Raw genomic sequence first — 59,179 nt, 5'->3', positions numbered from 1 at the left:
ACATTATTTTTACATACTTCCTATTCAATGGAGACACGCCTTTTAAGTAAATGCGTCCTTAGTTGATTGCATGTGACATATGCAATCCTGTTAAAGTTACTCCAGTCAGGCGCAATTGAAAACTTGCAATTTATTTTTACTTTTAATCGATAGAATATAGCTTCCTGGTATTATTATTTCTCCATTTTAAAATCACTTTTTCACGGCAAAAATTAGTTACGGGCTTGGTCGAATTATGTTGCGATGTCATATTGGTATGGCCAATCCAAATGGGACATAGTAGAGGGTGAGTTTTATTTGGTAGAAATAAGCAAATTACGGGGCTACCGTTCGTATCGTACCGCAAATTGCGGAAACAATACAGAAAATCATTCTGAGAAATTACTTTTAGGTACCATTTGAAGAGAAAAACAAGCTCGTCGTGCAGATGTTCCTAACAGATAGATAATTCAATGTAACCATATATTTCCAATTACATAGTTTTTCAATGATAACAATAATCAAAACAATTTACATTCTTCACTTGCTATGCTTTTTCATTCACCATTTCAACAGAGTAACCAGTATTTTGGCTCGCTGATCGGGGCTAATTTTTCCTTTGATTGTGCAACCTACCATTAGAGAATTTCCATAGCTTTCTTTCGATAATCTGAAATTTTATTCAATTCTAATACATGCAATCACCATATTTACTCCCAAAGTTCGAATTGCCAGTGCACAATACCTATTTCTCTTCGGCCATCAAAAGGTTATACGCCATATTCACACTCACTTTTGCCAACTGAGTCTACTTTAATTACTTTTTGCAATGAAGTCCGCTTCAGAATCAACTGTTCGATGTCGGCGAATGGAAATTTTGCCAATGTCGTCACGTTCTGCATGCCATTTTTGGAAGAAGCATGTCATCATCGTATCTTTTAATTCGTCAAAAAAGCTGCATTGTGGTCATATTTATTTCAATATACGATACTTCCCATCAATGCAACTTTCTCGAAATGTTGTTTGGCATTGTTAGTTTTTATGAATTAACTTTTGTTTCCGAAAGCAAGGTTGTAAGCTTAGTCATAATAACTCCACAAAAGCCCTTCTTTTATTAAATTGGTCGGTCCTGTATGTAAAAGTCAGTAATGGAACGGATAGTTCATTGGAGAAGTAGAGTTCGAATTTGAAAACGAATGTCATCCGAAACATACCTGATATTTCGCTGTAAATTAGCAACATTCTTGTCGTTCGAAGAGAGTTATAAACTCGGCGACAATACCAACGCAATTTTTGTTTATATTCGACGAAATGTTTGTTTAAAATGAAAGTCAAACAAGTGGGTAGATATCAAAAAGACTATACACAGGAGATGAAACTGCCTAGGCAAGCCTTGAAGTTTTGCGGGACAAAAAATATAGTGTTCGGTGGGCGGGGCTTTTGAGTCAGGATCGCAGTTGCGTTCTGCGCATCATCATTGATATTGGCTCCCATTTATGCGATGGTGTGTGTATCTGGCCTGGCGGCGTTTGATATAGAAATTTTCCAGTTGGGTGCCAGAACCAATCGTAGAAGGCAGCGATTCGAATAATATTGAAATGCCACTTTCTCAATTTCGTATTGTATTGGTTGTTTAGAGCTGGTTGCTTAGTTACATGGAACTGCACAGCACAGTTAGATACTAGACAGCTACCTCACTCCCCCTTGCCCCTCAAGGGGGAAATCAGTGCGAGTACACACGATTTCAAATTGTTTTGCCCTTGAGCATGAGTGAGAAGTACCGAAAACCCGATCAGCTGTGTTTGACATACCGCCCGGACTTGCCAATGTGTTGGTGAAATTGGCAAGTTTTTGCTTATGTATAAGTGAATACGTGAAACAACTTTTTGCTATATAGGTGAGCACGCCGTAGTACCAGAATAGCAAAAGCTCACCGATCTCTCTCTTACCAATACGATTTGACGAAGATTATGCCTTTTCCTTGTTTAGCGTCTCTGATGTGTACAGATAAGCTTCTGCAAGCACATTTGCAAGCGGGGTCATTTTTGTAAGGGTACTGCCTATAGTAGATCTACTGTGCTGCACACACAGAAGTGCTATAGAAACACGATACACAATACATTTACATTTGAGCAGAGCCTACTGCGATCTTGACTCGGCCTCAAATTGAATAATTGATTTTTTAACCTGCTTTTTTTGGCAAGTTTCACCTCCTGCGTACAGTCTTCTTGGTTGATATCTTAAAAACCTTTGACGTAAAAAAATTGAACTACCAGATGGAAGTGGGATAAGAATCATGTTCCTTGGATATTCGATGATTGGAGGAAGTTGTTTTTTCGGATACGTGTAAAGCAAATTTTATTGCCGCTGGTGCTATCCAGGGAGCTAAAAGCTAAAAGTGGAAGACGCTTTTATGATAGATGTGCTCAAATATTCGCTATATGTTATGATCTGAGAAGCTATAATATAGTAAAAAGTTGGAAGTTGATGTAGGAAGGCTCTGTGCATTCTACAAAACATTAATAAAGGAAGTAGTTATTTCACCATGTCAGGAGCTATTAACATTGCCCAGAAATATAATCTCATCGAGGAGGATATGTAAGGTATCCTTAATGGTAATGCATCACTTTTTTTAATCAAAGAAAATCTGTTTTCTCAAAAAAGATTAAGGACGTCGTAAAAAAAATAAAATTGCGAGAGAGGCGTCTTCGATGGTATAGTGACGTAATTCACTCGCCAAGATTAGTCTGAACATCAGGCTGACCGAAACATCGGTAGCTCGATACGCCCCGCCTCGCGATTGCATCCAGATTAGACTTTTGATAAAACAAAATGGTGGAGCCGATCACTACGAGCCGACCCCGCTTGTGAACGGGACAAAAACAGAAGAAATGAATATACGTTGAATCAAACACACCGATTCGTTTGGCTGAATCCTTCAATAGATAAATGCTCTGTATGTATGTAAAACAAAACCAAAAATAAAATTGTTTTTCGTTGTGCTCCATGAAATGTCTTTCATATATTTATTTTCCACTAATAAGGGGACAAAAAGTTACCCATAAAAACAAATAATAACATTCCAGCATTAATTTAAACGCATGACCGTACATTTCGAGTTTGGACACTAAATCCTCGCTCGCAGGTGATTTTTTTTAAAGTTAAGAGAAACCTCAAATTTTGTTGGTTTCATAATGGTCTTGTGTCGACGGTCTCGCGACAATATCAGTTTTCTAAATCGTTAGTGTGCAAGATTAGAAATTTAAGGAGGAAAATTTGAAGTGCTGTCAACGGCGCACCTTCCAAGAATTAAAACTTTACGGAAAATTAAGCAACGAAAAATTGAAAAGGTGTTCATAAAGTGATTTGCGAAGTGACGACCTGGAAAAAAGTCGAGATAGAATAAAAGCAAAAGAAATAAACTATCGTTTCAAAGATATCTCTGGTCAGTTTAACGCGAGTGATGATTGGCATAGCAAGTTCAAAAAGAGGTAAACAATACGCCATTTGAAAATTATTGCTGAAAGTCTATCTGCAAACAAATGATTGGTATTTCCATTCATAGCACCATCCTTAAATATAAAGGAAGATTTGTATTTATTGGACCATCAAATCTTGTTATATGTGCAGCTCCGGAGCGTTGAGCTTTGCCGAATTTTGAAATTTATAGAACATCGAAAAATTAATGGGGGACGGATTTTTCTTTTTAAGGGAGGTAAAACGTTTTGCGAAACGTCATGGTTTACCAGTTAAGTCTTTTTTCTTTTAAATACCGTCCCGGACTATCCTCTTGTGAGTGAACTGCGAACAAAAAGTGGTGATATTCAGGAAATGTTTTCTCCACCACACATTACCACTTTGATTGATCCAATCTTTGGGTCAAAGTGTTATCCACATAGTGGCAACTCCCACGAAGAAGCATTGGAACCTCACAAAAAAAAATCATTTGCTTCAGGAATATTTCAATTTTCCATAAAACACTATAATGTGCGAATGTAATGGACAGTAGTGAAGTTATGATTCTAATAAATTTACGATGGAAAGCTGTAATTTTACAGTCTCAAAACTCAGTTTTCCGACATTCCAGAAACGGTACATATTTTATTATGTAAAAAGTTGTTATAATAAAACTTTCATATTTTTCCTTTACACCTTTTCCTGCTTCTCTCTCAAAATGTTTTGCAATAGATATTACGGTTTGAATTTAATTGAAAGTTCTCTTTCACTAGTGAGTTCAGCCCTGGTGCATGCATTTTCACAAACAGGCATGGAATTACATTGATTCATTACGTTGTTTGGGTAAGCATTCCTCAGTGAAGAATAGTTCAGCAACAGCGTTAGCCCAAGGAAGATCGGAATAATTGTGTGTAGAGAGAAGGAATATGGAGAATTTTCGTATCTTACGCTGTGCCTTCCTACGATCTGAATTTTAATAAAGCTCTCCCCATCTTCTATTACAAAGAATAAACAAATGTCAATTATCCCCTCGAGATTAAAAACGAACGCTTTATTGTGTATTTTCGTTTATTATATCGACCACTTATCATTACAAGCCGCCTGCAATGACAAATTGTCAATAATGGAAATTCTCAATCTAAATTAGTACGAATTACGTGTAAACTGCATTTTACTTAAACATCGTATCCAACCAAGTGGCGTTTGCCGATGCATTCGCCTACGTAGAACCAGAACAAGACCTCGGCCGTGACCAGGGTGTTGAGCCAAGCCTCCTTGACGGTGAGGTTTTTCCATGCACCGGTCCTGGCACCCTTGACCAAGTTGGCGATTCCAGTGCGGATGGCTGGAATGTCACCAGGAGTTGGTGGTGTCAACTCAACCTTGGCGTATTTCAGGAAAACATTGAATTTCGGTCGAGCCTGAGCCAACAAATCTGCGGAAAAGAGTGATTTTAAAAAATTACATAATGTGGATGTTGGTGTTTGAGGTTAAGCGGATCATAAAAGCACTCCGTTGGGAAAGAAAAACACTTACTGGCTACGAGTGCTTGTCCTTTAGTTGCTGCGGCCATTGTATTGGAGATATATTTCGGCAAACTTTCCTTAGTAATATAAAATTAAATAAGCTCCAGAACTTAAACCCAATTTGACAATCTCACCTCAACTCGACACGGTCACTGACAGGTGTGGGGTACTAGAAGGCGACTGCTTGTGTAATAGTTTCCGAAATTATTTCGGAAAACAATGGTTTGCTGGTACAATGGAGCATAGTTCAAACTATTTTCATGCGGATTTGATTTGATTTTTTCGAAACAAAGAAACCGGAATGAGAAGGAAGTATTGCAATTTGATTTGAATGGAATAAGAACTTCTCGACCACTACTAACTACTTTGAAATTTGTGAAGATTTTAAAACGTGGTATATTTCGATAAATTTGGAAATGTTACTGCACTTATCTTTTGCAACAAAAAATTCCACCTCATGAGTGGAAGAGTAATTGACTATTTATAGTTTAAAAAGATTATAACTAAGTTACTTCTTATAGAAAAATGTCAGACCCGAAATATGATGAGGAGCTGCTGAATCATCGCTTCCGGAATGGTTATAATATTTCAATCAAATTCATAAGGTAGAGATCTTTTTTACAGGGAAGAGAATTACCGAAGCAGTATGCAGTAGCAAATTTTGGGAGAAGTATATGCCTCCACAATGTAATGTCAACAGGAAGTCTCCTTCCTTGTTTGTTCCTAGACCCAAGTGTAAACATTTTGGAAAGATATATCGGTTGCAGCTGAGCTGCGTGAAGTTTGGATGTAAAGTAGGCGTGTTAAGATTCGCACCCACTGAAAACCACTCCCAATTTCTTCCACTCTAACTTCTATTTTTAGATCCTTATACTTCCAGTTCTTACGGGTTTCATCCTCTTTGCTCCCTTCGGCAGCTTGCTTTGAAGGTTTTCAATATCAATGGACAGGCCCACCTTCAGATTTGTACTTTCTGGGTTTTAACGCCTCATTCAGACTTTTTCTTCCGCCTGCGAATCTGTGCTAGTGAAAAATTACATTGGAAATCACAATCAACATTCGGCGGATCATCTAGTCTAAAGCAGTGTAAATATTGTTTATAGCGAACACCGTGCCTAGTGAGGAATTGGGTAATATGATAGTCTCCCTGTATCACTGACCGAGCTAGCTCCTAATTGTAAAATTGAGCTTATGCGTACTCTGATCCTTCTAGGATTCATGGCGGAGGCAGTCATGTGGCTCTTAGCTTGCTGGACGTATCATAACATCTTGAGGCAATAAATTCATTTCTCGTCCGAGCGTGTTGACTCTGTTGCCACAAGCCCTGTTCATCTAATGTGGTTCTAACGACGTTGCGAACCTTCGAACCGTTTTAATTGCCGAGGTTTTTCCAGTTGCACTGCCCGCCTCTCCCAACGTTTAGTTTGACGACATCTGATGGTAAGCTTAAAGATGTAAACAGACCTCCAGTTTATATGGTCAATGATCAAGACCGCTATCATTTTTTCGTCAGACGGGGTCAGTTTGCCTATTTCCAGCCAAGACTTTGCGGCTCTCTTTGCCTCTGTTGCCCTCCATATTTCCGTCTACATCTTGTCGGGATGACCATGGCTAAATTATATGCAACGCAGACAAGTAAAGTTTTTTCTAAGACGGAATTACGAGCGTTCTATGATCCTGGATCATATTTAGCAAATATCTAGAAAAACCATCCCACGGTACCTCGACACAGCACAAGTTTATCACCATGTTCATTGTATTTACAGGAGTGTGCCTGCCGAAACTCATACTGGCTTTCCGATAGGTCGTTCTCAGTTTCGGTAATGTGCAGCAGTCTTTTGAAAATAACTGTCTTCTCACCTTCACCATTGCATCAACACCAACTTTTGCTTTTTAAACACACAACAGGGAATATTTTTTCTTTTAATCATGCCAAGAAAAAGATGATGAATAGGTCAGGCCAAGTATTAAAGTGTTTATTGGGAATACCATTCAAGTGTGGGTCCTTACCGTTGCGATCCGATCTCATATTGCTTATAGTTCCTACGCGTTAATTGGGAGTATCATCAACTCGTGAGATTGGGCCACCTTTTGTTTTTCGTCTTTTTTGTGGTGTGGAAACAGAGCAGTAACGATTTTTTTGAGAAGCCGGCACCTTTATCTTCATAGTTATTTAATTTCCACTCCGTAAGGCTTATCCTAAGGTTTTATGTCGTTTCTTTTGCTTCTTCGGGTGGGCTCCTTAGGTTGTCTAATTGCTTGTATACTTCCTTTAAATTATCGCTATCGGGTTTCTATTTGAAGTTGTCGGGAAATCTTTCTTCCGAAAAGCATGCAGTAGTTGGGTTGCTCTTGCCTGTTATGGCCGCCGTATCGTTCAGGGATATGCCGAGCCCTTCGAAAATGCGTTCTCTCAAAAGCCTTCATTCCCTATGTGAGTATTTTACGGGAGTCCTTTTTGGAGCCGGTCCCTCTATGTAGGTTGCCTGGTTTTTTTGTGAGTATAGTGCGCACCAATATACCAAGCCCCTTGGAAATTATTTGAGCTCCTTACACTTACAATGATACACCTACCTACCTACCGCGTCATGAATACAGAACATGTCCCCTGATATTTGTCACTCAGTTGCCAAACTCAAGGACTACGTTCAAATCTCGGCCATGATTTTGGAGTACTTACTCTCGTATTGTGTCTCGCACTCAACATCTGCTCATATTCGATAAGCGCTAGTAGAGGGGAGGCATACTGGCTACATGTGGGTGAATACTTTCGCTTTTGCCCTTACGAATTACGCTTCATTACTACTAAACGGCCTGGTGTCCCCAGCTCATGGTACTGTTCGGCTTGTTTGATCTCTGACCAGAATGCCACCACCCTGACTGCTATTTAGTTCGCTAATTATCACCAATTCGATGCCATTTTCGTGGATATATATGTGGACGTAATTAGCAGGAGTTTTTTTCGCCTAAAGATTTCCATTGCAGTATTTTCCTGGATTGGAATTTATCGTGCTCAAATTGTACGTGTAAGTTAATGCAAAACATATAAATTCATTAGTTACATCAATAATAACACTTCGCTAATTTTCCCCAATAATATTATGAAATTTTGAATTTTTTAGAATTCTAGTTGCATTCGTTAAATATTTATTATTTAGAAGAAATTTAGTAAATCTTCGGCGCCATCTATCACCCACTAGCTTGTTCAACTTTTAGTCCAATTCGACCGGCCCGTCACATATCCCTTTCACTTGCCTTGACAGCTACCATGGATCAGAGCGAGACAAGTCCACCTCCTCGCGCGGAATAAAAGATAAATCAGAGAGAGGAAGAAAAGTCATCCAAATTGTACGACGTCCGCACCCTGTTCCAAGTAGTACGCCCGCTTTTCTCAGATTTTCGCGTATATTTGCTGCTTTTTCGTGATACATTGGCTGAAATTCGTCCATTTGCACACCCGGGAATGGTTTGAGTACTGTGAAAGTGTGTAATCGTGAAAACTGCGGGTTTTCTGTGGTGCGGAAAATCTGCCCGTCGCCGCCGTGGGCATTGTGCGAGCGAAGGTGACAGGAAAAGTGAAAATGTCAAATTCGATCTACGCCAGGAATTGGGACTGCCGCTTGTCGTCGTCGACTGATTTTTACTATTGCGGGTGATTTCAGCACTGCGTGTGCGAAACTTGTGTTACGCTGGGATTCGTGGAAGAAGTTTTGTGTGGTGGCTGACAGGCGTTGCGGAGTGGCGAGTGACGGCAGGAAGAACTGCATTTGGTATGCCGACGGTGGAAGCGTGAATGGATCTCGGCGAGGTGAAAACGTGAGCGAAAAGAAAATCTCAGTGTGTGACTGAATGCTTGCTGATTGCGTGACGTGTTTTTCTATTTGTCATGAATGAGTGGATTGCGGCTCACCCCCGGGTGGGGCGCGGGTCTGGCGGTGGCAGTTCGCCGTCGAAGCGAGTAATCCTTGAGGAAAGTGTCTTGTAATTGGATAATTGCGGCGCGGTGACGCGAAACCCCCCGGGGAATGCAAGTGTTATTCACTCCGTGACATCAGATGCTTTCCCCGGAGAGGCTGATGTGGGGCGCCTAGCGCCTGGTGTGGACCCACATCGCTCCCTGTCTCCATTACTGTCGGAGGCGCTCGACTAATGACTTTCTACCACTCTTCTGCCTTTCCACAATTGGAATCAGGTTAAAAGGTTTTGTTCTGCGCAACGCCCATCCGCATCTCCATTCACTGGAGTTGTCTTTTGATGTTTTCCTGTCTTCTTGTCTGAGTGCTGCAGTCAACGGCAACGGCTAGGGCGGACGGGAGCGGAGGCGAGTGTGGCGCGTCTATTGCGAGGACGGGGCGGCCGGTGCCGTAACGTAAACCACCATATCATAGTCGCAGTCATCTAGTAGACATTTTTATTGTGGAGAACCTTTTTTGCATTCGCTATTGCAAATGCCAAGGTAATGGCTTGGAGCAGATAAATTACAATTGCAGCGTTTTATGGCTCGGAGATTTTATCTGCACTTATTGTGGCTTAAGTAGGGAATGCCATCGTTGAGTTCTTTTGATCTGAGGATCGCATGCAATTTGTAATTACTTTTGTGGTGGTTCTCAGAAATTCGTTATATAATTGACCTAGAAATGGAAGAAACTTGGACAGACCTGATTTCTTGGCAGCGCTTTGCGTGTGGGTTGGGCAGAATTGCAGAGGTCAACTATTGATGATTTGCTCCAGGTATACGTGAGGCAAAATGTAAGTGGACGGTTCGTTCTAGTAAGAGCTTCTCAACTATATCCACTGACTAATGTCTGTTTAAGTTTGGGCTTCGACACCTGGATTCTTAGATTATACCGTTTAGCATCACTTCGTGCGGAACACGGTGGCATCCTATCTAGTCCTTCGTTTTCTCTTCTGGCACACTATTTAGCTCGAAGTACTTCCACTTTAAGGCAAATTTGAAATTCTGCGCATTGGTGTAGAGATCTCATTGCAAAAAGCCGTTTATTGATGCCAGATTTTGGACAAATCGGTACTCGCTGTTGCATTTAAACGTAGAATTCAATATACACGCCAAGTTGAGGCTGCTCTGCATGACTATTCATGTGGAAAGTGGCCACCACAGTCACTCGGAAGCTTCGAACTTTCATCAACTGTTGTTTCCCGGTTTGTCGGGCATACCAACCTATGAGAATTACGACGCCTAACGGGCAGTATCTATTGCTTTCTAAGTTCAAAACACTAAACTGATAGACCACACGTTCCAAAAAAGGACAATTCCAAAACTGTGCTATGCAGTGGAATTAATAATCCCGAGTTTGTGGATGATTACAGAACAGGGCTGGATGGATTGGGAACGATTGTGTTTTTTTGTCTCATATTGCAGTCTTTTTGGCCGATTGTATGCCCTACCAAAGATGAGAAGTCGTAGTCTGAGGGGATAATCTACTTGCAAGTAACTTTTGCACTAAGGAAGGAAGTAGTTCCCGAAATACGAGCGGCGGGAATGAAACTACGATTTATCTACCGACTTCAGTGTTTGCTTCGTGTTGCGTTCCGGCTAGTGATTTTTCGACGTAAATGAACAGAACACCGTGGGAAGCATTGCCCTTTTTATCTTGCATTTCTGGATCTGGAGAAGGCGTTTGACAGTGTGCTACACGAACTCATCACTGGCACATAGTGCCAGTAGAACTCGTGGCCTGGGTTAAATTGCTTTTTCTCGATTTGAAAAGTAAAGTTCGAAGTGTAGCGGATTTCTTTTCTCTGTCGGTGCTCATAAAGGAAACGCCCTCTTACCACCATTCTTCCAAATTCCAACGTCCAGCGCTTTTACACTGCTTTATGCAGACGATGCTTTCCTAGCGTCTTATAATAAAACTGATATCGAGCAACTTATCCAAAAAGGGAATAATCGTCTCATGCAGTCTCAGTTTGAATAAACCTGAATTTCTTTCGAGTGATCCCCATGAAATAGGCGCTATTACTGTCAGTGGCAGTGGCCTCCCCAGGGCTGAGCGATTTAAATACCTCTGGTCATTCTATCAGTCAATGGAGAACTACGTTAAGAAATTGCTACTCAAATCGATATATATGATATGATCGATATTTTAACGAACGTTTCAAATCTAAAATTTACCACAATGTCGTCCACCCTGCCGCCCTCTATGGTTCTGAATGTTGGCCGACTGTAGAAGACAATGAGCGACATATTGTGGTAATAGAGACGAAGATGTTGCGTTGGACTAGTGGCTTAACTCGCCTTGATCACATCCGACATGAGGTGCTCAGAGGTGGCGGGGAGGAAGACGGGGCGGCAACCTTCTCGGCTGAACCAAAACCAAGTGGCCGAGGAGAACCTCCATAGTGGTGGCACCGGGAGACACTGTATCGCATTGGCTTGCCGGCCGTGATGCAGTAGGCAAATGCTCCAAAGGCCTAATTGGGGCCATCAGACGCGAGTCTGCACGGGGACTCATCTGAAGTGGTAATAGTCACGAAACCTTACCAGGGGTATACTGGTACCATGGGAACCGGGATAGCCCTTGGACTCACATACTTCAGGAGAATTCCTGTTGTATGTGCGTTCAGTGCGGTTGTTTGCGGTTGGCCCCTAATGGGAGCTTCATGGGGGTTGTGGTTGTGTTCAAGCGAACTTCGGGCCTCAGCGTGGTGTTTTGCTTCAACACGGCTGCCGTACTCCTTAGTTCGGTAGAGATTTTGGTAGGTCTTGCATCCACCAGTATGAATGTTGAACCATGCATTTGGCATATACTGGTATCGTTGTTGCTTGTCACAGCGGGGATTTGATTGTGTCACAAAATTAATCCGTGTCTTAAGAAGACCGTGGGATTAAGTCTCCACTACAGGTAGTCTAGTAAAACCCACGAGGGCTCACATCTGAAATGAAGATATTCACGATCAATATGGGGTTGTAAGACTAAAGAAGACGAAGAATCGGAAGAAGTCTTAGGAAGCTAAATCAGATGATTTCGGTGGCTGTTTGATAGTTTCTTTGGCGTATTTAGTCAAATTCGCGGGTAATAAATACCATAATACCTCATCGCACAACCCACGGCTTGTTTGTCCAAAGATTTTTGTGTTTTTGGCTAATCGCGCCGACATATTCGATTGAACCGCTTCGGATAGTTTAGTGGTGAGAGCATTCATTGGATGGCTATCAGTTTTCGCTATCACTGGTCAGCCACTGCGTTTATTGTGGCCGACAGACCCCCAACCACATCTGAATCTTTCCTGGCCATTGATAAACGACTGTTTTAATCAGACAGAGAGTCTGCATGTTGGATTTTCGTTATAGATCCCTATCGAGTGCAAATGTTTCGGTATAGATCAACTATTAATTATTATATCTATAAGTGCGTTTTTGAAGTTTAGTTTCAGAGTTTCAAAAAGAATTTGAATTTTAGCGCGTTTGGAATTCCTCCGTAGATAAGCGCTATTCCGCCATAGACGTTCCTTCGACCATTTAAGAGAGAAGGAGGGAAAAGTCAATATAATCTAAATGCACATGTAGCGTCTCACTCGGACTAATGCTGCTTTCTATTAAGGCAGGAAGTGGGCGTTCCACTGAGGCAGTGACTCAGGATATTAACTTCGAGATACGCAATGCAGATATGGGCAACTCAACATAGTCCAGCACAGGCTTCCTAAAGAAGACATTGCGATAGTGATAGGATCTGAACGCCAAGTTAGGCTCTGTCAACCTCTTACTCGACCATGTGAACGAGAAACACGCTCTGGGGTACCATAAGAACATTGATAAGAGGTGTGGCTTTCTGCAGCACAGAGCTTGCAGAGTTCGATCTCGAGCAAGTTCATTACGTGATTGTTGCCTGTCTTCGTTTCTCTTTTCCAAAGAATGGAAAAAGGGAATGATTTTTAAGATTCCGAAGAAGCGTACCCATCTTTGAGTGTGAAAATTGGAGAGGCATTTGTGTGGTTCCGGTCGCCGCAAAGATAATAGCTAAAATGATCTTGGAACGCATTCAGGAACACCTCGCCTAATTGTCACAGAGCATTGAATCCTCTCGCTTTCATCACATTAACCTTATGAGGATCATTTTAGAGCAATGTGGCGAGTTCTCGCTTCATATGCTTCGATTTCGAGAGAGCTTTCTGCAGTGCGAGGGAGTGTATCTGTCACCGATACTATTCTTTCTTGTTATTGGTGACGCTCTCCATGTTGCCTTGCTGGAGAAGACACGGAGGACTTCAATGGACCATGACATCCTTCCTCAAACATTTTAACTACGCTGATGACATCACTCTGCTCTCTGCCCGATTCAGGGACTTTGATCAACAAAACCAAGGTTCGGAGTCTGACGGATCATATCGAGGGTGTTGGTCAATTTAATTATCTGTGTAACGTTGTTTCCGCCAATGGTGGCACCGAGCTTATTGTCACCCGACGCATTAACAGCATTAGTTCCGTCTTCGTTGTTTTATCTACAATTTGAAATTGTAGATATCTCAACATCAACATCAAGTTGAGGTTGTTTCATACGAACTCTTCTTTGTGCTGTTATTTGGCTACACAATACAGTCCAAGAGTTGCTTTGTCCCCTAGCATTGTTCTGGATCATCTTCAAAGGATTACGTCATCCTTACTGCATCTAGAATCGATTTTTTGAAAGCTACGTTCTGTTCTGAGTTTGAACTTAACGAACAGCTTCTCTAGATCGTCAGCAGCCAAGATGTCCGTATCCCACGGTATGACAAGCGATATCGTGGCTAGTAGCCAATTCTCTAAGATTTTTTGCAGTAATTTCTCGCTAATTTGCGGAGGTGAGAATTAGGGGCGCCTTTGTCTTTGAATTGAGACTCAACGGAAATTTTACACCTTAAGCTTTGCTCCCTTTCGGGTATTTTTCTAGCACTACAGCCATTTTCAGAGCGATTAGTGCCTTTCTGTATCTGCTTCTAGGTGCTGTTCATGCACCAGTTCTTACTTTTGGGACGTTTTTGCCCTTCGGTAATTTTCGAACTGACTTAGGCGAGGGTTTTTATCTTCGACCCTCTTTTTTTGCTTGATTCAGAGTTTTGATGTCAGCTTCGATTTTCGGCATAGGATGGCATCACTTATGTGATTGAACAGGTTCCTCTCTTTCCCAGGCTGGTTCTGAAAAGATGCCAGATACAATTGAATATTTAACACTTAAAGGCAAGAACCGATCTACTGGAATATAAACTGAGTTCTTTGTGTGAAGACGACCCGAAGAGGACAGTATTTGTGAGCCTAATAACCTTCTAATTTCGTAATTCGATTTATAGGTTAGAGAAAATTTGCTTCGCCAAGGGTTGTTAGACAAAATATTGGAGGACTATAGTTTTCATTTTAGGATGGAGTGCAATTATTAGACTAGTGAGATTATGTTCCCAGGGGAGGTATTTATTTTGTTACTCTAAATTGTGCAAGTTTCGGAGTAGCCCCAAGGATGAACCTTGTTTAGATGTTTTGGAAGTAGCCCGAAGGACGAACCTTGGTTGGACATTTGGCGGTGCGTTGGACGAATTATATTATCCCGTGGTGGGAATATGATTTCCTTGTCGGTGCATTGTCTTGTGTGCCTTTTGGTAGATCGAGTGGGATCTAACTGCAAAATGCAGTGTTTGCCAATGCTTTTGGCTTCACACTTATTTTTGGTCATTTCTCCAGAACAATGGATCAAATTATAAAGGTTGAATAAGAAGTATTTCTGCTTTATTATTTGAAAAATAGCACTTTTCACCCTAAATTATCATTTTTATTGTGTAGATGTTTTTAGCTCCAACCAAAAATATTAAGTTTTTTGAAGCAGGAACACAAATAGCGGTGATTTCAAAATTAATGGTGTTTCCTTTTTTATTATCATATCGAAAGTATAATTTTTACGAAATTTACCAAGTTGCTTATTTTTGTAATGTCGAGGTGGCACCGATGACCGCCGTTTTACGCTTCGAGGGAGCGATATTGCTTAATATTGCCGAACATACGATGGAACTTGATGCACCCACTGACGATGGGATTGTTAACTCGATCTTGCCCATTTGTCCCAAGCAAACCCACACCATTGCCGAAACACATTTGAAATTGGAACGTGAGAAATACTGAGAATCCTTCTTCAAATTTCTCCAGTAATGATTGAAGTTGTCCTGACCGCTAGTGAGAATGTCCTTTTAACACTGAATAGCCTTGAAGCAATTCAAGGTGAACTACAGAATAAGACCATTAAAAAATTGTTATTACTCTTACCGTGTTCAAGGCTCGTGCTCTTTGTGTGTGGATTGCCTTTGGACATGGTGCGGACTTCAATTTTACGCAGGGAAGATGCGGCTGAAGAGGAAAAGGAAGTTTAACTGTTCCACGATGGAGCAAATTGCATGCACCGCAATGGGTCCCAAACGGCAGATTTGACGTGTAGTAGTTTGTGTAAATTTTCTTTCGTTCCACGTTTTTTTTTGTTTTGTAGCCGTTACGGTTCTTTGCTGGGCTTTGCAATGCCGCGGTTTGACTTCCAAACTTCTTTAAGTCCGTCGATGACACATTGTCATAATCGAATAAGCGAGAGTATGCGACATAACAAGGGTAATAACTGTAACCTGTACATTAACTAAGCAAGGAGCTCGATTTCCTCTCGATATACTTCTCATTCCATGTTCTGACGAACTTCCAAATTTCATTGAACTTGGTCCAGTGATTTCTGAGAAATGGCCAAAAATACGGAAGTGAAAGCATTTGTGGCATTCATAGTATCTTTAATTGGGAGTGTAACATGTAAATTGAGGTTAGTTAGGAAAATTGTAGTGAATGTTTTATAATTTCTGTTTCTGCCCGAGCAAGAAAGAATTTCAGAGTTTAGGCTTAAGATGGATTTCTTCCTGATTGGAATGGGTTCTGTAATTTTTTTGTGATTAAATGGATGCAGGACCGTATGTCGCCTTTTCACGCGCCAAATGTTTCAAGCTTATATGGATCGATCGGCGTAGTACGCATTGGTCCAGTAAATTTTCGGCAACCGAATTTTTGTATCTGTGCTAGTAGCTTCCTGCCGTAAGTAAAGTCCAGTCCCGGTATATTCCTTACTCAAACATCCACAATCGTCAAGACTTTGGCGTTGACCAGTTGATGGTCTTTTCCTTGCTACTAGCGAAACTTTTTAGTGCATTATTGTTCACGGGTGTTCCACCTTCCGACGACACGTTTTCTTCCCCATTGAAATTCTATTTACCTGTTTTCTGTTGATTTTTTTTTCAATTTACCGTGCATTGCTCAGTGACTTATATGCATAAGTTGAAGTGAAATATCATCGGAATTTCTTACATTATCTGAGGAGGGGTGTGTGTGTGTGTATGGTGGGGGAGAAGCTACAGGTTCTGAGCACTCAGGCCATGTTGGCCCATTGTACTCGCCTCCCCGTCTAACGGAATATTCCGGGTTCGTTAACGTATCGCAGGATTTCCGTTAGTGGATGTCATGCTACTCGTCGCAATTGGAGAACATCGGCATCAAAGATCTGATGCCTGATGCGTCCATAGGCGGGGCATTCACATAAGAAATGAACCGCGGATTCCGCTGCCTCATGTCCACAGGGCGGAGTACTATCGCTGCTGATGTGGAGTATGGTAGTGGATGAACTCCTGGACGTGTTAACTAATACTGCAATACAAGTCCAGGGCTACGCGGACGACATTGTTCTAATCTGTAGGGGCAAATATGAAGATACCCTATGTGATAGAATCCAAACTGGATTAAGGGTTACTAGTGCCTGGTGCAGGAAGGTGGGACTGCGGATCAACCCAACCAAAACCACCATAGTACCATTCACTAGGAGGCGTAAGCTGGATCACCTGAAAGCCATAACATTACATGATATGGAGGTGAAACGAGAAACAGAGGTCAAATACTTGGGAATCACGCTAGACCAAAAATTACTCTGGAAGACACATGTCGGAAACACTTGTCGGAAAGCCACGAGGGCTCTGATGACTTGCAGATCCATAGCAGGAAAAAAATGGGGTTGTAGCCCGAAGATACTACTTTGGATATATACTGCAATAGTAAGACCAATGATTACCTATGGAGCGGTAATCTGGGCAGAAAGAACCCAACTCAGCACACAAGCCAGGGAATTACATAAGCTCCAAAGGCTGGCTTGCGTGTGTATCAGTGGGGCAATGAGGACATGCCCAACGGCATCCCTGGAGGTCCTTCTGGGATTAACCCCTCTCCATCTGCACATACAGATGCAGGCAAGGAGATCAATATTCAGGATGGCCGGTAGCATGAGTGAGGCGGGGAGCTGCCTAAATCGAAGGAAGATTGATATCCTTTCTAGGCGGTATCCCGAATTACTGATACCGAGGGACAACATGACAACGAGGTTTCACTTCGATAAGAAGTTTGAAACACGTTGGAGTAACAAGGCAAACTGGGAGAGCGTGGCTGCGACATACGGCTTAAACCAGCAACTGATTACTTGGTACACTGACGGATCCCTTACAGCAGAGGGAGCGGGTGCCGGTGTCATTGGTCCAAGGAAAATGTACTTTGAGCCAATGGGCAGGTACACTAGCATACTCCAGGCGGAAATTTACGCCATAGACAAATGTGCCTCCTTTAATCTGCAAAGGAACTACAGGGGGCAGAACATAGCTATTCTCACCGATAGCCAAGCAGCGATCAAGGCACTTAGGTCCAACCAGGTGAACTCTAAACTGGTATGGGAATGCCTTGAGAGACTGAATACACTCGGCTCGTCCAACAAGGTCTGGATACTTTGGGTTCCAGGCCATGCTGGGCTGGAAGGCAATGAGGCAGCGGATGAACTAGCCAAGAAGGGAGCAGGGATGCCTTTACACGGGCCAGAACCCTTCTGTGGAATCGGAAACGGTTTCATGGCTATGAATCTAAGAAACGAAGAGAAACGGTTGAGGGAACTATATTGGGCGGGCCTACCAGGGATGGAGCAGTCCAGGGTGCTTATTGGGGGATACGAACCCATGCGCACAAAGGATTGCTTAAACCTCACCAAAAACAACCTCCGAATCATAGTGGGAATTCTCACTGGTCATTGTCGGCTGAACTACCACCTAGGGAAGCTAGGGATATCTACGGGCACTGCCTGCAGGTTCTGTGAGGAGGAGGACGAAACCTCTATGCACGTCTTGGGACAGTGTCCGGCACTTGTGCAAAGTAGGTCGATACATCTGGGAGAACACGTAATACCAGATGCAAAGCTGAAACTTCTGGAAGTGGGGAACATACTAAAGTTCCTAACGGTTACTGGCCTGCTTGAGATACTATGATCAACAGGTACACTATAACCAGTAAAAGGGGCACAATAGTTCTTCAAGGACGCGGTGCGACTTTCCCTTAACAGAATAATAATAATCATCTTCCGTAATTCCTATTCTGAACACATGCCCAGCTAGTGGATTATGGCCTGTCAGAATGCCCACAATACACCTGCAAATCCTCCTGCTTTTCGACAGGATAAACTTTGCGGTACGTATGTTCGGTTCTGACAGGAAAAGTTTGGTGTGTCGAGCAGCATTTAGGCTCTGCCACCTGTCATTATGGGCTCAGGAGGGGTGGTTCATTTTTATTTCATGGTCCGTATTCTTGTTATATTATCTTGGCGAGAATTCACTTTTTATTCGGGACTTACCAATTTCACTATAGGCTTTTGTTATTGCTTCGCAACTTCTCGTAGTTTTTTATGTTTTTGCATCTCAAAACTTTAATGACGAGATCCTATTTATCTACCTTGTCTAGTATTATCAGCGCTACTATCTGCACCCGTCCTTGCCTTCGGGGTCTCAGGCCGGAACACAGGGAGGCAGATGGACTAAAAGAGTATAAAGTAAATTGATATTTGATACTTCATACGGTTTTGTTTACGTATGCATTGAGTCTTCTTTTTCTTCTGCCTGTCCCGTTTACAAGTAGGGTGGGCTCGTCGTGATTGGTTTCGCAATTTGGTTCTATCAGATGCCTGATCTCAAGGCTCCTGTACAAGACAATGATCTTGCCAGTCCTCATGTATTCCTCGGAGACTTGGGTTCTTAGCAAGAAGAATTGCGAACTCTTGGCCGCGTTCGAGAGAAAAATCCTTCCAAGAATTTTTGGCCCCCTACATGAGGATGGACGATTCCGTAGCCTACATAACGACGAAATCTATGAGCGATACCATGACCGTCCAGTTGTAGATAAAATCCGGCTCAATAGGTTACGGTGGGTCACTTAATCCGTATGGATGAGGATAATCCCACCCGGAAAGTCTATAAGGGCAATATCTATGGTAGAAAAAGAAGACGAGGTTGACCCTGCCTAAGATGGAGCGATGGCGTAGATCAGGACGCCAGACAGCTTTTAGGGACATCGAATTGGTGGACCTCGGCGCAAAACCGGGATGTCTGGAGTTCCTTATTAAGACAGGCCTAGGTCGGATACCGGTTATTGCGCCGTTGATGATGAAGAGATGCCTGATCTAAATGCAATCGCGAGGCTTTTAAATCCCCATCGAGCGTATCAAACCACCGTTGTTTCAGCCGTCCTTTTGGTCGCTTACCATCGACTTCGATGTTCAGAACAATCAGGAATTGAGTATGAGAATAAATTCCCTCTCCATAGTAGCCAAATCTGTGTATATGTTTGACAGCGCTTATTGACTCTTGAGTGGCTTTATTTCGGAATTGTGTGGAAGTGTGGCAACGATTGATAGGTTTCCCTAAATAATGAGTCGCAGTCACATCTGAGTTGGGCAAAATAAAAAGTCAGATTTTAAAAATATAACATTGTTTCGTAGTTCATAATTCGTTTCGAGGGAATTTCTGTTGAGCCGTTCGCTTCGATTTTATGATAGATTAGGACTTAACAATTTCGCGGAGGTGGATTTGGGAATCTTTCGGTTATTATAAGGGATGTTAGTTTTAGTAGATAGTCCTGTTCTCTTCTATTCGATAGCTCCAAATTTATGTGGCAACTTTGTTAGCTCTCTTCGACTTTGTTGCTTTATTTTAATTCAGAGATTTAAGGGATACCTTTTGTAGAATAGAAATGAATAAGGAGCAAGACTATATTTGGAACATGCTTAAGGTTTTATTATACATGTCTCTGAAAAATTTATCTATTAATGTCCACTTATCGGAAGTTGACTAAATTTTGAGTCAATAGCCCGATGGAAGGTTATCATTCTTAAGAGGAATAGTTCAAACCATGACATCACTTTCGCAGTTTGCATTCAGTAACAAACTCCTCAACTATTCGCTATCAATTTTACTCATGTTATCATTTATATTTCATAGACTGTCCAAATCTTTCGTATCTTATCTTACTTACAAGTGTTTTTCTCTCGTTTGAATTTGTAGGAACTTTGTGTTAAACAACTGGAAAATATTTATCAGTAGCCGAATTTCATGTTTGTCGAGAATTTTTGCATTACTGTGCGCTCGAAAATGCTGTGATATTAAATATTTATCTTGGTTTTTCCTCTTGGAATCATATTCCAAGAAGAGAAGTAGCGAGAGAAAAACTGGTAAAATACACTGAGTGGAAATTGGGTTATCCAAAAGTTGCTTGCGGTTCTAATCTTATCACCATCGAAAATGGCCTGATATACATAATACTTATTTACCAGTTTGTTTGCTTTCTGTTATCGGTTGAACGTATATTTACAATTCGATTAGCTGTTCCCTCGATTGCTTACAAACTATATTAAAATTTTCGCCATCATCATCATCATTTCGTAATGCAAATTGGTTTCATCGTTCACAATCCATTCACTATGACTTGCATACCGTGGAGACATTTTGTGTTTATGCCTAATATGACAATTTCACCAAAGAGCGCCCACATGTGATAACATTGTACTTGCACACCCCATTCAATGTGACTAATTTAGTTGATAAGGTCCCCACTTATTCGTGGGCTCATTCAATGAGGAAATGGTAATCTGGTCAATATACAATATGAACCTTCATTGTGGTACTTCCAATGCTGGGAGTCTATTTGTGTAAGTGGGCCAGAAGTTTAGTTACATAACTATGAATTCGTGGGAGTATCAGTGACGCTTCAGCAAGAAAACGAATGAATGATAATCAGAATACTACGCTGATAGCGTGCACAGATTATTGATTAACACCAAATACGCGTAATCTGAAGCTCTCATCTGCCCTTCTAATATTTAGGTAACACGACTAGGTCAACCAAATTTTATAATATTTCATTCAGTTCACTTTTCAATTCTTGAAATTCTCAATTCCATTATATTACTTGATCTCGTTTATTGTATAGTTTGCGGTGCTCTTCCCTTCAGTGGGAATTTTTATATCTACATATGCATGTGATTCATGACCTTTGATCTTGAAGTTCCGCTTGTAGGCATAAAATATGAAAAATATAATGTTTTAAAGGGCGAAGCTATGTGATTGTTTTATCTCAATGCGTCACTACTAGCTCAGCGAATTGTGGGGTTTTAACTATGCCTCTCCATTGAATTATGATGTATAAGGCATAGTTGGGAAAGTTTAACAATTTGAAGACGAAGTTTGCTTGTTTTGTTGTTATTAGATCGGCTGTGTTTGATTGTATGCATTTATGATTTATTTTAATAGAGGCAAAATCTTTGTTACAGCTCAATACAAGATAAATGCACTGATAAGTCATTATAGTGGCTTCCCCCTTCCATGTTCAGGAGTTTCATAGGAGATCTATCCTTGGTCCTACCCCTGTCTTTCACATTTGAATGACTTGTAGCGACGGTATCGAGTCGACTATTGAAAGAAACTTATGTATAGCTCTTGTTTACTTCTTCGTGGAGTATAGGTCATCCATCCAGGCTGTTTTCTATTGTTTCTATTGATTTTCATTGAGATTGTGCTTAAGTTCCGTTATAGTTACACTGTGCAAATGATAGTCTAACGCAGCGGGACAGTGCGCAAAGCTGAATACAAACATCCATTACCGCCCGCGATTTGAGCACGGGGTAACGAAACCGGGAAGCTGACGCTCACTCAACTCGGCAACAGCACTGTCAGTGAAATAGCATGTTAGTGCACTATCTTGTTCGCACGTCTGATGGCTAATGCTAATGCCATATATTGTTAGCTACTAATTTCGATTGCTCTGGTGCAAACCCTTAATTTAATCTACGTTGCATCGTTGTCAACACTCGAGATCCGAGAATGTCTGTTTGTTCCTTCCTCATACTTTATAATTTCTTCGTTCGTGGAGTTTTCGATTATACTTCTATACTATTATCATAATTGCCTAACTATCGAATCAGTTCGAAGGTAGTTTACTCTTTGTTTCAAAGACAAATCTTACCTAAACTAGTTATGTTGATCGTGTGATTTTCCTTGATCTAATTTCCTCCTCTAATTTAACGTTGGTGCTACCTACTGCGATATACCTTATGGTCAAAAAGCGCAGGAAATTTTGAATTTAAACGTACCGCGCATGACAGAATCGGATGGTAGGGATCAGCCTGTGTGTCCATCGGCCCTTTCCGGAGTGGGCACAATGTTCCTGTGATCTATTTACAGATCTTTCCCTTTCGGAGTTCTTCGTCTGCGCCAAAGGAGAAACTGACTTCATACTACTTACTCGTCATCTCATCTGCCAAGATGTCAATTAGCATCATTCCGGAGATGACCAATGCAGCCTCATCTGAGACGGTTCTGAAGGCAGAACATACCCTTAGGGCTGTCCCCTATAGGCCGCGTTCAGTTTATGAGCACTATATGATGTGCGAAATGCCTTTCCCCAAATAGAGGTAGCATGAAGTAAGATCGAGCTCACCACCCTGGCAATAAGTAGCCAACAAGTATAACGTAGCCTTCCCACGGCATTATTCCTGTCAGGGTCAGACTTGCCGTGGATCCTTTGTGTTGTTTAAAACTTCGTCGTATCTATTATCACTTTCCAATGTTTGATGGTCGGCTTGGAAGTGATGATGTGATTGCCGATTCTAATTCGGGCGGAATTTCGCTTCCGGCGCTTTATGATGTGGACTGCTTCCGTTTTTTCTTCCGTACGTGATTGCTTTGCAAGAGTATAACTCAGCATCCTCTAAATGCTGTGCGACTATAGCCAATGCTATATCATCGGCATAACCCACCACCGTGGCCTCTTCCGGAACCGGAAAGTTAAGTATGGTTAAGTGGGCCCAGTACGAAGCACTGTGGGACAGCCGAGGAGACCACGTACTCCTTGGTGTCATACCAGAGCGTCCGTTCTCGCAGGTAGCTATCGACAAAAGCTGCGAGATAGGGGGAGTCACCAATCGTGGCCAGGGACTTTCGTATAAGGTTACAATTTGGCCGAATCAAATGCATTCCTCACAGTCAAGGTTGACCACCAAGTAATATTTGCTGGTACTGCCCCTTCCGTGAATTGCATCCAGCTTTATGGAACCCATACTGCCGATCTGAAATTCCTGCTTGGTTCTTGACGATCGGGAGTAATCTACACTCTCTAACATTGTATCCCGAAAAATAATACCATATACAAACTGTTGGAACAGAGGGTAAAGAATTTTTGGGCGTAGAATTGTGACAATAAAAAATGAACTTCTGTGAAAATCTAAAGCACGAAAAACATTATCAAGCAAAGCAGGTTAATCAAAATTAAAAGGAAATTTTCATTGTGTAGTTATGCTATGCATTTGCTGGGACTAGATTTGATTTGTGGTTATTATCATAAGCTATAAATGTCGACATTAACCAACGATAACTTATCCGTTTGAAATGACCTGGGGGGAAAAATGTCAGATTGAGTGACTAGAGAAAGTTAATTTTTAAGGTTTCGTGTAAAACAAAACCTTATTAAAATTGATTTACTGTCTGTCTGTCTGCTTGGCCGTCACGCGCATTTTTCTCGGAGACTGTAGCAGCGATTGACACCAAATTTGGTGGGAAGGTGGGAACTGTGAACGCTTACACATACAGTGAGCTACATCCTTTTACTTCGAATTTAAGGGGGGTCCCCATATATGCAAAAGGGGCGTGTCAATTTTTTTTTACCAAATATAGTCATGTGGTTCCAAAGTTGGTCTTAGTTTTGATATTTGTTGGAAAGGTGGGGAGTTCGGGGGGTCGAAAATGATCATTTATTTGACGTAGCCATTCTCAGGAACTGCCAAACCGGAAAATCTGAAAAAAATGAAAAGGCTGCCAATATATGGTGGCCAGGCTCCGAAATACCTTCCATACCCATATCCCTTTAAATAAAGTTAATACTAGTATATTACTACAATTTTCAGTAATTAGCTGCGGAACCCCTTTATGCTCATCCTAGCACCACGAAATTTTGCAGCAATATAGGTTATCATATAGAGCTTAATCCTACCAAGTTTGGCAGTATCGCAAACAAAGTTATAATAGGTCAAAGTGGTCGCTTGTTTGGAAATTCAAGATTTTGAATGTCAATATCTTTCGAAAGTGAATAATTGCACATGATATATGCGTTTATTACGCATTACGTTAATTCACACTCAAATGTCTTTATAAAAGAAATACACAAATCCTTTCATACCTGAAGCGCCCAGCTTTCGGTTTCCCGGCTTGTTGACATGACGTCATATTGCACACAGCCTTTGCCAAAAGTATTAGACACTCTATATTTTCAATCAGATCAGTTTCCAATACATTTATATATTTTTCAGTGTTCATCCGACACCAGTACCACGCATCCATTCATCGACACCGCGTCTCACGAAGATCACAGTTGTCGTTTTAAATACCTGCGAAATAGTCATTAGTCATTCCCAAAATTTGGTTATTATTTTCACAATTGTAGATTAAACATTTAAGTGGTTGTCCTAATATTATGGGAATGTTTGTATTGAAAATTTCCATGCAACTTCTCTTCTTCGTAACACGCAGCATTTCTCCAATCTTTCCAATTTAAGGGGGGTCCTCATACATGCAAAAGGGAGTGTAAAATTTTTTTCATCAAACATAGTCATGTGGGGTATCAAATTAAAGGTCTCGATTGAGGTGGGGAGTGAGGGGGTTGAAAGTGATCATTTCTTTAAGGGGGCCATTCTCAGAAACTACCCAACCGAAAAATCTTTAAAAAAAATCAAGAAGCTGCCACTATATGGTGCTCCGAAATGCCTTCTATACCGATATCTGTTCAAATAAAGTTAATAATAGTATATTACTATAATTTTTTGTAATTGGTTGGAATCTCCCCTTAAGTTCATCCTAGCACCATGATTTTGCAGTGATGTAGGCTATAATGTAGAGCATGATCTTACCAAGTTTGGTGGAAACCGCACTATTACTAACAAAGTTATAATAGGTCAAAGTTAATGCTTCTTTGAAAATTGAAGACTATGAATGTCAATATCACCCGAAAGTGGATACTCTCACATATTATATGGATATATTACGTGCTACGTACTAAGAAATACACAAAACCTTTTGTACCTGAAGCGTCCAGCTTCCGGTTTCCCGACTTGTTTGTTTTGCTGCAAAAGCCATGGTTTCTTTCTGGCTTTAAAACTTTTGAACCCGCTTCGAGTACTATTAAACTTTCCATCTTCTGTCGACAGATCTGCAGCAAGTTTCGATGCAACGGTGAAGTTGACGAGACACGAAACAGTGACCCATCCTTTATGAAATCTTGGGCGTTCAATTCAAAAAGAGGGGTCCGTGGAACACATAAGTGGAAGCACGTTTCTTCTTAATAGACCCGGTCCATCATCAAGCGGATGCGGATTCAGAACTCCCTCAATTTTTGAACAAAAAAATACGAGACATTGTTTAACGCAATATTTTCCGTATGATAAATTGGGTTTCAATCGAAAACAGCAACGTTGATTAGGTGTTGTGGATGCCTGAAGTCGGTTTCAAAAGAAGCCGTTATTCGATTGTTTAAGACCCCTCAGTGCCTTGTCCATTTTCTCGAAATCTACATTATTCCTTATGCTTTTTCATCGGAAGATTGGTTTGACTCAGATGGTTCGAAGTTGAATTGTTGTGAAAGTTCGCACTTAAAATGAATACAGTATTGAGTGCGCCAAATGCGAAAAAATGTACCGCCCTAAAAGGGGCCTATTTGGAAGGAGACCATTGTCTTGGTTACATTTTGACAGAATGTACAATTGGAACATGAAAAATATAATTTAGAGGGCCCTCATGACTGCCACGTGGCAGATTCATTCATAGAGCAATTGAGTTTGTTTGGGTTTGCAAGCTCTGCTATCTGCTACTTCAACTACGGATTTTGATTCATTCGAGAATTAGTTCCATGATCTACATTTTCACACTCGTATTGTATGCTACAATGGTTAGTTTTACATTACATTTATCTCGAAAGCCGATTTTCTCCTTTCAGTTGCGATTGCTCTTTCCAGTTGTGGAGGATGAATTCTTGCAAAAATTCGCAGTTGTTTTTACTTTGTATATATTGATACTGGCCAACTGACTAACACAATACAGTATGACTTGGCGACCGCACGCCAATATCGTTCGTTGAATTTGTACTCTACTATCAAACTGGCAGACCTCGTTTTGCTTAGGTATATTTGCAACAGCTGTGGATTTTCTTCGCGTATTGGAAGATTAAAAAAATGATGATGATGATACACTTGCCCCAGCACTTCGTCCCCAGGTACTCGAGGAAATCGATCAAACCCGAGTCTGCAATGGAACTCATCTTAAGTGGCTCTTGTCACGAAGCTCACTGGAGGTTATTTGGTACCATCGGAACCGGGATGCCCGTTTGAAGCATGTGCTCCAGAAGAATTCTTGGGGCATGTGTTCCCGGCATGATGATTTGCGGTTGGCCTCTGTTGGTTTCAAGGTCGTTATGTCCACATCGCGTGCGGAGCTCCTTGTGGGCCTAGTGTGCAGTTGGGCTGTACAACTCGGCGCCATACTCCTCAGTTGCGAAGGAGGTATTAGATAGGCCTTTTACACACTTAGTATAAACTAGTACCACTCGTCGGGACTCTGATTGTGATCTCAATATCAATTCATGTCTAAAGAGCATGGTGGGATTACATCTAGACGACATGCATTTACATTAAACCACTTAGACCTTCATCTCCTTGCAACACGAATGTGTGTGTGAAATTACCATATTTTTGCAATATTCGTCGCTCCAAGCGATCCCATTTGACAGAATGCATTGTATTTCGGAATATGCCATAGAGCATTGGTCATAGGTCAAATTTGTCGCTTCTTTGCAAATTCAAGACTATGAATGTCAATATCACCCGAAAGTGGATATTCTCAAATAATATATGGATATATTACGTGCTACGCACTAATGGGCAAATGCACACTCAAATGTCTTTATATAAGAGATACACAAAACCTGTCATACTTGAAGCGCCCAACTTTCGGTTTACCTTTCATATTTTGAATTGGGCAGACACGAAGTTTAAAAAACTAGAAATCATCAAACGCTCCATTTACATATTCTCCCAATGCTGCTTTTGTTCTATTGTGCGCAAATGCAGTACTCGTTTTGCATTTAGCTTTCTCTTGCCTAACTTTTCGATAATATTCGGAGCATAGTCCTTTTTGAAATAGGGTACCATCTCTGGTAGCGTGCAACATTTTATCCGACAGTCACATTGCACCTTTTTGTTTTGCATAGTGGTAGCATTTAACCAAATAATCTTATTCGGTTTACTCTGCTTTGTCCGGGTTGAAAGTTCATACCCTCCAATACGTCAAGTTCATTTCTTTAAGGGTCAACCGGCCGGCGTCCAAACTTGGCTTACTTGTTAAAGGGAATTTCTTAAATTCCACGACGTGAAGCATCGTTAATCGTTTCTATAATTGGTCCTGAGGCTCAAAATCTCAGTAAGAGAGTACTGGCCAATGGGTTAGCAATTCCTCTCATCAACTTAATATCTTCTTATCATATTGTTTGAATGATGAATTTAGCTCAATTACGAAAGTCTTTATACTTTTTAGAATATCCTTTTGTAATTAAAGGTATGTGTGTTTACCAATAGAGCGTTCTGTCATTTTCTTGGGTATTTTCCAGACTTCAGCTATGGAGTTTGTTTCTAATTCCAACGTTTCGTGATCAATCTGGTTCACTTCTTCAGGGTAGACCTAAGACTGATGCTCAGTGTCGTGTGTACTTAAGCCTATATCAGACGCATTTCCTTATTAATTAAATTATATATCCCAAAATGTATTTATGGGATAATCCTAGTCTTTGTTGATACTGTTTGGATGTTTTTTTTTTATCTCAATGGACTCATGATATTTTCGGGGATAGTATGAGGAATTGATGTCCGGGTACTAGATTTGTGCTCCACTCGGGCTGACTCTGTGAAACGGTTGTGTTTTACATCGTTTTCGTGTTCCTTAATCCGTTGTACCGTTTTATGTAGATGTTCTTTGTCTGCAATGTTTTTAGCCCTGTGGATGAGAGAGTTGTTGACCGATTGTTTTTGCGATGGAAGGTGATATGACGTCGCATGTAGACATCTATTGATGTGCGTCGGTTTTCTGTATATATTATGGCCTAGTGTGTTGTCTGGTCTCTTGTATACCAAGACGTCAAGAAAGGGTAGTTTTCCATTTTGTTCTTTCTCCATGGAAAATCTGATGTTTGGGTGCAGCCCGTTTACGTATATCAGGAATTCATGAAGTTTCTCAAGTCCATGTGGTCAGATTAAGAAAACGTCATCAACTTATTTGATCCAGACTCAGGTCCTCGTTTAGCGCTGTGGACTCGAAAGTGTTGCATGAAGATATTGGCAATGTATCGGGATCGGGAAGTTTGGTAATTTCCAAGGTTTCCGGGACGACGTCGACGTCGAAACGGCCTAGTATATCCGTTGGTTAAATCGTTGAATTTTTAATTTGTTTATGAAGTTAAACTAGTTCTGGATGTGTTTGTCGTTGTCTTCACTGAATGGTGGTTGGTTGGTTTTCATGTTGGAGAGTCGATGGCGCTTACAATCGGTCTGAGTGGGAAGTTTTCGTTATGGATTTTTGGCAGGCCATATGATTGTGGGGTTGGCAATTCCTTGGAGTTTCTTGATGTCGTCTTCTGGTAATTGTGACTTCTTGATATTTTGTTGGTGGCGTCTTTTCTGAGTTTACTGTAGGAGCCATCGGTTAGGATACTGAAATACCGGAGTCGTAGTCGTTATTCAGAATTATTTTGTTTTTTTTTTGCTTTTATTTCAGTACATCTGCGAAAAAAATTTGATAGACAAATTCCAGGAAGGCAATGTTCTTTTTAAGGTTTTGTTTCAAACAGAACCTAATTAAAATCGATTCAAAATCTGTCTGTCGGTCACACTTGATTTACTCGGAAACAGTTGAACCGATTGTCACGAAATTTGGTCAGAGCATGTGGTCTGTGTTTCCTTTTACATGCGGCGAGTGACATGATTTTGTGTTGAGATTAGGCGAGGGGGTTGCCCCATAGATTCGAAAGGAGGTGTGCTTTTTTTCCGCCCAATATGGTCGTGTGGGCTATCAAATGAAAGGGCACGATTAGTATTTTTCTAAACTTATTTTCGATATTCGGTGAAACACAGGGAAATGAAGACTCAAAATGTGTGGTCCGAAAAGTGAAACAGGTCTAGTTCTCAGAACTTATCCAATCGAAAAATTCACAATAGTGCATCTAGGCCTCAAAATACATCTCGTTTCGATATCTGCCCAAATAAAGTTAATAATGGTATATTTCCATATTTTAGAAATTTAGCCAAAAACGGGGGTTTTTCGGGTAAATTTCATCTTAGAAGTACAAAATTTGGTAACAGTATAGGTGATAATATAAGAATAGTTGGGATTGATTGGGATATTGAATGCAATCTAACTATTATTAACAAAGTTATGGAAGGTCAAAATTTTGTATTTCATGTAAATTTAGGGCTCTCTAAGACGTATATGACGTCATCATCATATAAAGTGAACTTATTTGAGTTGCGGGCTCAATAGAGACACTTTAGTTTGCCTTTTTTAAGTTTTTTTTGGTTATTCGTAAAGAGGAATTGATATGTACGCAATATACGTCAATATAAAATAAAAGAAATTTGAAAAAAAAGCTGGAAGAATTTCTCTGAATGTGTGAAAAAATATTTAGCAAACATCTTTAGTTTTCTATATAAAACTTATCAATTTGTATGTAAGTGTCAAATGTTGCTATCATTTTATTTTTTGCAGATAACCATGCGTTCGGATTCTGGTCATCCAATTTTATAAATACAACATAACGAATTCAAATTCAACGTAAGATAGCCAACTAAGTACATATTAAAATGCCGCTTCCAAAACGTCAAATTGAACCAGTGCACGTAGCACGATCGGTCTACAACCGAGATGATATACAACCGACTGAACTAGAAACCGTTACAAACACTACATTAACGAATATCATTCGACAACTATCATCACTTTCAAAACATGCCGAAGACATATTTGGCGAACTGGCTCGTCATGTAGGCAATTTAGCTGATGGCGCAAATTCATTGCAGGCTCGTATTGACCGTCTATCTATAAAAGTAACCCAACTGGATAGTACTGGTGAGGAAGTCCCCTTAACAGACATCCAACTGAAAAAGGCCTTCAAATCTGCAAAAGTTTTTGATCAACAAATATTTTCGCGAGCAACTATGCCTGCTCCAATGCTAGAAACTTATGCGCAATGTGACAAGCCACCACCTTTGGATAAATTGAACGTGTATCGGGATGATGGCAAGGATGGTTTGAAATTCTACACAGATCCAAATTATTTCTTCGAATTGTGGCGACAAGAAATGATCAAGGATACTGAACGAGTGATGCATGATAAGGGAAAGCAGAAACATCGACCGAGAACGGATGGTGCTGGTGGAGGAGGTGGACCCCGTGGACATAAGAAGCGTGTTAGAACCCCGCATAACACTCGGGAAAAGCAACGACAGATTGCTATTGGACATGGTGAAACGCTTATGCCGAACAATGTGATTTATAGGACACCGAATTCAGTTATAAATGAAGAGACAACATACGGCAGTGAGTATAGTGATTGTTCGATAATTGATTTTATTACGTGTTTGATGTTGTGGAACCACTTTCAATAGTCTACACTCTATTATGCTGTCCAATGCAACTATTATCAATTGTTTTAATATCCCCCACAATCTTCTACAATGCACGTAATGTGATTAATGTCTTCCAACTAGGAGCTCAAAAAGGGGTTTATGAAGCAATAGTACTGAAGTTGTATTTTTGCTTTTTTCAATTTTCAAAACAGATATATTAAATGTTTTATAAGTTTTTGGTAATATTTTATATACACAAAATGAATTTTCGATAGGCTTTTGAAAACAGTTTACTTTTGCCCATAAACCATGTGCAGCATTCAGACTTCATCACAATGAGATTCAGTTGACTCGTGAATGGAACAGTATGTGCAGGCACAGGTTTTTGTAATGGGTCGAAAGACAGCTCATCTGTATAGCAAGGATTCGAGTAGGATATTATAGTTCTGGTGGCCTTGTTCCTTCTTGCTGAGTCTTTCAGCCTTTTGGAAGTAGTTTAAGTTAAGTTTAAGTTCTTAGCTTCTACTGTAAAGTATACCTACACCACGAAATAGAGTGAAAGGAGACAATTTTCGTGAGTAGCGTAATAAAGCCCAGCAAGCAAATAATCGCGAACTTCCAGATGAGTTTTGTGGAAAGTTTCTTTCTGTTCGAAGATAGAATTTACTTATAGATAAATGGCTTTTGACTGACATTGCGACTAGCTTTCCATTTAGGGATTGCCATTTGACGGTCCAGGATTATTATTTGTTAAAACGAAGGGGAAGCTTGTTGGTGGGATTGTATATAAACACATATAGTTTTCATTTCCTAGGACTTGAATTTAATTGCCAAGAAAATCGTCCACGGTCGATTCATTAAAAGGCCATTATAATTAGATCTTTCGTTGCATTAAATTCAAGTTAAGGCTTTACATCAAGGTATTTTTGTATTCGCTTATAGCATGTGGCGGTATTTATTTGGGCATGGATAAAGGTGATTTGTTTGTTTGCCTGTCTGACTTTACAGATGTCCAGACATATTATATCTTATGGTGCGATGACGAGTTGATTGAGAGCTAGTCCTTCAATCTTGTGCCTCAGTAACGAATCTGTCTTTGAATTGTTTCACTATTGTAGATTTATAACTTGCACAACACTAAATGTGATGATACTGAAACTGAAGTACAGTCTTATTGGAAATCAAGTGGAAAAAAACAACATACTCCACGAAGGAGTAAACAGCAGATAACATTGCGAAACTTGATGAATGTATAGCCTTCACGACAGATGAGAAACACACAAATCAATCACATTTGAGTCCATGGTTCTATTCAAAATCATGCATCATTTTGTCTATTTTCTTATTAAAAGTTGATTTGACAATGACTTGCGGTTATCCTGAACTGTTCTTCAAAAGGAATCCTGCATCTAAGGAATTTGAGGTTCTGTTAAGCAATGCTTAACAGGCTTATATACTTCTTATTCTATTCTTACTATACCTTATATGCTCTGCATAGTACCCTGCTGCCGAGAGTGGACCTGCAGGGAGAGTGGTTGCTTCCAGAGAGGCACTGTATGTTTAACGTAAGATATGTTTAAGTAGGTTACGACTCCATCGCGGTGTTTACATTGTTTATAAATTTTTATCTAAGCAGCTGGCTTGTCTTCATCTGAAAGACACTGTCTGTTCATACAAACATGTAGACGGCAGATTTTAAAAGGATCCAAAAGTTGAGATTTATTAGCCGTTTCCAATTCAAAACATACTCTATCTATACTTGGCAGCCATTTAGACAACCACGAGAGAAATTTTTCGCATCCATCAAGTTCGATGATCTAGTGGGGGTATAGGTATATAATTCGAATATCATTTCAACGAAGTGTATGGGTATTATCGAGGAATGCAAGCTTCACTATATTCTTGAATTAACTTCGTAGAAATATTTTATATGAAGTGAAATGTCGCCTTTCTATAAGAAGGTGAATAGTTCTTATGTGCTCTACAGTTTCGCTTAATAATGCTGGCCAATCTAATCATATAACCATCACTTCTGTCTTTTGATCTTTGACATGCAATCGTGTCTCGAAAAGTACTTATCATAAGTATGACGTCAGACCCAAGAAAAGGGAATTTCCCTACGCAGGATTTATCATAACTAGAAGTTCACGGTTAATTTTAAGTACCGACTATTTGCAGTGGGAGACATCAAGGTAGATAGTAAATCGGAATAGTCTTTTTGAAGCTTTTCGGTAACGAACTCGTCTTAGGTGGGATTCGCTACTTTTCTTGGTCATAGGCGTGGTGAGGGTGGAATCGAATCCTTATCTAGCGTATCAGACTATCTTCTATTTTTTCATTTCCTTTTATTTTGATCAATGTTACCGTGAATTTAGTTCTCCTAAATACAGGCATATAAAGACATTCAAAATTATCGGTTCACTTAGATTAGGTACAAATCAAATCTTTGAAGAAATTTGGCCTTCGCTTGCCATTGGTACGTTCCCTATCGTTTATATTCATTGTCATTGGTAGAGTTAACCTGGGTGAACTTGCCGTATACATCACGAAGATTATTGATGGAATTCCAAACAGGCAAACGAGTCGGTCAATGTGAAACTGGAATATTATGGTTTATAAGCCATACTTTTGTGAGATTTGCTACCTATGGGGCAGAAAATGATTTTTCAAAATTTTCTCTTCTCTGTTTTGTGTAACATCTGGAAATGTAGTTACCTCAACAACAACATCAAGATAAAGTTGTTCCGCGCCAATGTCCTCCATGCTGTTATATGAGAGCAACGCATGGAAAGTGATCGCACATATCGGTGAATTCTGAACCGAGACAATCTCAGACGAAGAACTGAACCATCGTGCGGATTAGGTACCGATTGTCAATTGGAAGTCGGAAGTGGCAATGGGTAGGGTCATATTTTAAGAAAAGGCGACAAATCCTTGGCTGGCGTCCCATGTAATGGAACCTAGGACGGCCGACTAGTGAACCGCCCTAGAAACACATGGTGGAGAACAGTAGAAGAGTAGTGTTGGCTTCTCGGGAAATCTTTGAGAGGATGACGCATGTTTAGCCTTCTTTTTGCAATTCAAAATTTGCAAATCACTCTGGAACGTACTATACAATGGCCTTCGAAGCCTTCGAGGGTGAGGTAAGAAAATTATCCTAGAACGAAATTATTGAAGTAATCGTTCTTCCACAGGGCGAGGTACCATCAAATCGTGTTAAAAATGTTTGACAACTGAGACAAGTCAACTAGAGTGAAGTACAATCGAAAATTTTACGAATGATGATGTTACATCAAGAATATAAATACACGGGTATGGTATAAAAGGAGATACCTCTACTAATGAGGAATTTTTACATCCAGGGCAAATTGCCAATCAAAGCTTTCACACAGCGAAGTACTTGAAATATTTCGAAGAAGAGGGCGGTGGCGTACGAGGCCAGATGGTGTATAGGTGGATGTTTCATCATAGTAACGCTCCATGTCCTATGGCCGTCTGCATAATGTTTTTGAGCTCTACTGGTGTTCCCAGCTATTTGTCTATTCTCAGTCTTTGTAACTGTACAGAGAGAACATCTAAGTCCGTACCAGTTGAAGTCTTTTAGCGTTGCTACCAGGTTTTGAACAACGACTTCGTCGATGTATGGCAGTCCGAGGGAACTATTTTAAATGATTTCCATAATGCTTCATGTGGGATATAACTCCGCAATCACTATTAGATGTCATCGTTGTCGGTTTCTAGCAGTGTGTTACAACTCGTACTAGGAAGGTCTGAGAAGTTAGAACTCATTGCGCTGTTCTAGAGCTACATTGTACAAAATAAGTGTGGTTTGGAAAAAATGACAAGTCGGAAACCGGAAGCTCGGCGCTTTAGGAATGAAAGGTTGACTGTTGATTTTTTATGTAAGAATATTTGGGTACACATGGCTCTATTGACGAGGATTGACCCAGAAGTAATTGAGAAAGATAATTATAATTATATATATATAATAGATAATTTCTTATACAGTGATATTTTTCAAACAACTACCGCCATCTCTAGGTCAGGTCGGGTACTTATGGGACAGCCCTTGTATATATACATAGTCCGTAGTATATATGCATATACCTGTTAATCAATTTGAAGTAGTATTGACATTGTATCTCTTAGGGAGGAGTAGTTTGACCGGAAAGAGGCAAATTTGACCTACTATAACTATGTTAATAATAGCAGGATTTCCACCAAACCAGTATGTTGCTTCATATAAAAACCTAAGTTACTGCAGGATTTTTCGGATCTAGGACCACCATATTTTTTTGCCAGATCAAAAGAAGAAAGAAATCTGCAACTTTTTTTTACGTGTATGGGGACCTCCCTTAAATTCAATGTTTAGCAATGTAATTTACCGCATGTGTGGAAAGAATTGTCCGTTTTTCTTCGAATCACTATCATCTGGACGAAATAGGTCGTTTCGACGCTACCATTTCAATGCCGCATGTTTCGACTCCACTTGTTTCGACGCGTCACGTTTTAATGTGAAAACATTTCAACGCACGAATTTTTTCGCTATTATAAAATATTATAAGTGATCAATATTCATTCTGGTGGCTGTTCACAAACCCTTTCACCATCGCCAAGACTCTGATATTTTTTTTTAATTTGGACATGGAGAAAACGAATAAAATTTATTGTGTTGAAATTATAATGGGCCACTCTACTATCTACGTAGGGGCAGCGTCTGAGTTGAATTTTCAATCTATCTTATGCCATGTTGAATATTTTCTCTGCACCATCTATTCCTCATTTTGTTGATCTTTATCTTCTCTTATTATTTTTCCGGTTCATCGCCTTTTATTGTGCTTAATTTTTTCAAACACAGATATATCACATAGCCGCTTATATATGAATGTTTTTATATTATATATTGTATTATATCATTTCGTCGGAATACAGTGAAGAACATTATGCTATGATAAGTGGCCATACTAATTGGACTACATGTCCGTGTAAAAATGCAATTAACAAGACCCTTAAGTGGGAATGTGCGTTGCTAAACAACAAACAACAATTTGAAAAAATGGTGACCAAAAAGTTCTTATTTCAAAATATCGTTCGTGCCGAAACGCCATGAACCCTATACGATTGTGTTCGATCGATTATTGCATTCCAACTGATAAACCCAAAGTACTAAACCTAAACTTATAGCAACCTAAACGTATAGCAACAACAGTAATAAATCGGATAGAAATAATGGCAATAAATCTGTAGAAAACAGATATGCGCCAATGATTTTTTTTTTGGAGTAGGGTAGGTGAATGCCTGTACGTACAGAGTGTTGGACAGTACATCACCTCCCTGTCATCAGAGAACTAGCCTGCAGCTGTTTGACACATTACTTCGGGCTAGCTCTCTTGCTCTCCTGGCTTTCGGGCTTTGGATCTTAAAGTCAGGGAATTCCTTTCACCAACGGGAGAGAAGAAGAGGAAAGGAGTTGTTAGTTTAGGGAACCCCTTGCTATACGGTCCCTTCACCGGTCGGGCTCAATTTTCTTCGCAATAAGAAGAGCTCGAACATAACGCACAACACGACTTGATCTGCCAGTGCTCCTCAGCATCTCTTCCACAATGTTGTCTGGAGAGAGCTCTCCTGTGTCTGCATAACGTTGCTGACGAAATTCGTTTCACCTTTCACAAGAGAAAAAGGTGTGTTCATCGTCGTCCGCTCCATTGCATAACACACAATCAGGAGATCGCGTCTTCCTAATTGTGTGCAGGCAGGACTGAAAAACTCCACTTAGAAGTTGGGTAGAAGAAGAAATCAATTTCACTATGCGTTCGGCTCAGCTATGGAACTAAATTGTGGATGAGCCGCGCAGTCCATTTGCCTCTTGGCTCATTTTGCCAAGAGAGTTGCCACTCGGTGAGGGTGCGTTGACGTTGTTCACGGATAACCACTTCTCTTAAATGTTCGTCATTGCGACTTTAGATAGCTTTACGCTCGTTAGCAAGGAGGGCAACGGGGATGACCCTCGCGATCGCCATCACGGCCGGTTCTGAGGCAGTGCGATAAGCAGACGCCACTTGCAAAGTTCCTCGTCTCTGGACTTGAGCAAGGCGTTTACGATGCAGTTCCTTGTCAAGGGCATCAGCGCATACCTCCGCGCCATAGAGCAGATCGGGCTGCAAAGGAGACGTCTTCTAGTAGATATAGGGCCCCCAACATTCGCCATTAGCCGACTCAATTCCGAGACTCCAGCTGAAGCCCCGTCCACTATTGCTTTGATTTGCTTAAAGAAGCTCATTTTCAAGTCGAGCATTAAAAGTATTTAACAGTTGGTTTTGACTCTGTAGTCAACTGGTCGATCGATATGGGATGCAGGGTCGGAATTGCCTTTCTAGTCAAGATGACTACTTCTGTTTTTTCCAGCGCAAGGCTGAAACCATTAGCGGTCATCCATTCGCTTACCCGTCGCATCAATATACTCAGTCCGCTTTGCGCCTGTTCAATTGTGCGCCCGGCAACAAGTCTGCATAACCGACACCGACACCTCACCTGGCAAGTCGAGTCTTCGTAGACTATCGTAGAAAGGTCCGGCCGCCTATGAGAGCTAGTGTAAATCTGCACATGGCCGTGAGAGAATTCGGTATCCAGACGAAATTGATAAGACTGACTAGGATGACCCTGACCAATATGCGAGGCCAGATAAAAGCAGCAGGATTGCTTTGGAGGCTATTCAACATCAAACCGGTCTAGGACAAGGGGGTGCCCTATCATGTGTCCTCTTTAACCCGATCCTGGAAAAAATGATCCGCGATGCAGATGTTAATTCAAGAGGCATCATCCTCTTCAAGTCTATCTAACTAGTGGCCTACGCTGACGATATTAACATTATAGAAAAAACAACCTTGCCTGTCAACAGAGCTTATTTCAGAGTACAAAAACTGCTTCGCTCGAAACGTCTCACCATAGAGTCAAAGCTCTTACTGTACCAATAATCTTGCCAGTCCTTATTTATTCCTCGAGAAAAGAATCCTCAGAAGAATTTTTGCCCCCCTACATGAGGATGGATGATTCCGTAGTCTAAATAAAGATGAAATTTAGGAGTGATACCACGGTTGCGGTGGGTGGATAATCTAATTCGTATTGGTGAGGATGATTCAGCCCGGAAAGTCAATAAGGGCAATATTTATGGTAGAAAAAGAAGACGAGGCAGGTCCTGCCTCAGATGGAGCGATGACATAGGCTAGGATGCCAGACAGCTTTTAGGTATATCGAATTGGTAGACCTCTACGCAAAACCGGGATTTTACTGTGGCTGCCGTTTGTAATCTAAAACATTCTAATATAACCCTTCATGGTCTATTACATACTGTTAACGGTCTGGTAGCAATAAAGTCCAATTTTTGTAAAATTCAGATTACTTGGATGAGAAGAAATGTCTTAAAAATTTTTCAGTCATTTTGCTCGCAGTGAATGCAGCAGTGTGAAACTTACGCTGCCATTTCACGTTACTTTTATTCCAAAGACACTAACAGTTGCTTGTTTTGAAGGCCATGCAGGACGCAGTTGATCTTTGATCCGTCTTTCTCCATCCCGAAAACGTTAGAACCACTGCTGACACATACCCACACGTTAAGCATAGAAAATTCGTTAGCAACTGGATTCGGTGTAGCAAATGTCATTCGAAATTTGTTTATGTGAAATGGTATAAGAAGTGAGATTTTCGAAACGTCAACTAGAAATGATGAGTATTCGAGCGAGACTATGCCTTAATGAACCAGAACATGTTTAGCAAATATCTAGTTACGAAAAATAAAAGAGGGACGAAGATGGCTTCGGTTTCTTACCAGGGCAGAGGCACCTTCCGTGGACCATTAAGAGTGGGAGCAAGTTGCTCTCCATTTGGTCCGGTCTGGCATCAAGTGGGTGCGGACTTAGGACTCCCAATCTGTAAAAAAGATATCTACATATATCCATTATAGTTTCTTGTTGAGATTAGGGTTCAACCATTCTTACCTTAGCGATCTCTTTTAATAGGATTTTTCCCATTCTTGACCCGACGTTGCTAGATAGTAAAAAAGCATTTTCAAAAGAGTGATCTTTGCAAGATAGGAAAGCCGCAAAAACTGATGCACCCTCCCAATGTACAATGTATTTATGTGTATTGTGACGTTTGATTATTTCATTGCAATTCCTTTGAACTGTTCATTTAGATGTATTCTGATGGTAGATCTTTACTCGTGAAAGCCATTATGATGCTATTCCAAGACATCTCCTTTGAAATATAAAATTGTAAGCCAACCCAGCATAGTAATATAATTTAAAGGTTCTAAATTTTGAAAGTATTTTTTGCTTTGAGTTTCTCGTCGACAATAAAGGTTATGCTGAATCATAACTTCTTGTTTTTATCGATGCCTTCACATGTACACTCTATGCCCATTGTATGATGAATGATTTTCGGCTTTTTCATATATAATCGAGTTTTTTCATCTTAATATCGATTTCTGTAATATCGCAACTGTAGCTAATTAACCGCAATTCGTTGGGGTTAGAACACCCCTGCTTCAACTGAATAATGAAAGTTTACTAGAGTTTACATATTAAATCAGTGGGCCAATGGGTTTGTTACAATCTTTGTGGGCTATTTGTTATAATGTCTCTCGTACGTATAAACATTTTACACATTTGCTAGATACTCTGTATTTATGAATAACTAGAAAGAAATTTTACTTGTCTTAAAGTTATCTTGGAATGTGTGTTTTCTGTGTAATTTTATTTTCAGTTCTCTGATTTCTTTGTTGTATGAATTACCTGAAATCTAAGTGTAATAGCACCTCAAATGTACATACATTTTTTATCTACACGCAACCTAAAGTAAGACCTCAAACTCCATTTCCATGCGCTATCTTGTTTTAATACTCTTAATATTTAAAGCTCTCTTCTAATACTTCTTACTCGTATTCATGAATATGAAAGTGTTGGTGTTTTAACGTTTTGGTGTCCATCTAAACGAAAGCTAACGATTATAGTGATTAGAAGAATGTGCGAAGAAGCAAACGAATGAGAAACCAATCACTATTAATTAATTTCAGATCATGTCAGGCCCTATAATATGCTATCACATTTGGAAACAAATCACAATGTTACCTTAGTAACAGCGGTTATGATTTCAGGTCAGAAAAGTGGCTCAATATTTATTTATGTATGATAATCTCTCTTATATATTCTAGTAATATTTTGGATGCATCATATATTTGTTTTATCAAATCAAATATTATAGACCGCATTATATTATATTTCATTTTTGATCTGTAATAGTGAAATATTATAGATTTCAATTCTATATCTTGCTCCAAAAAGTAATATCTTCCCAACGTGATTCCCTTTTGATTTGGACACATCTTGATTCGAAATAGTTGAGAATTTTCGAAACTAAAGATTTTATAATAAGACACATACTGAAACCAATACACCTGATAATCGGCTTGATTCAGAAATTATATCCGCATGAGATTCAGTCACACATCTATACACTCCTCGTATGTTAGGTTTGAAACTTTGTTGCACTTCCATAGATATTGTAGAGTGTTGATTTTGTACCTAGAATGTTTTTGATACATTTAACTTTTTCTTTTAAGGTATGGGAGTGTACGATACGAGACCAGCACGTCCGAATTCAATCGAAGTCCGAAGAAGTTATCCAGCTGAAGCGGTAGACGGTGGAGGCTATGGGCCACTGTCGCCTCAAGGAAATCAGTATCCACAGGCAGTAGGGAATTATCAAGCCCCGAATGCGTTACAGCAGCAGCAGCTTCATCAACAGCAACATCAACTTTATGATGAAGCCACATACAATTCCCAACAACTCTACAGTGGCCAAGGACCGATGTCATCGGAAAGTTTATATGCCCCTGGAACTCCATCCCGAACAAAACCGCGTCCATCACAACCTCCACCTGCTCCACCATCGAGCGGAAGCGGAGGGGCTACGCCAAATACTTCAAATGCCAATACTCCGACGAGAGGAAGAAGCATGTCGACTGGACGTGACAATCTTCCACCTCCTCCGCCAATTCCGGATGGTATGACATCGCCACCGCCACCACCTATTAATGGTGGTGCCGTGGCTGCAAAACTGTTAGCGCGAAGTCATAGTACTTCGAGGGCGGGATCTCCGCAGTTAGGACCCAGCTCAGCTGCTCAGGATGCCAATGCTCTTGTGATGGCTCAGTTGAATACTCAAATCAATAGCTTGAATACCATTAACGTGCAAATGACACAGTTGAATGCTATGAACGATCTGCCACCACCACCGCCGATTCCAGAACAGGTGGGTGTACAAATGCTGTTATATATTATAATTGATTATTTAATCTCATGATTCTACACTTTAACCAGCTTTCACCAAAAATGTCACCACAAGATAATGCCCCTCCGCCACCACCACCGCCCCCGCCACTTGAAGTCGGTAATGGCAACGGCGGCATCGTACAACAAATTGTACAGCGAATATCAACGGAGAAGCCAATTGCTAATGGTGACATTCCATCAAATACTTCTATAATGCCAAACGCCCAAGCGGCAAACGGAGTGTTAATTAGTGGTGCTCAACACATGGTTGGGCCAAAGAAAATTCTACCACCATTCCATGATTCTCGAACTGATCTTATGAAAGCAATTAGAGACGGTGAGTATTTCAATATAAACTTTTTTCATCAGTTTTTATCTTATTTATATATTCAAACTGTGCAAATTCAGAAACAATTTAAATACATCTGGCAGAACCAGTGCACTTAGTTGTTTTACGCAAATTCATGTGATAAGATCTTAATTTTTGTATATTTCCGTCATTATCAAAATCTACAGCAAGTTTCAGGCTGGTAATTTGAATTATAAATAAATTTTGGAGTTTTGAGCCGTATTTATGGTTGGTGAAAACTTTATCCGTGAGTGAAGCGGTTTATTATTCACCTCTTCCTATTGCTCATTAAATTTTTGCCGGTCCAAATTCAGACAATGCTGACATCGAAATCGATGAACAGCATCGTAGAGCTTGCTTATGATATCTTATCCGGTGACATACTAACGTATGTCGAATTTAAACCCATTGAAAGTTTCTGGACGGAACAATAGCCTTGTCGACGCACTCAATACTTTGCATCGATATTATAAAAATGTAAAGAGCCTCAGAATCAAGCTGCTTGAATTTCGAGTATCTATGTTGGTGTCACTGCAGTATATGTGCATAGTTTGTTCTTTGGATATTCAGACAGGATTGAGAAGAAAATTCGGTGGTCTTTTGATTGGGTTGACTAGCGTTTCAGCCATTTTGATTGGCTTTGATATCGTCGTACATCGTTCCCAGCATCGTGGGATCTTTGGGAACAGGAAATAGTAGGAGAGCGAAAAATTAGGCGAATAAGGTGGCTATTGGATTGTATTGGTTACGTTCGAGAGTAGGAATTGTGGAAATTGCGTAATCGATCAAACATTCCTTGAGCAAACGGTGGTTTTGCTCCGAAACTTTGGTCTTTTAATTCTTGTATAATTTTGTGTAAAACAAAACCTCAATGTCTGTCTGTCATACGTGCTTTCTTAGAATTGGTTCCTCCTATTGATACAAAATTTGGGGAAAGGTGGCAACTGTGAATCCCCTCGTATGCAATGAGTTCATTGTTCTGTGTTGACTTTAAGGGAGGTTCCCATAAATGCAGAAGAGCTGTCTAAACTTTTTTGTTATGTGGGGTATCAAATTTACTTCTCAACGCCGGCCCTAGTTTTGATATATTCCTTGCTTTTCTTCAATTTTCCTATTTAGTTTGTGTTTCATCGATGGATTGCATACCTCTTCTTGTCCTATCCTATTTTGTCGAAAAATTCCTTAAAATCATGCTTTTTTCCTGTTGCTTCGGCCTTGTGTGGCAACTTCAAATTTTCTTCTATTAAATGGCAAAGCTTCCTTGATCCACCTCTCCAAGTTAAGTAAGTTGCATTCTAGTACCGAGCTCTTATAGACTTCATGATTTCATTCTTCGCTTTACAATTCCTTTCATTTTTGTTTGTCCTTTGTTTTGTACCACGTTATCTTCCTAGCTTTCGAAAATATACTGTCTGGTCCATAGCATAAACCTGTGAAGTATTAATTTCGATGAAGATTTTGTTTTTTTACGTTTACGAAAATTTCAATCAAGGCGCACATTCAATATTTGAAAAAAAGCTCGAATTCAAGCTGTTCACACGTTTGAAATTCCAGCTCCTCGGTTGATTCTTAGTTTTCCTTGTCAATCACGAATATCCACTGTACGGTGTGTTGGATGCGGGATGTGTATAATATGTTGAACACAGACTGCGTATGGTCTGCAGGACAGGACAGTGTAGGGAAAATTATTTAGGTTGGGAGGGAAGTTCCAGTTTTCCAATCGAAACAAAAACATTATTCAATTTGTGAGTTCCTTCATAATCACTTTTTTTAGTTTCCACCTACCTAATTATTGTCTCTGTGGTGCGTTCGGAAAAAGTTAGCATTTGATGTTGGCAAATGTTACTCATTATCCCTCTTTCTTTCAACCCTCATTTATTACCACGATTACAATATATAATAACAATAATCATCACATGGGATTGTATAGTTTGGCAGCAAGCATTTAATCTAAATTAACAGTGCTTTGTCCTCCATTCCTCTCCTCAACTAATGGAAATTCACTGCCAGAGAAAGTTTATTCGTTCCTTATATTTGAAAAACAACTGTCGCTTCTCTGATTTTAATAATAGTTTAGTTTCTTTTTAATCTGGCATCTCTTCAATGTTGAGGAATTTTGAACGGGGCATGTGTACTCTTCAAATTTGATGCTGATACAATATCGATATATCGTTTGGTATTGGTTCATTATTCATCCTATAATATTGATAGCTAATTTATGGTTGTTTGCGGTTAAGCCATTTGGTTTCACCCTTTGTGAATTTCAGTCTGTGCTTTGTGCATATGTAAATATGATATTTAAAGTCTATTTTCGTTTATTTTATAAGAATAAATGCTTAAATTCAAATAAAACATGGAGTTGCGCTTCGCTATTTGCACGAATGCATCATTCGAGAAGAAGACATACCAAACGTGAACGAATATGACAGGCGTTGTGCAAATACTTCTCATACCAAAGAAATAAAATTTCATTTTGAAAAGGGATATTGGAGCGAAGCGGATTCAAATGATACTAAGGACCAGAAATCTTTGGAAGACGAAAATTCAGTTTGGAATGCAATGTTCTTGTTTATAAAGTGGTAATTGACTAATGCGGAACGCACTAGTTCCCTTGGGCGCATATGGTCTGACCAGACCCCTGTGTATTTGCCTACAAATGTATTTAATAATTACGTTTTTGGAGGCATATTCATGCAGTTATGTACTGCTTAGACAGATATTTTTGGTTGTTTCGTACTCTTATCGGCTTCTGCATATGTTCATTTATCCACTAGGTCAAAATAATAAGAAAAAATAATTTGTTTTTCATTAATCTCTATCTAAAATTTCTGTTCGTAATCGAAATTATTAATACAATTTTCTCATGCAAACTGGATGTGTTTTCACTTTTTTGGGTTTCCACGCTCTTGTTCTTCTTACAGGCCTGTGTATAATTTTCCTTGGTGTACTTCACCGATTTTGATGAAATGTGCTGCGTGAATTTGTTTCTGCCACGATACAGAAACTGTTGTTCATCAACTGTTATATTATTATTTGGATTGTAATTTTGTGCAAGAGTTTTGTTCAAGTATTACGAATTGGTGGCATGCGTATGTCTATCGTCAAAACGGATGCAGCGTATCAAACACCAAAATCTCTTATGAGACATCACTGCTCGAAATACAGCGTATGCATCTATATGTCACAGAACTTGTCTGAAATTTCATCGGCCAAAGTATACCAACGAATGCGTCTAATTCAGGGTGAGCTAGTTCTTGCCAAACTTTTTGTTTTTCATTAGGGTTTTTTCGATTCCCCTTTTCAACTGTATTTCTTTCATAACAATTCGTTTTGTTGATAATAATGAGTGTAATGTTTGATGGAAAGAATTTTCTGAATATCCCAGTGGATGTTCAATTTTGCTCATTCGATTCAGCTCGAAATCGTAAAGTTTCGCAAACGAACAACTGAAGCTGGGTCGTTTCTGCTCTATATGGTGCCGTTTTCGCCTAAGAACTAAATAGTTGCAGCTAATTCTGGGGTTTCAGGTTGCACTTCCTCTTCTTCGTCCTTTTCATTATCGTTTAAAACGCCCTTCAGCTTCCCCCCACGACTATCCGGATGCCCTTGGATCGACTCATTCATCGACCATGTTGGGAGAGTGGATTCCACTGCATGTCGCACTCAGCAATGTGTCACCTATTTACTGCCACTTCCGATCACAGTGTCCATACGTGCTAGGCCTGTGCGCCGACTGAGTTCTTAATTTGAGATAGTGTCAGGCCAGCGCACTTCGATGAGACGACGCAGACAGGTGTTGACGAAGGCTTGGAGCTTTTGGGTAACAGTGGAGTTCACTTTTCAGGTGCTTTCTCATATAGCAACCCAGAAAGGACACTAGCACAGAACAGTGTCAACTTGATCTTGGTGTTAAAATAACTGCATTTCCAGATTTTGGACAAAGCAGTGAAAGCGGATCTAGTGGTGTTAATATGTCGGACAGCATCTATTTCGGTGGCAATATCGGCAGAAACTACGCCTCCTAGGGAAATAAATTGATCAACGCTTTCGATGCTTTGCCCATTAATGCAGAAACTTGGTTTTGTTGGTGTTTATCTTCAGTTCAATTCTTTTTCTAAATCCAGAGCTATTTCGGTGAGAGAAGAAACAGATGTCATCAGCGTATGCAAGGTGTTTGAAGAAAGATATCATCCATTCAATTCCTTCGGATAAGGCAGAATGGAGAAATAATATCGGTGATAATCGGTAATCTCGGAGACCTCAAAGTCCTCCGAGATTTCATTTTGCGCCACTATATGTCGCTCGTTTCTCCGAAATGCCCCCCCTGCGTAGAGCACTCTAGCACTCTGCTCACCCTATCGAAAGCTTTGGAAATCGATGAAGAGCAGGTGTAGCGAATCGCACTGTTCCAAAATGAGCCGTATGGTGTTGGTGTGGCCAACGCAGGCGTGTCCGGAGGAAATCAGTCTGCTCTTTGTCGGTCAAGTTTTCAAGATGTCCCTCGATGCGTTCCAGGATTACTTCAGCCATTATCTCTGTGACGGCGGAGAACATGCAGATACTCCTCCAATTGTCCCCTTCTTCGACTGCAGGTGCAGTGATAAATAACTCTTGGGAGACCGTCAAGCCCAGTGACTTTACTCCGTTTAAGCGCGTTGGTGGTCTCTTCTGCTTGGAGGAACAGTCCGCATGCGCATGCTACGATGACTAGCCATTTCATCCACAAGAGGAGGGAACCTCACCGGATGTGATACGGTTAAGAAGCGCGGTGAAGTGTTCTTTCCATTTCTTCAGTTGATCGTCATCGTGGATGAGATATCGATAGTCGACGTTTTTCACAGGGCCATCGAATGATTTGCGACCACCCAGTGTTGGGCATATCTGTATTCGTAAATACGAACAAATTTATACGATGATTTTAAATGAATAGGAGTGCATTCGCATTCGAAAAAGTGAATATCTTGGTATTTACACAAGTGAATACGAATACGGCTGTATTCTCACTTCTGAAAGTGAATACAAACGTATACGTACGTACGAGTACGAATACGAATTCTGTTTGATTAATGTTTCCAAGTACGAAGTACGAATACGATTTTTTTGTATTGAAATGTTAGCATTATCTTGAAGGTCCTCTTCGGGACGATGCCGACAACCCGAGCACCCGAGAAAAGGGTATTTTTGAAGGGAACCCAATGCTCGTCGCACCTGCTGTCCGATCAGCAAGATAGCACTCCCACTGTCAAGCGACAATTGGATCATACAAGAGGTCGATGTTGAATTTAAAAGGATGCAGCTCCCCCCTGCTTGACAAATGTGTGAAACCAATGACGAAGCGGTGGAAATTGCAGAAATCCACAAACTTCCCCATGAGTCGAGTCCGAGCAATGTGTTATCAGAGTCCACTTCGGTATTAAGATTATGCATCACGATCACAATGTCATTTCTAGGAAGCCTCCTCTGAACTGCGTTTAATTGCTCGTAGAAAGCATCCTTCTCCACTACATTGGAAGTTTCCGTTGGTGCGTAGCATTCTACAGTCGTGAGGGTTCTTAACCGGAGCCGGAATCTTGCAGTTAAAAGTCTATCAGAAACGAACTCCTAGGTCAAGAGAGCGCACCTTGTGATAGCCAAAAGCAACCCGACAGCACTTGGCTTTCCAGAGTACAAAAGCACATTGCCAGTAGTGTATTAGGAGTGGAGTCGAGTGGTGTACTCTCCAGAGTCTTACCATCTTACTTTGCTTAGGCCCAGAATGTCCAGCTTATATCGTTGGAACTGGCGCTCAAGTTGGAGAAAGCGAGCATTCTGGACACCCTCGCTACCATCCTCGAGGAGTGTGAGCACATTCCAGAAACCGATGAGAGTCCGTTTTCGATAGCCAAAGTTGTTCGTCGTGAGGTCAGTCTCTATTCGAGGCATTGTTGACGTTTTGGTAGCAATAAAGTTTCAAAATTTGCACGTAGCTGCAAATTTCTATACCTTTTAGTCGCCTCTTACGACCGGCAGGGAAGACTTTCTTAAGCTCCAACTCACAGGTCGTTGTGTACTTTGTTTGGTATACTTACCAAACAAAAAATTCACAAAAACTTGGCGAAAAACGTGCTCGACGCTACGTTTTATTCAGATTATGTTTAGTAACAAACTGGCGTCACCAAATAGTGAGAAAAACGCAATAATAAATGTTTGGGCATGAATACCACAGAAAGGTGTCAAGAAACTATCGCATTGAAAGGTGCGGACTTGTGAATTGGTAATGAAGATGGAAAAAAATGTCAATCTGGACCTAGTACTGCTGCTACTCGGACATTCAAAAGTAGTCCCATGTATGTGAAGTGTTCACTGATACAGAAAGATGGATAAATCCAGCAAGTTATTTGCAAGCCCACGCTGCATGCCCTTGTCCATGTTTTTGTCTGACGTATTCGTGCTCAAATCTAGAGCAATTTAAAATCGGCCGCTCTGGCTTGTTCTAGAAATAACATGGGGCACACGGTTGACGGTGATGGCAGGCCGGAACAGAGGGCCTCAGCTCTTAGGTGATAGGAAGCGAGAGCAGAGGGCTGAGGGTGATAGCAGGGTTATATAGCTCATAAGCACAGGCCAGCGTAATGTAACCGTAATGTTTATGTATTTAGTTTGTCAGACTATTCGCTTTAGTACGACCCTGACATTCAAAATCTTAGAATGCAAGAAATTTGCACAAAAATGACAAATTGTTGGTAAAGTGCAATCTCCATAAAATTTGGTAGCAATATGGTCTATAGTATAGCCTATACTATTGCAAAAGTTGATGATTCTAGGATAAACTTCGCAGCCAGTTTAATATGAATATATTATTATTAACTTTATTTTTCGCGGCCTGGATACCATGTGCATGGTATATTTTCTTTTCACAAATGGATAGTTTCTGAGAACGGGTCCTTGAAGTAACTAATCTTCTTCAAATCCTCGAACTCCTCCTCTTTGCAACCAATAGTACTAATCGAGACCTTTAATTTGATACCTCACATGGCTATATTCGGTGACGGTTATCGGTGACGGTTATCGGTGACGTTCTTCATACTGCCTTATGCAGGGGATGTGGAGTTTATCAATGCACTATACACCTTTCAGCGAGCAATGGACCTTAACTAGATGGCTCTGGATTTATAGGAGCAAACAGCGTCTGACTGTCGATAAGCTTCAACCAAACCAAGATTCTCAGTTTGACGAGACATCGTGCTTTTTGTATCTGCATTAACGGACAGACATATCGAAGGTGTCGGTCAATTTGCCTACATTGGTAGCCTTGTTTTTGCTGACGGTTTCACCGAGCTTGATATTATCCGACGCGTTTTTGTTTTATTTAAAATCTGGAAATGCAGATACCTCAATACTAACATTAAATTGTGCTTGTTCCGCGTCAATGTTATTTCTATGCTGTTATATGGGTGTTGTTGAGAAGCGGCGGAAGTGGCAGTGTATAGGCCACATATTGAGAAAGGGTGAAAACTCCATTGCTGGCTATGTCAGCAGAACAGGAGTGTAGGCTTTTCGGGAAGACCTGGAGAGAGCTGAAGCACATTTCAGCGAACAGGCAACGATAGCGCGTAGCCGAAGTTGATACGCTACGCTCAATTTAGTGGATATTGGCAACTACAATTCTGGGCGTTTAAATTGAGAAATACATAATTTTTTTATTTGTTTTATACAATACACAAACTGAAATTCTATTTTGAACACATTTTTTTCCTTTCCAGGCATTACCTTACGAAAAGTGGAGAAATGTGAACAACAAAAAGAAATTGAACGCAATACTGGCTTGCATGATGTCGCTTCAATTTTGGCTCGTCGCGTTGCAATTGAATTATCTGAATCGGAAGATTCTGAGAGTGAAGACGACAGTGAGGGTTGGATGGAACCGAATGAAACGTCTGCTTGATCGTTAGTGGATAGCGGGACAGGTGGTAAATTGGCAACGATAACTACGACAAAAAAGAAAAAATAGTGATGAGCGATGATAGACATGCATAACAATATTAGGGAAAAAACATCATTTATGTAGACATAATTGTAGGCTTATATCTTGAATGATATTTCACGATGATAAAGTGTTATTTATTTTCTACATAATTAGACAATATAGAAATAAACCAAGATGTAGGGTGAAAGTGGGTTTTTCACATTTTGCGGCAGTTTGAGTTGCATTTTATGATTTTTGTCTATGTAAATTGATTGTAAAGCAGAGGAGCAGATAGTTTATGTAAAATATGTTTTGTTTTCCGCTTTAATAATCTTATACAAAATATAATTCGAAATCAGTTGCTGCTGTAGTTTGATTTGCGCAATTTAAATTTCAACGTGCAGTGAGATTTCGCTTTTTCATTGTTTGTTAAAATTTTCCATCTGAAGATATTATCATAAGCAAACTTCACGTCGAGGAAACGATTGACGATATCTGTTCGCATGATAGCTGAATTTTTATATAGAAAAGTGGCGAATTCAAAGTAAATTCGATCATCATTGCTCGCTCGACTAGCTTAACATCCATTTGCAATGTTTGCCATAACGAAGAGAATTGGTACCTCGTTGGAGAGTTTATGCTTACAAATGCTTGTACGGAGTCACCCGGAATACACGCTCAAATTGTTTTAATATTTTCTTCCTCATTGTTGATTTGCTACAAACATATATGAATATATTACTCTCGTCATAAAAATTACTATAAATTGCAATAGAGAGAGCATTGTGTACATATATTTGATAATTATTACTAATAAAGCATAAAATAGATAGATATTATATGGAAAAATATCAAAATATATTGAATATCTCTACCCGTAATATTTAATGAACCAGAAGAAGAAATGAAGCGCTAATCTGTACGCAAACGTTTTGCTAATTATTATTTCTTGTTTTGTATATTTTTAAAAAAATTCTGATAACTAGACTATGAACTTAGGAATTATGGTACATATGTATTTTGTTTATGCAAGCATTGACAGAATTAAAAAAAGAAAAAGGCTGAGAAGCTTTGATTACATTGTAAGATCCGTGTTTCCTTTACTAAATCCATGGAGTTGTGCAGGATGCTGAATGCAGAAACATGTCCTCAAGGAACATTTGATTTCTACTTTCAGTGTTAATTTATTGTAAATTTGCAGTGACATTGACGACACATCTACATTGTGCGGCGGCTAGTTTAATAATAAGATCTAAATACGAGTTTTCGGAAGACTAGGCCTAGTAATACAAACAACGAAAGAAAAATTCTAGTTGATGCGAAAATTTGTCCTGACAGATTTTTAAAGAAAGGTATATATAACACTTTGACTGAATACTGCTGTCTCAATATTTTCATAGTTTAAAATTCATGTAGCACTACACACCGTTCCAAATTTTGGGGTCCGAATACCTTGGGTTAAGTTGCTACCCGCGTCTATCAATGGCTTTTAACTGTTTAAATTGTTCCTTTTTTCTTCAGGGGGGAAGGGGTTTGCGTGCTTTTCAGTAGTCTGCTCTTCGTACATACTTCCCCCATTGCGGTTTTTTGAATGCTTTTTACGTAGTAATTCATTACAGCTAAGGATTCAAACTTCGGAATACCAGTGCAACAGTTTTAAAACGAACTTTGTCCTCCTGTGTTGGAATACGGTGCACATACGCCCTTTGATAACATATTTATTAACTGGAAATGTGACTATCCTTTTCAGTTGACTCTCATTTTTTCTTTCAGTTTCTTTATTTTTTTTTTTTTAAAGTAAAAAAAGCGACAAAAATTTAAAATCTCCGTCTTATGACGCTACTTGTGTTGATCGATAGAGCAATGAAAGATTTCCAAACTTTTCGAGAATGAAGTTGTACTGAATGAAAGCCAAGATCGATCTTAGGAACGGATGGGTTCACCATGATTCAATTTGGCGAAGAACGCAACTGAAGTATGATTTGTTATTTACGATGTCACGACATGAATATTTGTTATCTGTTGTTATCTTCAATGCTTTTAAGCAAATCAAATTATTATCGTTTCCCTTGCGGCGTGTTAATAAAGTCGCAGAACTGGCAATTGATTTATGAATCCTTAAATTTTGTAAAGTCGGGGAACACATTGAGCACAGTATCTGGAATGAGCAGCGATAACGCTTATGAAGCAACTATACTTGTTTTCGTATAATGTACTAGTGTATATGTGGTGTCTATTCACTCCCTGGTGGTGCATAGTGCGTCAACAATGCCTAGGCGCAATCATACACGGTGCGCTTCAACTCTTTTCAGGTCTTCATGAGACATCTGCACTCGTCTACTGTTCCGCGCCAAGTGCTCTTGGGGTTACCCACCCATCAGCCATTTTTTAAGAGTGGATTCCATTGCCAAATAAACCTTCTGATCACATAGCCCACGGGTAGCTGACCTTGTCTTCTGAGCAAGGCAGCATGAACAACGTGCTAAAGTTATGGAGGTTTTCACTGGAATGAGTCTTCGTATGGAGAAGTCGTTTGATTTAGCAATCCAAAAACATAAAAGTGGTCCGTCGAGGTTTGCCACTGGGCGAGTGGAGGATACAGAACAGAACGTAGTACATTTGGTATTCGTAAAAGCAAGCATGGATACGAATTAAGTTGTGGTAATGGAATGTATGATAGAAGAGGATATTGAGGGAGGGTCAGGGAATTGGGGTAAGGGGCTAGAAAGAAAAACACAGTAGAGGGCGGCAGCGGTACGTAATATCTTGAATGATTTGTGGTTTAGTTTTGAGGGTAATCACCGAGAATTGATGAAGTTAAAAAATTGTGTATCTTAGGAAACGGTATTAGAATCACGTCAAACTTTTGTATATTGTCTTTATGCGTGAATCGCCAAGGAAATTCCAATTAATGGAAAAATGATCGGAGACGGAATATGATAGAAGAATATTTGGAGGCTGATAAGATCAATAGGACCCTGCCAGGGAAGAGTTTATTTATTAACGCTGAAATTTACCCTAAGTAATATCAGTTGTTTGTTGAAGAAAATTTCGAAACCGAAAAGCTGGAGTTCCAAATTGTTTGAACATTTTGATTTATTTCCGAAGTTCCATTTCACTTTATTGGAATTAGGTGCAACTAGAGGAAAGCGATTCTTCTTCTTTTTCTTCAGCCTTTGTCTCGTTCACAAGCGTGGTCGGCTCGTCGTGATTGGTTTCGCCATTTGGCTCTATCGAATGCCTGATCTGGGTGCAATCTCGAGACTTTTAAATCCCCATTCAGCCAATCAAGCCACCGTTGTTTCGGCCCGTCTTTTGGTCGTTTACCATCGACTTCGATGTTCAGACTAATCTTGGCAAGTGAATTCTCGTTAACACGAATAGCGGGACCATACCATCGATTAAGTAAGGAATATGAAGAGCAAGTAAATAAATACCAAAGGGTCACCGTAAAAGTAAGATCAGAAAAGTATGGCGTTGATCTGGAGGGTGAAAGTGGTAGAAAAAATATTGAAATTGAGAGAAAAAGAAAGGAAAGGAAAAGAAAGGAATTCATCTGGTATAAAGAGTGATAGATGATGAAAGGCGGGAGTCAGACGGATAATTGACGCTTACCGCGTATGCAGCTACTTACATTCAATGAGATATCAATCGGTGGGTTGAGTTTCTGGGTTTTTTCGTTTCAAAGATTCATTACAGCAAAAGCACTGGGTAGCACCCAAAGGATGCATTACCTGAGAATACTTCTAGAGGGGCCAGGCGATATTAAGTATTTACATCATCATCAACGGCGCAACAACCGGTATCTGGGCTAGGCCTGCCTTAATAAGGAACTCCAGACATCCTGGTTTTGCACCGAGGTCCACCAGTTCGATATCCCTAAAAGCTGTCTGGCGTCCTGACCTATGCCGCCGCTCCATCTTTGGCAGGGTCTGTCTCGTCTTCTTTTTCTACCATAGATATTGCCCTTATAGACTCTCCGGGTTGGATCATCCTTATCCATACCGATTAAGTGACCCGCCCACCATAACCTATTGAACCGAATTTTATCCACAACCGGACGGTCATGTATCGCTCATAGATTTCGTCGTTATGTAGACTACGGAATCGTCCATCCTCATGTAGGGGACCAAAAATTCTTCGGAGGATTCTTCTCTCGAACGCGGCCAAGAGTCCGCAATTCTTGCTAAGAACCCAAGTTTTCGAGGAATACATGACGACTGGCAAGATCATTGTCTTTTACAGTAAAAGCTTTGACTCTATGGTGAGACGTTTCGAGCGGAACAGTTTTTGTAAGCTGAAATAGGCTCTGTTGGCTGACAACAACCGTGCGCGGATTTCATCATCGTAGCTGTTATCGGTTGTGATTTTCGACCCTAGATAGGAGAAATAATCAACGGTCTCAAAGTTGTAGTCTATTTTTATTCTTCCCGTTTGACTCGTGCGGTTTGATGTTGTTGGTTGGTTGGTTTTTGGTGCTGAAGTTGCCACCATATACTTTGTCTTGCCTTCATTGATGTGCAGCCCAAGATCTCGCGCGGATTGCCGCCTGCTCGATCTGGATGAAGGCAGTTTGTACGTCTCGGGTCGTTTTTGCCATGACGTCGATATCGTCAGCATAGGCCAGCAGTTGGGTGGACTTAAAGAGGATCTTACCTCTTCCATTTACCTCAGTATCACGGAACTTTATATGCAAACCGCATGCATAAGTAAAGGGGATATGTTCATGGCTTTCAAACCAAACCGTGCAATTGGACAAACAAAGTAAGCTATGTATTACTTTCGGTCGCACAGCTCCCAGGAGATCCAACGTCCTGCGTCCTATACATTGCTTTATGCAGATGATGTTTTCCTAGCGCTAATAGCAAAAATGATCTCGAGCAACGTGTCGAAAAATGGAATGATCTCCTCATGCAACACGGTATCGAATGGAATTTGAATAAAACTGAATTTTTGACGACCGATCCCCATGAAACAGGCACAATCACTGTCAGCGACAGTGACCTACCCAGAACTGAGCGATTTAAATATCTCGGATCAATGCTATCAGCTAATGGAGAACTGCGTTATGAGGTTGCTTCAAGCATTAGCGCAACCTGAAGTGGGGTTTCACAACTGGTATTCGTTGTGATCGGCATATCAACGAACGTCCAAAGCTTAAAATTTACCGCAATGTCGTCCACCCTGTCCCTCTCTATAGTTCTAATTGTCGGCCGACTATAGAAGGCAATGAACGGCGTCTTCTTAAAATTGATTCAATGTGCCGTCAATGTTCGTTTGTCCGTCTGTCAGTCTTTTTTTTTTTGTTTTTGCCGATGGAAGGAGGAAGCTTCAAAAGCTAACGCTGGCTCCTGCCACATGGTTATGTGGGACTCTTACCCACTAAAACCACTTTCTTTTCCTTCCAGTCTCCCCGCGGGACTCCCAGTCGGTATTACGTCGCGGGGCTGGATCAAAATTTATTCTCCAGTCGTGTCAACATTCGTATTTCTCTCGCGTTAATTCTTCTGGCTGACTTCTTCCTGCCAAAGCCTCTTAACGATGGCTGCAATCGCTTTTTCGATTTCGGCCCACATCCCCTTTGCTTTCACCGTATGTTCCATTATATTTTCGGATGTAAAGTGCTCCCTGGTTGTGCCTTCCAATGCGCCCGAATTTCGGGCAATGAAAAAAAAACGTTTTCTGCGTCCGCTGCAATATTTGGGCACTTTGGGCAATATGGCGAATCATCATGCCCAAATCGATATAGTGTCCGTTCAAGAATTGAGTTAGATTGAAACCTAACCTTCGCCGTGGGGTCGCTCGATCCATTTCCGGAGATCCCATATGGTTCTTGAGTCCAACGGCCTTTTCCTAATCCGTGCCACTTCTCCTGTCATTCTGCGATAATTTCCGTTCGTGTGAACTGTCGCCGACGGGCAGGAGATTCTTCGGTGGGATACACTCGATCGTAAAGTCATTGTCTTTCTTTCGCCAGAATCTCAATTGGGACCATTCCTGCTATCACGCAAGCTACTTCATTGGATATTGTTCTGAAGCGCAGCATGTTCGGAGTACACTTTTGCGATACGCAGCTCCAATATTTCTCGTATTTGCTATATTTTTCAGTGCATCTGCCCATACTGGGGCTGGATACAGTACCATTGAACTGGCCACCTTCGAAATAAGGAGTCGACGGCTCGGCCTTGGTTCCACCTATATTTGGTAGCATTCTCGCAATTAGCGCTCCGATGTTATATGCCTTGGTTGCTATACCCTCCATCTGCAATCTGAAGTTTAGTCTGTGGTCAATCATTACGCCTAAATATTTAAGCGCAGGCTTGGAATGAATTGTTTGTGTTCCAACTTTGATCTTCAGGGACGTGCACTGTCCTCGCTTGGTAATTAGTACTGCTTCCGTCTTATGTTATGCGAGCTATAGACCAGCATTCTCTAACCAGGATTTAATCTCATAGACTGTTTCATTTGTATAAAGCTCGAATTGTTCCAGGAGGCGTCCAACAACCGTCACACCAATATCGTCCGCGAAACCAATGGAGGCCACACCAGTAGGAAGGTCTAGTATCAGTACTACATTATACATAATAATCCTCAAGAGTGACCCTAGGACGGACCCTTGTGACACTTCGCATGTGGTTTGGTATAATTTCTTTCCTTGATCTGATTCACAGCACAGATGCGATTAGGTACTTTGGTACGCCTAAGTTGATTAGGGATTCAAGTATCTTGCTCCATTTAGCGAAATTAAAGACGTTATTCACAACGAGTGTAATCACTGCACAACATTTGCCCTCGTCAAGGGCGGTCTAAGCTGTGTTAGCCACCAGGCCAACTGCATCGGTTGTAGACCTCCACTTTCGAAAACTGAACCCCTCGGCAAACATATTTGGAGCTATTTTAACTGCTGTCTTAAGAGTTTTATTGCGGATGCTATCCAAGCCAGGTGTTTTCTTTCCAACTATTTTCTTCTGCAGCTTCGAGAATCTCCTTTTCACTTACCATGGGAACTTCGGCGATGTCTATCTAGACAGTGGGAAGGTTAGCGGCACTCACATTCTGTGGGAAAAGATCCATTAAGCAGAGTAGGGCAAGAAATTGGTGGGGAGCGTTTGCCTTTAACTTTTGGTATTATTTTCTAATAGGCCCGTGTCAGCTTCCTTACACAGTCGCTTGAAATGGCCACATGTAATTTCTTCCGAGCGTTTTTATATTCTTCATGTAGCTGCTCGTATCCAGATCGGTTTCTATTTCGCTGACTGCGCCTTCTGGCCTTGAGGTAAGCCTTGCGGCATTCTCTGATTTCAAAGTTTCACTAAAAGTCCGGAGTTCGCTTCTGGGATACAACACACCTTGGCATGGAGGCGTCACATGCTCGCCGCAACTTTCCGCCGATCTGTAAAGCTTGATCTTCTGCGCTTCCTTCAAGCGTTGTATTTTGATGCAGAATTTCCTTGGAAATCTCCTCGTCAAACTTATTAGCCGCCCACCTTTCAGCTCTCGTTCGGGATCACTTCATTCGTGTACCATATATGATTTCAAAAATGAGGGCCTGGTGGTCGCTCTGTGTATATTTTTCGCCGACGATCTCTAGCTAAAACATCGCTAACAAATGTGACATCTATAACGGACCCTATTTCTCTCTTTCGGAAAGTGTTCACGATCCAGTGTTAGCAACTATAAGGTTGAGACGAGAAAGAGCTTCGAGTAATATACGTCCTCTTGCGTTCGTTTCTCGGCTGCCAATACCGTCTGGGAGATCAGATCCAGAGCCGCTTGGCAATGGGTCAGGTTTAGCTGTAGGAATCTCATTTGCGCATAGTGTCGATCCTAAACACCGTGATATGGGCACTGTCAATGCCATTTATTTGCTTGCAGAACGGACAATTTGGTTTTTTTCGCAGGCTTTTGCAATGTGGCCTTTTTCCGCATTTGCGGCACAGGTTGGACCTATCGTGTACGCTAGTACATTTCTTCGCCACGTGCCTAAATTCCAAACACCTGAAGCACCTTTTCAGAGTTATCTGCTCCCGTAGTCGGACCCAACCAATCCGAACTTTACTGGTAGTGATAGCTCCTTTGGCGGCTTCGAGTGTTAGGCTTATGGAAGCAATTTGCGTGCCTTCCTTAACCGTAGAATATCTCGTTCTTCGACTGACTGTGTTCCCAGCTGGTATCGTAGGGCTTGACGACTGGGGCTGGTAGTCTTTCGTGTGAGTGTCTACTTTTTTGCCGTGGGGGCATTTTCTCCATTTTCCGTTTATGGCTGCGTTGAGGAGATTCCGCTTCTCCATTAGACTCTCTCAGTCTACGGAGCTCCAGAGTTTCCTTTGTGCCTAGTATACGCTGTGCTGCTGCATCCATAATAATGAAGGGGTTGCTCCTAGAAGGGAAAGCTTTTGGCGTTGACTGCAGTGCTGCAGTTTCTCCTTGTTTTTTACCTTCACTGCTTTATTTTAATCCCTCTCGTACTTCAAGATACGCACGCACCTGGTCTTTAATTGCGTGATGGACACTATGTCGAGCATTGACATACTCCATAAGGTTTTTTATCATCGTCCCTAGCTTTGCTATCCCATCAGGCTCACTACTCGCATCATTCATAAAGGAGCGCAAGAATATTTACTAAAATATAAGGGCAATGATCCGTTCGATGCATCCGTTTAGCATACGGCAAGGCTCAAGATGAAAGAAGGGTGAAGGCGTCGAACAAAAAGTGAATCAGACGACAAATATAACGCCAGGAGAGTGAAGGTAGACCCCGAACTTACCAATCTGGGAGACAATCTCAGCCGCATTAAACGATTGCCGAAAGGGGACCTTATGTTGGAACTCAAGAAATCCAAGGATATAACGGTGGACAAATTCTTGAACCAAATCGGAAAGTCATATAGACAGGAAGTCGACATAAGGACAAGCATGCCGTAAATCTTTATAATCTGCAAAGATAGTAGATGAGATCACCACGAAGGAGCAGGTTTGCGGGGAGTTGGGGAAGCAGTTCGATCTTACCGGACTACAAGAGTCAGCGTTGAAAACGCTAAGGAAAGCCTACGGAGAACACAAACCATCATTATCAGCCTACCTTTGGAGGCAGCACTCAAACTGTTACCAGCACGGAGCGTAAAAATAGACTGGGTTATGTGTGTACTCAGGGAGCAGATGACACTGAAGCGATGCTCCAGATAACTTGGCTTCGGTCACATAGCGGGGGCATGCACCAGTCCAAATGAAAGGTCGAAGTAATGCAATTGCTTACTGTGCAAAGGGAACGAGGGAGTTGTCCGGAATATAATAGAGCCCTAAACACAAATCGCAGATGAAGTTGATACAAACAACCATTGCTAGGTGACACAGGACCTACTCTCGCAAACCATCCGCACATTTGGGTCAAAGACCAAATGGGCCAAGCAGCGGTATGAGCTTCCGGAAAATAAGCTGCTCGAAGGATTCGCGGAGCTAAATGTTATACACGCGAATGTTGGGGTCTCATAGACTTTCAGGGGATGGGGTCTGGGGTTATAGTTGACCTGAAATACGTGAGTGTTGCTTTAGCCAGAAGAGTTGTTGGTAAGTCAGCGAGAACTATA

General features: G+C 40.7%; 2 protein-coding genes across 5 annotated transcripts; one reads left to right on the top strand and one right to left on the bottom strand.

Moving 5' to 3' along the window:
- Positions 1-4,484: 4,484 nt before the first annotated feature.
- Positions 4,485-5,170, bottom strand: LOC119646762 (ATP synthase subunit g, mitochondrial). Of its 2 annotated transcripts, XM_038047342.1 has the most exons (4): positions 5,096-5,170; positions 4,972-5,039; positions 4,593-4,870; positions 4,485-4,536 (listed from the first exon to the last, which is right to left on the bottom strand). In XM_038047342.1, the coding sequence occupies exons 2-3, from the start codon at positions 5,006-5,008 to the stop codon at positions 4,611-4,613; spliced, it is 297 nt and encodes a 98-aa protein (XP_037903270.1). In that variant the 5' UTR covers positions 5,009-5,039; positions 5,096-5,170; the 3' UTR covers positions 4,485-4,536; positions 4,593-4,610. The 2 variants fall into 2 exon arrangements, with proteins under 2 accessions (XP_037903270.1, XP_037903269.1); XM_038047341.1 differs by having other exon boundaries at positions 4,486-4,870.
- A 3,091-nt stretch (positions 5,171-8,261) lies between these two features.
- LOC119650459 (wiskott-Aldrich syndrome protein family member 3) lies at positions 8,262-50,678 on the top strand. 3 transcript variants are annotated; one of them, XM_038053332.1, is made up of 6 exons: positions 8,262-8,769; positions 30,111-30,941; positions 40,041-40,121; positions 40,587-41,278; positions 41,347-41,635; positions 49,390-50,678. In XM_038053332.1, exons 2-6 carry the CDS (start codon positions 30,206-30,208, stop codon positions 49,569-49,571), a joined length of 1,980 nt encoding a protein of 659 aa, XP_037909260.1. In that variant the 5' UTR covers positions 8,262-8,769; positions 30,111-30,205; the 3' UTR covers positions 49,572-50,678. The 3 variants fall into 3 exon arrangements, with proteins under 3 accessions (XP_037909260.1, XP_037909251.1, XP_037909270.1); XM_038053323.1 differs by having other exon boundaries at positions 8,262-8,777; XM_038053342.1 differs by lacking the exon at positions 40,041-40,121 and having other exon boundaries at positions 8,267-8,777.
- The last annotated feature ends 8,501 nt before the right edge of the window (positions 50,679-59,179 follow it).

This window comes from Hermetia illucens, chromosome 1, assembly GCF_905115235.1.
Source record: "Hermetia illucens chromosome 1, iHerIll2.2.curated.20191125, whole genome shotgun sequence".
In the NCBI taxonomy this organism is placed as follows: domain Eukaryota; kingdom Metazoa; phylum Arthropoda; class Insecta; order Diptera; family Stratiomyidae; genus Hermetia; species Hermetia illucens.
This window is presented reverse-complemented; position numbering and strand designations above follow the sequence as displayed.

Coding starts and splice junctions, on each gene's coding strand:
- LOC119650459 (XM_038053332.1), top strand. CDS start 30,206: ATGCCGCTTCCAAAACGTCAAATTGAACCAGTGCACGTAGCACGATCG. Junction 41,279..41,346: donor CACCGCCGATTCCAGAACAG/GTGGGTGTACAA, acceptor CACTTTAACCAG/CTTTCACCAAAAATGTCACC. Junction 41,636..49,389: donor TATGAAAGCAATTAGAGACG/GTGAGTATTTCA, acceptor TTTCCTTTCCAG/GCATTACCTTACGAAAAGTG.
- LOC119646762 (XM_038047342.1), bottom strand. CDS start 5,008: ATGGCCGCAGCAACTAAAGGACAAGCACTCGTAGCCA. Junction 4,871..4,971: donor AGGACAAGCACTCGTAGCCA/GTAAGTGTTTTT, acceptor TCTTTTCCGCAG/ATTTGTTGGCTCAGGCTCGA.